The sequence below is a fragment of the Hypanus sabinus genome, chromosome 6, assembly GCF_030144855.1.
Source record: "Hypanus sabinus isolate sHypSab1 chromosome 6, sHypSab1.hap1, whole genome shotgun sequence".
NCBI classification, from domain to species: Eukaryota; Metazoa; Chordata; class Chondrichthyes; order Myliobatiformes; family Dasyatidae; genus Hypanus; species Hypanus sabinus.
In genome coordinates this window covers 26,949,750-27,021,838 of record NC_082711.1, presented here as the reverse complement: position 1 = coordinate 27,021,838, position 72,089 = coordinate 26,949,750, and the positions used below count along the sequence as shown (strand labels likewise).

General features: G+C 42.2%; 1 protein-coding gene across 4 annotated transcripts; it reads left to right on the top strand.

The window, feature by feature from the left end:
- Nucleotides 1–29,663: 29,663 nt before the first annotated feature.
- LOC132394975 (uncharacterized) lies at nt 29,664–61,720 on the top strand. 4 transcript variants are annotated; one of them, XM_059971314.1, is made up of 6 exons: nt 29,664–29,727; nt 51,419–51,511; nt 51,922–52,133; nt 56,361–56,503; nt 58,070–58,294; nt 58,888–61,720. In XM_059971314.1, exons 2-6 carry the CDS (start codon nt 51,497–51,499, stop codon nt 58,896–58,898), a joined length of 606 nt encoding a protein of 201 aa, XP_059827297.1. In that variant the 5' UTR covers nt 29,664–29,727; nt 51,419–51,496; the 3' UTR covers nt 58,899–61,720. The 4 variants fall into 4 exon arrangements, 2 of the variants coding, with proteins under 2 accessions (XP_059827297.1, XP_059827298.1); XM_059971315.1 differs by lacking the exons at nt 29,664–29,727; nt 51,419–51,511; nt 51,922–52,133 and adding an exon at nt 55,510–55,565; XR_009512468.1 differs by lacking the exons at nt 29,664–29,727; nt 51,419–51,511; nt 51,922–52,133; nt 58,070–58,294 and adding an exon at nt 55,085–55,155.
- The last annotated feature ends 10,369 nt before the right edge of the window (nt 61,721–72,089 follow it).

Below are 72,089 nucleotides of genomic sequence, written 5' to 3'. Positions count from 1 at the left end.
ATTCCGAACACACTACTGCATCTTGATTGTGTGATATTCTTATGGTCTTATGGTGTCTGCATGCTTTCGTGTACTGAGCTGCTGCCATGTGATTGACTAATTAGATAGTTGCATTAATGGAGCAGGTGTAGAGGTGTACCTAATAAAGTGGCCACCGAGTGTAGGCGCATCTGCTGTCGTTACAACCTTCCTATAATAGGGCAAAACTGAACTGCCCACACTTCTCCAAGTGAGGGCTCACCATCATCTTGAACAACTGTAACACGATGCTCTTACTCCTGTACTCAGTGCCCAAACTGATTAAGGCAAATATGTCATATATTCTCTACGCCACTCTATTCACCTCTATAAACAAGTGAGTAGTAAATATCAAACATGTGAAGAGTCAATAACAAGCAAGAGCATTACACTCAACCTTTCCCCTTTATACAAAGACCTCTTGAAGACCCCTCTCAGGAGATTACAAAAGTCTGTTTGAATGGTTGTGGTATACCATGTAGTTTTTCATCTTGTGGGCTCTGTTTTCATATTTGCTTAGCTTGGCTTCCAGAAGTTCATATTTTTCGCAAATGTCAAGCACATTATTTATTTTTGCATGTAGTAATGAGCTGACAAGGATCAGTGTGGTCATCCACGGGTGGAATCATGGGAGAGGGGTGAGGACTTACAGTAAATGAATACCTCTTGCCTGTATGGTGAAGGTAATCAAAGCTAGTAAGTTCAGGGAAGAGAGCGGTGAAGTCCTAAAATACTTTGAAACCACAAAAGAGGATGTGTTGAAGGCAAGACAGTGGCTATACTTTATTAGGAGTTTGAAGAGATTTGGCCTGTCAACAAATATGCTCAAAACCCTCTATAGTTGTACTGTGGAGAGCATTCTGACAGGCTGCATCACTGTCTGGTATGGAGGGGCTACTGCATGGAACTGAAAGAAGCTGCAGAAGGTTGTAAATCTAGTCAGCTTCATCTTGGGCATTAGCCTACAAAGTACCCAGGACATATTTAGGAATGGTGTCTCAGAAAGGCAGCGTCCATTATTAAAGACCTCCAGCACCCAGGGCATGCCCTTTACTCACTGTTACCATCAGGTAGGAGATACAGAAGCCTGAAGACACACACTCAGCGATTCAGGAACAGCTTCTTTCCCTCCACCATCCAATTCCTAAATGGACATTGAAGCTTTGGACACTACCTCACTTTTTTTTAATATACAGTATTTCTGTTTTTGCACATTTTAAAATAATTTATACGTAATTGATTTACTTGTTTATTATTACATTTTATTTTACTTATTTATTTTCTCTCTCTCTTCTATATTATGTATTGCATTGAACTGCTGCTGCTAAGTTAACAAATTTCTCGTCACATGCCGGTGATAATAAACCTGATTCTGATCTTGAAACGCATGAGGGGAGATTAATCCCTGAAGCATGACCACGTGTATCCTTGGATGTTGTGAGGACTTAGGAAGAAATTTCTGAGGCCCTGGCATAGATTTTTGAGGACAGAGAATGGCAGGACCTAGCAGATGGTTATAATTTATGACACCTAGTTGTATAGGTGCTTAATTCCCTGAAAGTGGTAACACAAATAAACAAGATGGTGAAGAAGGTATATGGCATATTTGCCTTAATCTGTTGGGGTTCTCTGTACAGGAGTAAGAATGTCATTTTACAGCTGTACGACATGTTGGTGAGATTTCACTTGGAGTAAGTATTGTGTGCAGTTTTTGTTTACTATATTAGAGGAAGGATGTCAACACTGCATCTGTGTTGACACTGCTTTATTTTTCAGAGCAGACTCGGCTAAACCGGACCTTTTCTCAGTGGCTCAGCTGTGGGGAGTGTGAGTGAAAGTTGGGAGAGAGTTAAAAGGAGCAGACTTGGGCAAGGCAGATCTTTTTGGGCTGCGCTGATGCCGTAAGTGTTGGCGTCACAGGCCTAAACACAGCTGCGAGCAAAAGGAGGACAAGCTCAAATGGAGGGGCTGTTGTTGGAATGTGCCTCTGGTGGAGTGTGAAGGCTTTGGCGTGAACAGGCACAGTTAAAAAGAGGTAAGCATTTTTCCCCATCTCTTTAGTACTGAGTGGTGAGAATGGAATGACTCCTGTCCAATGTGGAAATTCAGGATACCCGACTGTTTCTCGGTGACTACATTTGCAGGAAGTGCATCTAACTTCAGCACCCGACTGACTGGGTCAAGGAGTTGGAGCTGGGGTTGGGGTTGTACTCAGGATCATTCAGAAGGTTGAAGGTATTATAGACGAGACTTTTGAAAAAGTGGTCCTACCCAGACTACAGGCTTCAAATCTGCTCCTTTTAACTCTCTCCCAACTTTCACTCACACTCCCCGCAGCTGAGCCACTGAGAAAAGGTCAGGTTTAGCCGAGACTGCTCTGAAAAATAAACGGTGTCAACACAGATGCAATTGGTGTCATTACGTTCTTCCTTTAATATAGTAAACAAAAACTGCACACAATACTCCAAGTGAGATCTCACCAACATGTCATACAGCTGTAAAATGACATTCTTACTCCTGTACAGAGAACCCCAACAGATTAAGGCAAATATGCCATATACCTTCTTCACCATCTTACCATAGAACCATAGAACACTACAGCATAGTACAGGCCCTTCAGCCCTCCATGTTGTGCTGACCCATATAATCCTTAAAAAAAGTACTAAACCCACACTACCCCATAACCCTACATTTTTCTTTCATCCATGTGCCTGTCCAAGAGGCCCTTAAATATCCCTAATGTTTTAGCCTCCACCACCATCCCTGGCAAGTCATTCCAGGCACTCACAACCCTCTGTGTAAAAAACTTACCCCTGATGTCTCCCCTAAACTTCCCTCCCTTAATTTTTGTACATATGCCCTCTGGTGTTTGCTATTGGTGCCCTGGGAAACAGATACTGACTATCCACCCTATCTATGCCTCTCATAATCTTGTAGACCTCTATCAAGTCCCCTCTCATTCTTCTACATTCCAAAGAGAAAAGTCCCAGCTCTGCTAAGCTTGCTTCATATGACTTGTTCTCCAAACCAGGCAACATCCTGGTAAATCTCCTCTGCACCCTCTCCATAGCTTCCATATCCTTCCTATAATGAGGTGACCAGAATTGAACACAACCTTGTTTATTTGTGTTACCACTTTTGGGGAATTAAGAACCTATACCCATAGGTGTCATAAATTATAACGATCTGCAAGGTCCTGCCATTCTCTGTCCTCAAAAATCTATGCCAGGGCCTCAGAAGTTTCTTCCTATGTCCTCACAACATCCTAGAATACACGTGGTCGTGCCTTGGGGATTTATCTACCATCACAGTAGATGGATGACCTCCAGGAGAGGTAAGGGGATTAAGAAGTCAGTGCAGGGTTCCCTGTGGCCATTCCCCTCAACAAGCTCTTTGGATGCTGCTGGGAGGTTTGGCCCACGGGATCACAGCAGCAGCAGCCCGGCTGGCGGCACTGGGACTGGCTCTGAAGCTCTGCAGGGAGGGGCGAAGTCAAGCAGCGTGGTAGTTATAGTGGACTCGATAGTTAGGGAGACAGAAAGGAGATTTTGTGGCCACACAAGAGATACGAGGGTGGTGTGTTGCTGCTCGGGTGCTAGGTACTATGACCTATCAGAATGGCTCAAGGGGGAGGGGAAGCAGCCAGAAGTCGTGGTGCATATTGACGCCAAGGACATGAGCAGAAAAGGGGAAGAAGTCCTACACAGTGAGTATATAGAGTTCGGAAAGAGCCTGAAGTGAAGGACCTCCAAGGTCGTAATCTCCATGTTACTCCCTGCACCGCGGGCTGGTGCAGGTAGGAATGGGGTGATAGTATGGACGAATGTGTGGCTGAGGAGCTGGCGCAGGGGACAGGGCTTGAATTTCCTGGATCGTTGGAACCTTTTCTGGGCAAGGGGTGACCTGTACAAGAGGGACAGGTTGCACCTGAACTGGAGGGGAACCAGTATTACAGGGGCCTGGGAACCAGAGCCCAGGTCAGTAAGGGAAAGATCGGAGCAGAAGGTAGATGTCAGGGTAAGTATTGAAAGGAAAATCAAAATAACAGGTATGATGGGTTGGATAGTTAGAACCGTCTATATTTCAATGCTATTATGGGTAAGGTTGATGAACTTTGAACATGTATCAGTACATAGGACTAAGATGTCGTAGCCATTACTGAAACTTGGTTGAGAGGGGAGTAGGCTAGGGTGGTTCATGTACCAGGTTTTCAAAGTTTTGGGAAAAATAGAGGAGAAAGTAAAAGAGTAGGTGTGAGGGGGGTGAGTTGCACTACCGATCAGGGACAATATCACAGCTGCACTCGGGGGATACATGATGGAGGGGGTCAGACCCTGAGTCCACTTGGGTAGAACTCGGGAATAGGAAGGGTGCAATCACACTGACGTGATTGTACTGCAGACACCCTAATAACCACCAGGAACCATTGAGAAACAGATATGTAATCAGATTAAGGAAATGTGTAAAAAAATGATAGGGTTGTTGTCATGGGGGATTTCAACTTCCCTAATATAAACTGGGACCATCTTAGTGCAAAGAGCTTAGATAGGACTGAATTGGTTAAGTGTATCCAGGAAAGTTTCTTAAATAAATATGTGGACAGTCCAATGAGAGGAGGACCCATACTGGATCTGGTATTGGGTAATGAGCCTGGCCAGTGGGTAACCTTTCAGTAGATGAACAGCTAGGGAACAGTGATCACAACTTCTTAATTCTTCTTATAGATAAGGATAGGTATGATCCTTGTGGGAGAGTTTTAAATTGGAATAGGGCAAATTGTGAGGGCAGTAGGCAGGAACTAAGAGGTATTAATTGGGAACACGTTTTCTTTGGCAAGTCCACATCAGACATGTGGATCGTGTTTAAGGATCAATTGCACAGAGTAAAGGAAAAGGATGTTCCTGTTAGAAGAAACAACGGGGATGAAAATATAGGAGGACCTTGGACGTCCAGAGAGGTGATGAATTTAGTCAAGAAGAAGAAGAAAAGTATGTAAAGCTTTGGAAGTTGGGATCAAACGAAGCACTTGAGGAGTATAAAGGAGCCAGAAAGGAATTAAAGATGGGAATTAGAAAAGCCAGGAGGGGCCATGAAAAATCTTTGATAAGTAGTATGTAGGTAGGCCTCCGTTAGTCTTGATAGACCATGGATTTGTGCCAAGGGAAGGGCATTAGAACCCATACAGCTTGGCACCAGTGTTGTCACAGAGCAATGTGTGGTTAAGAACCTTGCTCAAGGACAAACACGCAGCCTCAGCCAAGGCTCGAACTAGTGACCTTCAGATCACTAGATGAACGCCTTAACCACTTGGACATGCGCCAACACCTTTGACAAGTAGGATTAAGGTGAATCCCAAGGCATTCTATACATGCATCAAGAGCAAGAGGATAACAAGGGAAAAGGTGGGACCACTCAAGGATATGAGCATTTGGAAACCCATGGCTTAATTAGGGAGAGCCAGCATGGCTTTGTGCATGGCAGGCCATATCTTACCAACTTGACTGTGTTTTTTGATAAGGTGATGAGAGAGATTGATGAGGGTAGGGTAGTGGATGTTGTCTACATGGATTTTAGTAAGGTGATTGACAACATTCCTCACTGGAGTCTAATCGAGAAGATTAAGATGCATGGGGTCCACCACAAATTGGCTATTTGGATTCAGAACTGGCTTAAGCATAAAAGATAGAGTAGGGGTTGGAGGGACTTATTTAAGCTGGATGTCTGTAATTAGTGGGGTTTCACAGGAATCTGTGATTGGACCTCTGCTGTTTGTGGTGTATATAAGTGACCTGGATGAAAATGTAGATGGGTGGATTAGTAAATTTGCAGTTGATACTAAGACTGGTGGAGTTGTGGATGATGTAGACAATTGGCAAAGAACATAGCATGATATAAATCAGTGCAGATATGGGGAGAGAAATGGCAGTTGGAGTTTAACTTAGATAAATGTGAGGTGTTGCACCTTGGTGGGGCAAATGCAAGGAGACAATACTCTGCTAAGGGCAAAATCCTTAACAATGTTGCTGAGCAGAGAGATCTTGTGATCCAAGTTCTTAGTCCACTGAAAGTGACTACACAGGTTGATAAGGTGGTTAAGAAGTCTTATGGAATGCTTGCTGTTATTAGTTGAGGCATTGAGTTCAAAAGTCAAGAAGTTATGTTACAAATTTATAAAATTCTGGTTAGGACCCATCTAAGTATAGCATACTGTTCTGGTCACCCCACTATATGAAGGATGTTGAGGCTTTGAAGAGGATGCAGAACAGGTTTACTAGGGTGCTGCCTAGATTGGAGGGCATGTGCTATCACAAGAGAATGGATAAGTTTGGGTTGTTTTCTCTGCAGTGTTGGAAGCTGAGGGGAGATCTGATAGAGGTTTACAAGGCGAGGAGAGACATAGATAGAGTGGATGGAGAGTATCTGTTTCCCAGGATTGAAATGTCTAATATCAGTTGACATGCATTGAAGGTGAGAGTGGGCAGGTTCAAGGGGATGTGAGGGGCAAGTTTATTACTCAAGAGTTGTGGATGCCTGGTACAGTGGTAGAGGCAAATATATTAGAGGCTTTTAAGAGACATTTGCATAGGCACATGGACGTAAGGGAAATGGGGGGATATGGACATGGTGTCGGTAGGATGAATTAGTGTTTGGACATTATTGATTGGTTTTTTATTTGGTTTGGCGCAACATTGTAGGCCGAAGTTCCTGTTCTGGTGCTGTACTTTTCGATGTTCTATGTTCTAATCCCCTTAGTCTGAAAGCTTATTTCCACACAATTACTATCTGCAATTTGTTTCTGTCATCAGGATTAGAATGGCATATGCTAATATTTTCAGGAAATTACCAGAAGTGATCATTCTTGCCAGAATGAAATGTACATTAGGCTAAGCATGTCAATATCAAGAACACTTTAGATAAATGTTATATTCAAATAATCCCTTTAGGACAGAAATGTGGATGAATTGCTTTAGCCAGAGGGTGGTGAATCTGTGGAATTTGTTCTCACAGGTGGCTGTGTATATTAAAGTATATTTAATATACTTTAAATATAAAGTATATTTAAAGCAGAGGTTGATAGGTTCTTGATTAGTAAGGGCATCAAAGGTTACGTGGAGAAGGCTGGAGAATGGGGTAGCTAGTTCAGCAGAGTTTCTCATCAAATATGATTCTCATTTCAGGTTGTGGAAGTGCTATAGAATATCAATGGTAGGTGGTAGAAGGCCTGAGCCTTCTGTCTCACTTAATATCCCAAACCTGAATTTGTACATTGGTCTTACTGGATGCAGGCCTGGGTTGGTTCATTTGCTGAGGAGTTGTCAATGGAATTGTACGTTCTGCTGTCGTTAGCAACCATCCCCACCTCTGAACTTCTGAAGAGATTGAAGAAGTAGCCAAAGATGGTCAGGCCTCAGGCTCTTCCTTGAGGATCTCCTACAGTGGAGATCCTGGGAGTGGGAATATTCACCTCCAGCCCTAACACTGAGCTTTACTAAGACCATAAGATCATAGGACCCAAGAGCAGAATCAGGCCACTCGTCCCATCGCATCAGCTCCTCCATTCCAATTGAGGCCCCTGTTGACTGGGGTCGACCATGGGTGTTGCATCCCAGTTGTCTACATGATATGCAGGGCAATACGATACGGAGAGCAAGCTTTTGCTCATGTCGCAGGCTCCCCCTGTTCACGCAGCTGATGAATCCAAAGGAACAGCAAGGTCCGATACACTCTGGCACCAGCAGTCTCGTAGGAGTTGCCTGTCAGCATTGAACTCAACACTGGTTTGATTTAGGGATTCCAGCTCTGGATCTTTCCTCGGAGTTTACTCCCGAAGCTTTCCCCATGAGTGGGTATAGCCACAAGTCAGTGGAGGTTTGAGATCAGTGTTTGCCTTCTCCCAGATAAGCTGCCAACCTCGGCTAATGGACCCCATCTGCCCAAAGTCACTGGTTTTAAGGTGGCAGCAACCTGCCTTTTCCCCTTCTTCTGTCAGTAGAAACTTTTCCGCCTGGCTTAGTTAAGCCACGTGTGATGGTCAAGAGCTAGACTTGGTTGTCAGAGGCTATTTGAGACGCACGCTATTGGAAGCATTTAATAGGTAGAGGGAGCTTACCCCCACTACCATGCTCGGTTAACTAGGCCCCCATGTTATTCATGTGAGAGACGGCATAATTAATGGACTATTTTCTACTCACTTCAGTTTCACCAGTGCACTGGACACCATACTAGATCAAATGCTGTTTTTGTTTCAGTTAACGGCCTTCACTCTCATCTGATGTCTGAAATTCTACACTTTGCTCTGTGGTGTTATGAGGTCTGGAGGCACATAGCCCTGGCAAGAGCTGAGTTGGCATGAACAAGTGGTGCTTGATAGCACTGCTGATGACGTCTCCCGATACTTGTGATGATTAAGGGCAGACTGACAATTAGCTGGATTGAATTTGTCTTGCTGTTTTTATGAGGAGGACAAGCTTGGTTTTAGCATTGGCACATGTTATTGTCACATATACCAATGTACTCTCAGTGGCATCCTGTAGCTAATAACTGAGTGTATGTTCATGGTCTTCTGCTGCTGTAGCCCATCCGCTTCAAGGTTCAATGTGTTGTGCATTCAGGGATTGTAACACATGGTTATTCGAGTTAGTGGCCTTCTTGTCATCTTGAACCAGTCTGGCCATTCTCCTCTGACCTCTCTCATTAACAAGGTGTTTTCACCCACAGAACAGCAGCTCACTGTTTTTGCACCATTCAGGAGTCTGTTATGAGTGAAAATCCCAGGAGATTACAGGAAGCAAAGTGAACCATTCCCACAATGTTGTGGCACCAACAATCAAAGACAAAGTCACTTAGATCACCATTTTTTCCCACTCTGATGTTTGGTCTGAACAACAACTGAACCTCTTGACCATGTCTGCATGGTTTTATGCATTGAGTTGCGGCAACATGATCGGCTGCTTATATGTTACCATTAAAAAGCGGGTAATAAAATGGCCACAGAGTGTACAGTGAATAGTTTGTTTTGCATATTGTTCTGACAGAATTCAATCATTACACAGTTCATTGAAGGAGAACAAGTTAAAACAATAAAGTGTAACAGCATCAGTGAAAGTGCAGTTCAGATACACTCACAAGTGCAAGCTCATAATAAGGTAAATTGTGAAGTCAAGAGTCCATCTTACTGTGCCAGGGAACCATTTAATAGCCTGATGGGGTAGTAGCTGTAAGCTCTTATGGTCCTTCAGCCTGGTTGTATGTGCTTTCAGGCTTTTGTATTTTCTGCATAATTACGTGGGTAATTGCCAGGTAGATGTCAGAGTTTAAGAGAAAGATTAGCTTTATTTGTCGCATGTACAGAGCACCTGCAGGAAACCCATGTGATCACGGACAGAGGGCACAAAATCCTTACAGACAGCGTGGGAATTGAACCCTCATCTTACATTTGGGTCTGTAAAATGTTAGGCTAACTGCTACACTACCAGGACACTCAGTAGCTTGCCTAGTTCTGGTGGGCATATTGCCTTGATCTATATCCCTTGCTGTAGCCAGTGTTCTCAGCCATTTCCTGATACCATGTGGAGTGACATGGACAGGCCGAGGATCGGCTCCTGCTACAATAGGAATGTCACAATGAAGCAGAGGTACAGTCTTCAGAATCAGAAGAAAAATCAAATTTATTATCACTGACATATGTCATAAAATTTGTAGTTTTGTAGCAGCAGTACCATGCAAAACATAAATTATACTATAAAGTACATAATTGTATAAAAAATAAATAAGTAATACACAAAGGGATCAAAATAGTGAGATAGTGTTCATAATTTCATTGTCTGTTCAAAAATATGATTGTGAGGGGGAAAAAGCTGTATATGAAATGTTGAATGCGTCTTCAGGTTCCTGTACCTCCTCTCTGATGGTAGTAATGTGAAGAGGGCACGTTCTGGGTGGTGGGGTCCTTAATGATGGATACTGCCTTCTTGAGGCATTGCCTTTTGTAGATGCTCTCAGTGGTATTTTTCATCAAGTTTTTAACCACTTAGTATTTATCAGAAACATCCCAAGGAAGTCCTAAATATTTTTGTTGGGTATCATGGGACAAGAACTAATGGCTCCCATCTACAGATCATCTGCAGAAGAAATTCTCGTCCTCAACTAGTTCATCTTCTGTTTCTTGCTAACACCCCTCAGGAATTTTGAACCCATAAAGTAAATGAAAGCATACCTGATCAAAATCTATCTCCAAGATCAAATTTGTAAGTATTAACATTTATCATGTACTTACTTGCATCGAGCAAAACAATTTGAAAGTAGCACCTGCAGGCATCCGGTTTCCCATTGTGAGCCCTCTCCAGTTTCTTGTGAACTATTAGGAGCTAATGAATGATCTGTTGGGAGCTAATGAACTTTTTTTCCACAACTGTACAAGTAAGACTTCCTTTTCTGTCACATGCCGTCAAGGCTTCTTTCTGGGAGATCAGAACAAGCAAGAGCTGAGCCTTTTGTTCCTCATTCATCCATCACTCTGTTTTGACTACTTCTGCTGGGACTCAAAGGTGAGCTTGTAGGAAACGTATACAGTCCTGTTAATATTTTGTCATCAAAAAGAAAGTCTTTTACATTTTCAAAGATAATTTTGTACGGACTAAAGAGCATGATTAAATTCCTTTGAATGTTTTTTGCTTGCATAGCGGTATTTAAATGTTTCACACTGAAGTGTTGAGACATATACTTCGATTATCTGCAAGGGCTGAGATCTGCCTACCTTCTGTGTAGTAGATTTGATCAGATTATACTATTTTAGTATGTACTGTTTGGATTCCATTACAACCAGTTCTTAGCTTGAGAGAAATAGCATGGCTCCCAGGCAATAGGCTGTCTAATAAGGAATGAAAATCTCTTTGATGTGATTCTGTGGAAAGTTACGTGGTTGTATAAACAAGATATTAATCATTTACACTACTTGTATTACAGCTGTCATTATTACCTCATATCATAATTTTCTTGTTATAATTTGCTTCTCCACTTTATAGACCAAATACGACTACTATGCACAAGGCATAAAACATCTTGGTGACTTTCCTTTATGTCATATAAAGGGGTTAGAATGATTAAGTTATGAGAACAAGTTTTGTGCTCCTGTAAGATCTAATTCTGGTGCTTAAAATATTGACAGGGAAGAAACACAGGAACAGAAGTGAGTCATTCAGCTCCTCCGAGTGCTTCTCTTATTTGTCAAGTTTGTGGCTAATCTACACTTGATTAGGTACACCTGGTTGTTTATGCCAATATCTGATCAGCCAATCACGTGGCAGCAATACAATGCAGAAAAGTATGCAGACGTGGTCAAGATGTTCAGTTGGGATGGGGAAGAAAGGTGATCTATGTGACTTTAACCATGGAATAATCTTTGGTGCCAGATGGGGTTCTTTGAATATCTCAGAAACTGCTATTCTTCTGGGATTTTCATGCTTAACAGTCTCTAGAGCAGGGGTTCCAAACCTTTTTTATGCCACGGACAATACCATCAAGTAAGGGGTTAATTGACTCCAGGGTGGGAACCCCCACTTTTGAGTTTACAGAGGATTGTATGAAAAACAAAAAACATCCAGAGACTGGCATTTCCGCGGGTGAAAACACCTTGTTACAGAGAGAGGTCAGAGGAGAATGGCCAGACTGGTTCGAACTGAGAGGAAGGTGACAATAACACAAATAACGATATGTTGTGAGGAAGAGCATTACTGAACACACAATATATCAAACCATGAAGTAGGTGAGCTATGGCCCTGGAAGACCACAAACTTACATTCAGTGGTCACTTTATTATTGAATTGACTTTATTTCTTATATCCTTCACATAAATGAGGAGTAAAAATCTTTACGTTATGTCTCTGTCTAAATGTGCCACGTGCAATCATAGTAATTTATGATAATTTATAATAAATAGAACTGTCAATGGAATGTAGAAATACACTCAAATCAGCGTGAATTAATCAGTTTTATGGCCTGGTGGAAGGACCCTTTTGGTCCTGGCTTTTATGCCGTGGTACCATTTCCTGTATGATAGCAGCTGAAATAGATTGTGGTGGGGTGGCTCGGGTCCCCAATGATCCTACGGGCTCTTTTTTCACACCTATCTTTGTAAATGTCCCGAATCATGGGAAGTTCACAACTGCAGATGCGCTGGGCTGTCCGCACCACTCTCTGCAGAATCCTGCGATTGAGGGAAGTACAGTTCCCAAACCAGGTAGCGATGCAGCCAGTCAATTGTGTCCCTGTAGAAAGTTCTTAGGACTTGGGGGCCCATACCAAACTTCCTCAACTGTCTGAGGTGAAAGAGGCACTGTTGTGCCTTTTTCACCACACAGCTGGTGTGTACAGACCACGTGAGGTCCTCGGTGATGTGGATGCAAAGAAACTTAAAGCTGTTCACCCTCTCAACCCCCAGGTCTATTGATGTCAATAGGGGTTAGCCTGTCTCCATTCCTCCTGTAATCCATAACTAGATACTTTGTTTTTGCAACATTGAAAGAGCGGTTGTTTTCTTTACACCGTTGTGTCAGACTTCTTCCCTGTAGGCCACCTCGCTATTGTTTGAGATTAGGCCAATCAATGTAGTGTCATCAGAAAATTTAATTAGCAGATTAGAGCTGTGGGTGGCGACACAGTCATGGGTATACAAAGAGTAAAGGAGGGGGCTTAGTACACAGCCCTGAGAGTCAGAGGGGTGGAGGTGAGGGAGCTCACTCTTACCATCTGCCAGCGATCTGACAGGTACTTGGTTTTATTTCACTTAAAATCTACAGGCATTAAATTTGTTATCATTTACTGAGTTCAAATCTATTGCCTCCTTTGGGAAAGAGTTATGCACTTCTAAGAAGTTTTACATTAACAAATATTGCTGAGTTCACTTCAGAATACCTTGTGATTGATCTTAAGGCATCATCTCCAATCCTAGATCACCTCACCAACAAAAAACAACGTTTTTATCCATTTACCTTATCAGCAATATCCTCACCATCCTCAAAATTTCAAATGCTATGGGTGATCTCAGTCTATATTTGTAATCCTTCTGATTGTTAGAATCCTGGTGATGAATTTTCACTTCATCTTTTCTCATGCCAGTTTACGCCTTCGGATTCAGATTTCTTACTTTACCTTCCACGCGTACATCAACACATACAGTGAAGTGCATCATTTGCGCTAACAATTAACACCGACCAAGCATGTGCGGTAGTCAGCCCTCACGTGTCTTCATGTATTTCCGTGCCAACATGGCATTCCCACAATGCTCGGCAGAACAATACAGGACACAACAAAACACACACAACAAGCAGCAAAATGAGCTCGTTCCATCCCCCCGCCCACTCCCACAGACAGTTCTTCAGGTCTCCAGGAATTCAGCAGACTCATGGACAACAGACCTTTAACTTCTCCAGACTCAGATCCAGGGCTTCAGCCACTGGGTTTTGACTTGGCTCGACGCTTTCTAAGGAGTGCTGCCCAGAACCTTACCTAAACTCACTCAACAGCACACACAAAATGCTGGTAGAACACAGCAGGCCAGGCAGCATCTATAGGGAGAAGCGCTGTTGGCGTTTCGGGCCGAGACCCTTCGTCAGGACTAACCAACAATCACTTCCACGCCTCCGTTTTTACTCGTGTTTGCTAAACTCACTCAAATTGTATTCCAGCCTTTTGTCGTAAAGTGACAAATTTATTAGCAAAAAAAAAACTGCTGGAGCCACATAGCAGGTCAGGCAGCAACTGTGGAGGGAAATGGAGAGTCAAGGTTTTGTGTCAAGACCCTTCATTTGGACTGAAAATGGAGGGGTGATTGGGGATATTCGAAGGAAAAGGATTCAGTAACAACTGAAGAGTAGTAGGTGGATCCAGATGGGGATCTCTGAGGATCATCACCTTGTTGTGGTGGGGAAGCTTCTGAGTTCCTGGTAGGGTCAACCTTGGTAATAAGGTCAAGAGGGAGGTTCCAGGCAAAGAGTGATCCGATCAAGACCTTAACAGTGGAGTTGGTGGAAGATGGTGACCCATCACAATAGCAGTGAAGAGTCTCTAGTGGTCTTGCATTCCGTGCCACTGGACCCTGATTCCAATCTGTCAGGGATCATGTGGGGGCTGCATATGCATCAGTCAGAATCAGAATCAGAATCAGATTTAATATCACTGGTGTTAAACAAAGTCACACTGAGGTGTTGTCCATTAATGGAATCCATCTTAACATCCCAGATTAAGTCCAGTGATGATCAACAAGTGGTGAAGGTAGCAGGCCTGGAAGCCCCTCAGACCATGCAGATTCTGGATTGGCCTCTACAGCCACTGGAAGACCCACCAATAGACAATCCCCGAGGAGAACATCATACTTGAGTTGAGTGATCACACTACCAGATGGGGAGGGGTGATAGGCAGATGGAGGATGGAAGAGTGGAAATAATGATAAAGGCTGGGAGGAGGTAGGCAGAGGTGACCAAGGGCTGTAGATGATAGAATTGGATGGGAAAGCAAGTGGAGCACGGAATCACATAAAGCAGGTGCGGTGGGCAAATGTGAACAGTAGGGTGAGGGAACTGTGTGAGTGGGTGATGGAGTAGGGAAAGGAAAGGAAAGAAACAAGGTTATGTGGGACTCGTACATGTGGTGATGTGACCAATGTAGAGCCATTTCTTCAGACTTTTAGATTGCTTCTTTGTGTCTGATTATAAAAAAACTGAGCATCAACCATAGAACAATAGAACATTACAGCACAGTACAGGCTCTTCAGCCCTCCATGTTGTGCCGACCCATATAATCCTTAAAAAAAAAGTACTAAACCTACGCTACTCCATAACCCTCTATTTTTCTTTCATTTTGTGCCTGTCCAAGAGGTTCTTAAATACCCCTAATGTTTTAGCCTCCACCACCATCCCTGGCAAGTCATTCCAGGCACTCACAACCCTCTGTGTAAAAAACTTACCCCTGATGTCTCTCCCTAAACTTCCCTCCCTTAATTTTTGTACATATGCCCTCTGGTGTTTGCTATTGGTGCCCTGGGAAACAGGTACTGACTATCCATCCTATCTATGCCTGTCATAATCTTGTAGACCTCTATCAAGTCCCCTCTCATTCTTCTACATTCCAAAGAGAAAAGTCACAGCTCTGCTAAGCTTGCTTCATATGACTTGTTCTCCAAACCAGGAAACATCCTGGTAAATCTCCTCTGCACCCTCTCCATAGCTTCCACATCCTTCCTATAATGAGGTGACCAGAACTGAACGCAATTCGGCATCCTGGATCCATTCAGCAGGTGGGGCAGGATTTGTGGAGAGAGAATTAACATTTCTGGCAGAAGCTCTTAGTTAGGTAAGAGCCATGCATTTTGTTGCTTGCTGCATGTGGTGGAGGTGTGGGAAAAGTACTGACAAGGTGAAGAGGGCTGATTGGCAGATGGAGGAGGGAAAGGTGAATATTATGGCTGTGGCCTCGAGGTGATAGGTGAAGCCAACAAAGGGCAGTAGCTAATGGGGGAAGGAAGGTGAAGAGAAACCAATATAGGCAAATGGGGTGTGAGTGAAGGGCAGCTAGAATAGGTGGAGGAAGAGAAAGGAAGTTAAGTAATGGGTGTGAGAAGAGAGTTTGGTGTTGGAGGATGTGGGTAGATCAGGAGAGAGAAAAGGAATACCAGAGACTGGAGAATTCAACGTTCATGCTATTAGGTTGTAGAGTGTCCAGACAGAATGCTGTTCTTTTAGTTTGTGTTTGACCTCACCCAGATAGTATTGTCCCCCGGACGCTTTTCATTTTAGGAACAATTGCTTCCCTCTGCCATCAGATTTCATAACGGTTCACCACCTCTCAATTGCTCTTTTGCAATATTTATTTATTTTATTTGTGAATGTAAGATAGTAAATTTTTTAAATGTCCTACACTGTACTGCTGCCACAAAAACAACATTTCACTACTAACTCTATGTTAGCGATGATCAACCTGATTCTGATCATTTCTTTACCCACCCATGAGAGCCACTCATCCTCAGAATTAGCTTAATAAATCTGTTTTGGGTTGCCTCCAATACCAATAGATCTTTGCTTAAATTGGGGTCCAAAACAGTGCACTGTGCTCCAGTAGCGGTTGCCTCAGTACCCTGTACAACTGTAATAAAATGTCATCATTTCTGAAGTCCAACCCTTGTAACGTAAATGCAATAAATAACGCCATTTGTCTTCAAAACCATGACCCACACCTGCCTGCAAATTCATCTGTGTGAAGTTTACCCTTCCTGCCTGGGTAAGTACAGTATCAACTTGATACTATCCAGGATGAGGGGAATGCTTGATTGCACCTCATCAATCATACAGAATACCTTTTCCCTCCATAACCAGTGTACAGAGGCTGATGGTCACATCTGGAACTGCCTGTCATCCAATAAAATTTGTGTTTATTTTTGCATATATTTCCAGATGGTACCATCCATCCTCTGTACCATCCAAAAATGTACTGCTGTTATACCCTCGTGCTAATCCAAAAAAATCCCTCAAAGCTCTGATCTCCACCACCACGAACAACACTGAGGGCAGTCAACACAACCATCTACAGATTCCCCCATAAGTCACATGCCATCCTGGTTTAGAAGTACTGTATATCGTTTGTTCTGCCGGTATCACTAGGCTGAAAGCTTGGAACTGCCCACCCAATGGCATTGTGGGAAAGCTCTCACCAGAAGAGCATTGACATGGCATCTCTCCTGTAAAGGGAATAAAGGATAAGAAATAAATGCTGGTCTTAGCAACCATGCCTGGATCCCAATAAAAATTGCATTCAAAATTTGTACTAGTTAACTGTAAATAATTGTGGGGGGAGGGGTGGTTATCAAATCACTCCAGGGCTCTTTTAACTATATCCTTCCATTTTGATCTTCTCTACATCCAGTTTTAATCTCAGTGTTGGCAACTGTCTAAACCTTGGGTTCTAGAAAGTCTGCCTGATAAACTATTCCACTCTTTCACTGCTTTCTGTTCTCCAGCACTGAACTCGCTGTCCAAACTACTGTTCAGCTGTCCTAACTCGCTTTACGTGGCTCATGTCAAACTCGCTTTGACAACATCCCTGTAATGCACCTTTGGGAAATTATGCTTTTCCCATGTACTGTGCACCTGAGACTTCTCTGGATCAGTGAAGTGAACCTATCAGATCTACCAGATCTTCAGTAAGGATTATCCAGACAGGAGCAACACGCTATTAAGCTTTTACATAGAGCAAGGCAGCTTGTAAAATCTTGTGTGCTGGAGACAAAGGTGAAATTGTCAGTCTGGTTGAAGGGAGAAGCTCAGATGCAGCTCCATACTACATTTAAACTACCTTCTCATACTTGCATATGAGAAAAACCTGCTTGGGGAAACATTCTTCAGTAAAAAATAGATGCAAAAACCATCACAAATTTTATTGGATGGCAGGCAGTTCCAGATGTGACATAAAGGACAGAGGGTAAAAGGTCATATTAGATTATCAGACTGCATTGCGTCTTAAGAAATAAATAAAGAAATACATTTATAATTGCACCAGCTTCCTTTAACAGTGATTGAGTGCTAGTGGAATTATCGGGGGAAAATTCTGCACATGAAGCAGACTTTCTGTCAAACTAAGCAGAGTTATTTTTAAGTAGTGTGGGCCTGTTATTTCAATCTGTTTTACTGTACAATAAATACAGTCAAAAATCTCCAGTGCTCCTTGTGTTAGAAGGCTGTTGAAATTTCCTTGACCTTTTTCTGATTAAAAATTAAATTAGCAGTTGCAACGTTGATTTGTGTGCAGACCATTTCTCATGGATCTATACAAAGGCTGGATGATGCCATCAATCAGTCACTTTGTTTAATTAAGGATATTAAGGGCCAGTTCCTTTTCTTCTCCACATCAACCTGTTGGGGATGTTGCAGATTTAAAGGATACAGCTGTGTGAAGCTAATATCACGATGAATCGAGGGCTGTGGGTTGTAGTCAGTGAGTTTAACGTCATTACATCACACTCCAAGTTCAGGAACAGTTATTACCTTTTAACCATCAGGCTCCACAACCAACATGGATAACTTCACTCACCTCACCATTGAACTGATTCCACAACTGACTCACTTTCGAGGACGCTACAACTCAACGTTTTATTATTATTCATTTATTTATATATTATTGTTATTTTTTGTGTGTTTGTCTATCTTCTTTTGCACATTGTTTTTTTTTGTCAGTCATTGTGTGTAGTTTTAAATTGATTCTGTTGTATTTTTTCGTTCTACTTTGAATGCCGGCAGGAAAATAAACAAAATGGTGGAGATCAGCATAGTATATGGTGACAAATACCTACTTTGATAATAAATTTAATTTGAACATTGAACTTTGAACTTCGAATATATTCTGAATACCTATCTTTTATTTTATATATATATAAAGGCTGCATTTCATTCTGTAAAGGAACGTGGGAGTAAACAGGAGCACTTGGAGAAAACCCATGCGGTCACGGGGAGAATACAAACTCCTTACAGATTTGGATTCTGAATCTTATTCTGATGTTTTGGAGAGGGTTCAGAGGAAGTTCACAAGAATGATACTGGGAATAAAAGGGCTATCAATTGAGGTGTGAATTTAGAAGAATGAGGAAGGATCTGATTGAAACCTGTCGAATGTTGAAAGGCTTAGCTATAGAGTGGATGTGAAGAGTATGGTTCCTTTGGTGGGGGAGTCTAGGACCAGAGAGCACAGACTCAAAGTAGAGGGATGCCCTTTTAGAATGGAGAAGAGGAGGAATTTCTTTAGCCAGTGGGTGGTGAGTCTGGAACTAATTGTGACAGAGCAGGCTGGGTCACTGGGGCACTTAAGGTGGAGGTTGATAGGTTCTTGATTAGTCAGGGCATGAAAGATTACAGGGAGAAGGCAGGAGAATGGTGTTGAGAGGGAAATTGATTAGCCACGATGAAATGGTGGAGCCAACTCAATGGGCTGAATGGCCTAATTCTGCTCATATATCTTATTGGGTTATTTAAACAAGAAGTGTAATGCTCAGAATAATAATGAAATAATACTTTCATGAAGTATATTTTGTCTGTTTTTCTGTCCTGAATGGAACTCAATCCATTCAACAAAATAAACGAGGAACAGTAGCCAAAGCAGCTATGTGACCCCTCACAGCAGTTGTCTTTGATGGCCGACAGGAGCTATCGGTAGTCAGGTATTTTAACTCCACTCCACATTGCCACACTGATATATCTATGCTCAGCCTCCTCCTTCACCAGGGTGAGAGTAAATGCAAACTAGAGAACCAGCACCTCATATTCTACCTGACTATTTACAATCTGATGGCATGGCCATTGGATTCTCTAATTTCAGGTAAACTGCCCCCTCTATCCCCCTTCTCTTTACTCTCCATCACCCTGCTTTTATCCCCTCCTCCACCCCACTCCATGCGCCCATCACGCACACACTCCTACTGGCTCCTGTGCCTCCATTGTACTCAACTCCCCTTCCTTGATTCCACGCTCCACTTCTGCCCCTTCTCAGATTCCATAATCTGCAGCCCTTTGCTACTTCCACGTGTCACCTCTCAGCCTCTAACACCATGTTCATTCTCCCTTCCTCCATCTACCTATCAGTAGCTGCCCTCTCTACCAGCTGGATTCACCTATAGCTTGCTAACCCTTGCCCATCGCCTCATTTCACCTATCACCCCTTGATCTGACAGTTCAGATGAAGTGTCTTCAGTGAACCTGAAAGCTCAATTGTCCACTTTCATCCACAGATGCTGCTTGATCTGCTGGGTTGCTCCGGTCTCCTGTTTGTTGCTGCAGATTCGAGTAACTGTAGTGTGTCCTCATAAATTCTCCTTTCATTGTTGTAACGTGTCCAAACTTCTCTTAGTCCTTTCCCTTTTATACGCAGTACCTTGAAACACTCTTACAGTCCTTTTTTCTTTGTTTCTTAACAGTCTATAATCATATGCTACCTTGCCTGTCTTTATCAATTTCTTGTGTGCTCCTCTGCAGAGCTATAAAATGATCCAAATCCTCAGGCCTTATGCAGCTTCTGGCAGCTCTATGAGTGTCTTCCTTGATCAGTCACTTTCCTCATTGTTTCTGTGCCTTAAAAGGAACAATTTTATTTCAGCTTGTACACTTTTGCTTTAAATGTTCATCTAGTGTCATATCAATGTATTCTGCCAATCACCTTATAATCCCAAGATGGCGCTGGTGATATACGGCGATGTTATGTGGGAAGCTAACAAAGCTACTAGCTATTCTGCTGGACTATTATCACTACAATCTGCAGCCTGTAATTTCCCTTCAGGAGCAGTGCTTTTGAATCGTCTGAATGATCTGGCATTTCTGTGATTTTTGAAGGAGTCGGTGAATTGGATTCTCGAGAATGCGGGTATGTCTGCAGCCACTCTTGGCTGGATTGAGGCGATGGAGACCAGGCCCGAGAGTGAATAACAAACTGATATTTAGCTGATTTAAGTGCCGAGCCATGGTAACATAGCGGTTAAATCAACGCTATTGCAGCTTGGCACATCAGAGTTCGGAGTTCATTCCCAGCATCCTCTGTAGGGAGTCTCTGCACATCCTCCCTGTCAAAGGTAAGGGCTTTCCCCGGATGCTCCGGTTTCCTGCCACAAAAGTCTACCGGGTAATTTAATTGGTTATTGTAAAGTGTTCTTTGGATACGGTAGGGTTAAATCGGCATTGTCAGGCAGCCTGGTTCAAAAGGACAAAAGGGCCTTTTCTGTGCTTTATCTTGAAAATAAAAATAAATTAAATGATTAGGACATCGAGGCAGAGGGCAAAGAACAAAGTGGTGCACAGCTCATTTCTCTGTGTCTTTCTCATCTCAGCACACAAGTAACTCTGCTGTTGCAGCCTGTGGCCATCGGAATCTTGGATCAGCTGCACTTGGCTCATTGCTGAACTGGCTCTGTGACCATGGACTCCCTTTGGGGGACTCTGTGGTTCATGTTTCGTATAGTTACTTCATTGTTCTTCGCACGATTTGTTCTTTTTTCACACATCGTGTGTTTGATGGTCTTTGTTGTGCAGGGTTTTTCATGGATCCTATTGTGTTACTTTGTTTTGTGGCTGTCTGCAAGAAAATGAATCTCAATGTTGTATATGGTCTACATACTTTGGTAATAAATGTACTTTGAACTCTCCTCCCATAGCTTCATTGATTTAAACACAGGTGTCTCTGAGAAGTCTTCCTTCTTCCTAGGATGGGAGGGAGTCATTGAGTTGTAAGAATTTCGTCTCTCACTGGGTGGAGTACTCTCCCACAGAGGGATGCAAAGGTTAGATCATTGAAGTTATGTAAAGGCGAGGTAGGTCATTTTTAGAATTGGCTTGCCTGCAGAAAGCAGAGGGTCGTGGTGGGGGGAGTACATTCAGATTGGAGGGTTGTGGTGTCCCACAAGGATCGGTTCGGGGTCCTCTACTTTTTGTGAATTTTATTAACGACCTGGATGTGGGGGTAGAAGGGTGGGTTGGCAAGTTTGCATACGACACAAAGGTTGGTGGTGTTGTGGATAGTGTTGAGGAGTTTTGAAGATTGCAGAGAGACATTGATAGGATACAGAAGTGGGCTGAGAAGGGGCAGATAGAATTCAACCCAGAAAAGTGTGGGGTGGTACACTTTGGAAGGACAAACTTCAAGGCAGAGTACAAAGTACACTTGGGAGTGTGGAGGAGCAGAGGGATCTGGCGGTACATGTCCACAGATCCCTGAAAGTTGCCTCACAGGTAGATAGGGTAGTTAAGAAAGCTTATGGAATGTTAGATTTCATCAGTCGAGGGATAGAGTTTAAGAGTTGTGAGGTAATGATGCAGCTCTATAAAACTCTGGTTAGGCCACATTTGGAGTACTGTGTCCAGTTCTGGTCACCTCACTATAGGAAGGATGTGGAAGCATTGGAAAGAATACAGAGGAGATTTACCAGGATGTTGCCTGGTTTAGAGAGTATGCATTATGATCAGATATTAAGGGATCTAGGACTTTACTCTTTGGAGAGAAGGAGGATGAGAGGAGACATGATAGAGGTGTACAAGATATTAAGAGGATTAGACAGAGTGGACATCCAGCGCCTCTTCCCCAGGCCACCACTGCTCAGTACAAGAGGACATGGCTTTAAGGTAGGGGGTGGGAAGTTCAAGGGGGATATTAGAGGAAGGTTTTTCACTCAGAGAGTGGTTGGTGCGTGGAATGCACTGCCTGAGTCAGTGGCGGAGGCAGACACACTAGTGAAGTTTAAGAGACCACTAGACAGGTATATGGAGGAATTTAAGGTGAGGGGCTATATGGAAGGCAGGGTTTAAGGGTCGGCACAACATTGAGGGCTAAAGGGCCTGTACTGTGCTGTATTGTTCTATGTTTACAATGCAGATTAACTGTTCTAACACCTTAGGAATCACTTTTGAGGACTCTATCTAATGTTCTTGATATTTTATTTATTATTATTATTTAGCTTGCTTTTTGTTTTTTTGTATCTGCACAGTTAGTTGTCTTTTGCCCACTGGCTGTATATCCATCTTGTTGTGTGTGGTTTTTCATTGATTGTGTTGTGTTTATTTGTATTTACTGTGAATGCCTGCAAGAAAATGAATCTTAGGATAGTATATGGTGATGCATACAGTATGAACTTTGATAATATACTTGCTTTCAACTTTTGACTGTGAGCTGCACAGAGCTGGCACTGAAGAGTAGTTTCTCTGTAGCTGTTGCACTTCATTCTGCATTGTTACTGTTTTACCTTGCACTCTCCAAATCCACTGTGTATTGATTTGATCTGTATGAACAGTGAGCAAGGAAGCTTTGCACTGCACTTGGCCACATAGAATGATAATGTTTTATAAACTGTTCTTAACAAGTTCTCAATGGTCTGGGACAGGATCACAGAATCACTTCCATTTTATAACCCCGCTTGAGCTCTAGGGCCTTCTTCCTCTGGTCTCTTAAATTTAAACAATCACCCTCAAAAGATAATCGACAGGTCAGCTTTTCTGAACTACACTGCTAAATTTTGAAATTCAATACCTAAGACAATAAGGATGCAGACTCAGGGGACACTTATAAATGCCAGCTCAAAACCTATTTATTTCACCTTGCCTTGAACTAATATATTTTTGTCTTTAATTTTCATGTTTGCACTTTATCTGACTGTAAAACACATTGAACTGCATCGTCTGGATGAAAAGTCCTCCATTAATAAGTTATTAACATTACAGTATTATTGTTGTTATAACTAGTTCCAAGTTGAGCCCACTATAGCTCAGCCAAGGACATACTGAATTTCAGAACAGACTTGAGGAACCAGCTGGTCTAACTTGCTCCTATTTCTTAAGTTCTTCTTGTATTGTTTGCAATTGTTTGATCTCTCCAGGAATGAGCCACGTTAGACCTCCGCTGGTCCTCACTTTCTACCCTTACAGCTTTTGTAACTTCTATCACTTTCGATGTGATGTGACGTGAAAGTAGTGATACAGGTGGGTGGGGCAGAGAAAAAGGCATTTGGTATGCTTGCCTTCAAAGGCCGAGGAACTGAGAATAAGAGCTCGCATGTCATATTGCAGTTGTATAGAAAATTGGTTAGACCACATTTAGTGTACTGTGTACAGTTCTGGTTGACACACTACAGGAAGAATGCAGCAGATTTGGAAAGAGTGCAGATGAGATCCACCAGGATATTGCCTGGAATGGGAATCAATTGTTATAAGGAGAGATTGCATAGGCTGGGTTTATTCTTACTAGAATATAGAGGGGTAAGAGGTGACCATATAGTATTTTACAAAATTATGGGAGGACGGATAGAATAAAGAGTCATATTCCCTCCCCCCCCAAGGACAGGGGGATCTAGACCTAGAGGGCACAGGTTTAAAGTGAGAAAGAGGGAAGTTAAAGGAGATTTGAACAATAAGTTTTTCACACTGAGAGTGGTGCTAATCTGGAATAAACTGTCTGAGGAGATGGTGGGCGCAGACACAATTATAGTGTTTAAAGGCATTTGGATAAATAATTGGGTAGGATATAAATAGAGGGATACAGATTAATGTGGATTAGTATCGGTGGGCATCATAGTTGGCATGGATGAAGTATCCTAAATGGATCCATTTCTGTGCTCTGTGATTGTCTGAATCCATCACCAGGAACTTCCATACTCTGTCAGCATTGTGAACATACTTGTGACTCCCTTGGTCAGTTCTTCTATTCTAACAAAGCTCATCTTTAGGAACGATCCCTATCTTACACCAGGGCACATTGCAAACTTGAGGACTGAATGCAACAGTTTGAGTAGCTTAGTTCTGTTTGTACCAGAACTGGTTGGCTCTGCTGTATAATTGTCTCAGAAAATCTCTTTCCACTAGCCTGGCCTGAGTTCCTGGGCCTTTCATATCGATCAGTATTTCACAGCCTTTACTTTCCTTTGTATGTTGTGTCTCCCTTTTATTTATGTTCTCTCTCTCTTTGTTTCCATCGTTAACTTATCTATTAGAAAAGTTCATCAAGAGATTATCCCCATGGCAACCCTATCAGAGATATTCCTTTCCTCCTGTCCAACCCTCTCTTGTGATTGTTTTAACTTTAACGTCTTAACTTCCCACATCTGATGAGTCATATAGAGTTGTGCAGTACAGAGATGTCCATGCTACTTTTTGTGAGTGTCTCCATTGATTGCACCTGCCCGTTTTTGAACTGTACTTTCCATGCCTTGCCTATTTTAGTGTCTGCCTAAATGCCTCCTAAATGTGGTAGTTGTGTCTGATTCTTTCACTTTCTCTGGCAGTCTGTTCCAGATATCAGCTAAAATAGGCAATGCATGGAAAGTACAGTTCAAAAATGGGCAGGTGCAATCAATGTAGACACACACAAAGTGTAGCATGGACATTTCTGTACTGCACAACTCTGTATGACTCATCAAATGTGGGAAGTTAAGACCCTAAGGTGTCACACAAAATGTTGGAGGAACTCAGCAGGCCAGGCAGCATCCATGGAAAAGAGTAAACAGTTGACATGTTGGGGCTCTCAGCCCGAAATGTTGACCGTTCATTCTTCGACATGCAAGCTGCCTGGCCTGCTGAGTTCCTCCATCATTTTATGTGTGTTGCTTGGATTTCCAGCACCTGCAGATTTTCCCTAGTTTGTGATTGGACTACCCTAAGATCTCCTTTGAACAATATCCTCATGTTGTTGATGAAAGATCTTCAACCTGAATCATTACTTCTGTTTCATTTTGCATAAGATAATGTCTACCTGCTGATTGTATCCAGCATTTTCTATTTTTTATTTCAGATTTTCCGTATTTGCATTTTTTTCTTCATAGTTTTCTCTGTTTAAATTGATCCTAGCTTCACACAGAACTACAGAGTTCAAACCCAATATAGCATATTGGTTAGCACAGCACTTTACAGTACATTGTACAGGCAATCTGGGTTCAATTCCTGCCACTGTCTGTAAGGAGTTTGTACATTCTCTCTGTGACCGCGTGGGTTTCCGCAGTCAGATGAAGAACACACAAACTCCTTACAAGCAGCAGTGAGAATTGAACCACTACGCTATCTGTGGCTTTCATAATATTATAGACTTCTACCGAGTTACCCCCTCAGCCTCCACTGCTCCAGAGTCACCAATCCAAGTTTATCCAACCTCTCCATAAAGCACATGCCCTCTACTTGAAGTTGGTGCTTATTTGGCAGACATGGCTGTTGTGAAGCTCCTGGGCCAGATACAAAGTAGATTCAGCTCCTCATCTGGGCACTGCCTGGAACTGCTGCTGGACACAGTGGTGAGTCCAGTGCTGGAGTGAGAGGTGCCATGTCTGACCTCCAGTGCATGGACACAGTGTTACAGAGAACACACATAGAAGATACACAAAGCTTCAGACAGCCTAACGTACTGAGCACCCATTAAGCGACAAAAGAAAAGTTGCATCTAGAGATACAAGGACAAATTTCTTATCAAATGAACTTGTGACTGATTGCACTAGAGAACTGGTAAATTGTGGCCATCCTGAAGTTCTCTGTCTCTGTCCCAGCTTGCACCATCCTGTTGACCAATTACCCCTGCTTGTTGATCAATAGCAGTTCTTTAGTTGACAAACACTTCAAGACTAAAATTGCCCTCCTTGTTTTCACAGTTTTGCCCTTTTATGACATGCTAGTATTCCTCTCGTAGTGGCTCCATGCTCATCCTAGACATGTCTAAAGGAAACAAAGCAACGTGGTTCAGAACATCCTCTGAACCTCTCTCGTTGTCCTTACGTCCTTTAAGATAATCACTTTTGACCAAACATTTGGTCAGTTGCCCAGATGTTGTTTGGCCTGATTGGTCCCCTGCAAAGTACCGTGGAAAGCTTTAGTCACATTTGCCAGGCTTTAGATGTTTCAGAAAGGATAGGGAGGGAGGCAAAAGAGGTGGGGGCATGGCACTGTTGATCAGAGATAGCGTCATGGCTGTAGAAAAGAAGGACGTCATGGAGGGATTGTCTACGGAGCCTCTGTGGGTGGAAGTTAGGAACAGGAAGGGGTCAATAACTCTACTGGGTGTTTTTTAAAGACCACCCAATAGTAACAGGGACATCTAGGAGCAGATAGGGAGACAGATTCTGGAAAGGTGTAATAATAACAGGGTTGTCATGATGGGAGATTTTAATTTCCCAAATGCTGATTGGCATGTTCCTAGAGTGAGGGGTTTAGATGGGGTGGAGTTTGTTAGGTGTGCTCAAGAAGGCTTCTTGACCCAATATGTAGATAAGCTGACAAGAGGAGCGGCTGTACTTGATGTGGTATTGGGAAATGAACCTGATCAGGTGTCGAGTCCCTCAGTGGGAGAGCATTTTGGAGATAGTGATCATAACTCTATCTCCTTTACCATAGCATTGGAGAGGGATAGGAACAGACAAGTTAGGAGAATGTTTAATTGGAAATATGAGGCTATCAGGCAGGAATTTGGAAGCATAAATTGGAAACAGATGTTCTCAGAGAAATGTATGAAATAAATGTGGCAAATGTTCAGGGGTTATTTGCGTGGAGTTCTACATAGGTACATTCCAATGAGACAGGGAAAGGATGATAGGGTACAGGAACCGTGGTGTACAAAGGCTGTTGTAAATATAGTCAAGAAGAAAAGAAGAGCTTAAGAAAGGTTCAAAAAGCTAGGTAATGATAGAGAGTAAGAAAATTATAAGCAGGAAGGAGCTCAAGAAAGAAATTAGGAGAGCCAGAATGGGCCATGGGAAGGCCTTGGAAGACAGGATTAAGGAAAGCCCCAAGGCATTCTACAAGTATCTGAAGAGCAAGAGGATAACACGTGAGAGAATAGGGCCTATCAAGTGTGACAGTCGAAGTGTGTATGGAACCAGTGGAGATAGCAAAGATCCATAATGAATCCTTTGCTTCAGTATTCACTACGGAAAATGATCTTGGCAATTGTAAGGATGACTTACAGTGGACTGAAAAGTTTGAGCATGTAGATATTAAGAAAGAGGATTTGCAGGAGCTTTTGGAAAGCATCAAGTTGGATAAGTCACCGGGACAGGAAGAGGTGTACTCCAGGTTGCTCTGGGAGGTGAGGGAAGAGATTTCTGAGCCCCTGGTGATGATCTTTACATCATCAATGGGAACGGAAGAGGTTCCCGAGGATTGGAGGGTTCAAGAAAGGGAGTAGAGATAGTCCAGGAAATTATAGACCAGTGAGACTTACTTCAGTGGTTGGTAAGTTGATGGATAGGATCCTGAGAGGCAGGATTTATGAACATTTGGAGAGGCATTATTATATTAGGAACAGTCAGCATGGCTCTGTGAAAGGCAGGTCATGCCTTACGAACCTAATTGAATTTTTTGAGGATGTGACTAAACACATTGATGAAGGTAGAGCAGTAGATGTAGTGTATATGAATTTCAGCAAGGCACTTGACAAGGTACCCCATGCAAGGCTTATTGAGAAAGTAAGGATGCATGTGATTCAAGGGGAAAATGCTTTGTGGATCCAGAACTGGCTTGCCCACAGAAGGCAAAGTGTGGTTGTAGACGGGTCATATTCTGCATGGGGGTCGGGCACCAGTGGGGTGCCTCAGGGATCTGTTCTGGGAACCCTGCTCTTCATTTTTATAAATGGCCTGGATGAGGAAGTGTAGGGATGGGTCAGTAAGCTTGCTGATGACACAAAGGTTGGAGGTGTTGTCGATAGTGTGGAGGGCTGTCAGAGGTTACAGTGGGACATTGATAGGATGCAAAACTGGGCTGAGAAGTGGCAGATGGAGTTCAACCCAGATAAGTGTGAGGTGGTTCATTTTTGTAGGTCAAATATGATGGCAGAATATTGTATTAATGGTAAGACTCTTGACAGTGTGGAAGATCAGAGGGATCTTAGGGTTTGAGTCCATAGGACACTCAAAGCTGCTGTGTTGGTAAACTCTGTGGTTAAGACAGCATACGGTGCATTGGCCTTCATCAATTGTGGGATTAAGTTTAGGAAACGAGAGGTGACCTTTAGAGGTGTATAAGATTGTAAGAGGCACTGATAGTGTGGATAGTCAGAGGCTTTTTCCCAGGGTTGAAATGGCTAGCATGAGAGAGCACAGTTTTAAGGTGCTTGGAAAGAGGTATAGAGGAGATATCAGGGGTAAGTTCTTTATGCAGAAAGTGCTGAGTGTGTAGAATGGGCTGCCAGTGACAGTGGTGGAGGTGGTATATGGAGCTCATAAAAATAGAGGGCTATGGGTAACTCTAGGTAATTTCTTAGGTAAGGACATGTTAGGCACAGCTTTGTGGGCCCAAGGGCCTGTATTGTGCTGTAGGTTTTCTATGCTTTTATGTTTCTATAATTGTTGTAGATCTGTTACAAATGGACTCCAGTAACTTTTGCTGAAGAATTTGTTAAGAAAAATAATCACTTCTGGCTTAAGTGTTTATTGGACTTTTACTTGCTTCAGATTGAAATTTATTTATCACATGTACATTGAAACATATAGTGAATTGCACCGTCTGTGTTAACAACCGACACACCTAAGGATATGCAGGGGCAAGTGTTGCCATACATACCGATGGCAGCATAGCATGCCCAATGTGCTTGGCAGAACAATACATAACACAACAAAATGGAACACAAGTAATAAAACAACAATAACAAGATAAATCCCTTTCTTCTCTCCTACCCACCCACACACACAGACAGGTTAGGCATCTAGGCTATAGGCTTCCACCTTTGGTATCAACCCCAGGACTAGCTGACGATGGGACCCCACGGCTCAAACTTCAGGCCCACTGACTGACCAGTCCTCGTGTCTCCTGCTCATACCCGAAATCCACGGATGTCCTTTGTCTCAATGTCCACATTGCTGGCCTTCGAAACTGAAGCAGGAGGTCTGAACTTGGGATGTCATCTGTCCTGTGTCCCAATAGTTTTATCATATACCACAAGCAGGGTTAAGTCCAGCTACTACTAACTCTACCTGCAGGCTGCAGAGTAGTTACATTGGAGCCCAGGGCCTGCTGTTTCCCACCCTGTGTGTTTGATATGTCAATATCCATTGAGAGCAGCTTGCTTGTGTCCGTCTCTTCAGCCGCATCCTGGCGACTGTTAGGCAAGCATTAATTTCCTGAAATGACTGTTTGGTTAAAGCTTTTGGAATAGATCAATGGATTTCACAAGAAGGAGTCAAGCCATTGCTTTCAATTACAAACATACCTCGGTGCTGTTTACAAGGTATGTTTGTTTGGCTGTTGTATCTGTGTGAGAGAATGCCAGTTTGTGAGCTGTGAAGTCTGACCTATATGTCAATTTGCAAAATACTTGATTTTAATTCCTTTTGTTCTGAATTATCCATCACTTTCTGAATCAGGCTGAAACCATCAGAGAGATAAAGCTAATCAGTATTTTATAGTTTAATAGTCTTTCATATCCTGTAAGAAGTGTTGCTATTATGGGAATTTACTGTCTCCTTCTTAGGCAGCTCCTTGGGACCGAGTATAATGGGCTTCCATTCCTATTTTGTGGGTTCTGAGCTGACTGATATGGACTATGTGAGGTCTGTAGACATTTGAAGGATGGGACAATGAGTACCTGATACAGCAGTAGGGATAGTTTGTAAGATGATGCTCTACTTTGGCTGTGCTATGGCTATTATTCTATAGGCTTACTGAGTATGCCCACAGGAAAATGAATCTCAAGGTTACATATGTTGACATATATATGCATTGGTGCATCACAGTAGCATACTGGTTAGCACAATGCTTTACAGTACCAGTGAACCGGGTTAAATTCCCGCCGTTGCCTGTAAGGGGTTTGTACTTTCTCCCCATGACCGTGTGGGTTTCCTCCAGGTGCTTCAGTTTCCTCCCATAGTCCAAAGATGTCGGTAGGTTAACTGGTCACTGAAAATTATCCCAGGATTAGGCTAGGATTTGATCAGGGGATTGTTGGGGGTGCAGCACCAAGGGCTTGAAAGGCCTATTCTGGGCTGCATCTTAAAAAATAATAACTTAATAAATATATGTACTTTGATAATTAGTTCATTTTGAACTTTACTCGGGCTTCTGGGTGCTCTCAGTGCAAGGAGTCAATGCTCTCAGTTTCTTCTCCACCAGAGATTTAGATGGGGCATTACATTCTTTCTAGGAGGGTTTGAGCATTTTCTTGAATCCCTCTTTGCTTGCCTGGAAGTTTCTTCCCGTGAGATTAGAATGCTGCTTGGTGTCAGAATCAGAATCAGAATCAGAATCATGTTTATTGTTACAGACAGCAGTTGTGAAATGTGTTGTTTATGTGGCAGCAGTACAGTACAGGCATAACAAATTATTATAAATTACAATTGGAAACTAAATAAATAGTTTAAGAAGGCATTGCTGAAGGCAAGCAACAACTTTTTGGCAGCTAACCAAACAAGAAATACAATTAAATACTGTATTAATAACACCTTTTCTGTAAAATCATGGTAAATGATCACTGTAAACGATAAAGAGGCAAGTGGAGGCGAGGCTGAGTTGAGGGCCAAAGCGTGCGGGTGCAAGGCAAAGTTTGGGTTAAGTCAAAGCATATTCGAGATGAAGTTGGGGTGAGAGGAGAGGAGCAAAGTCAGAGCAGCGGAGAGGCAGATTTGGGCCTGTCCAGCTGAACTGAAAGCGAGGTTTGGTCGATCTAAGCACTGAGCTGATTTGGAAAGGTCAGGTCTGGGCCGAACCGTGGTGGGAGAAGGGGAGGGTCCAGGCCCAGAGAGTGTATTGATGTGACAGGGCCCAGATCTTATAGCGAGGAATGACCCAATGTTTGGAGGTTGACTCTGTGGTGAGGAAGGCAAATGCAATGTTGCCATTCATTTCAAGAGGACTAGAATATAAAAGCAAGGATGTAATGTTGAGATTTTATGAAGCATCAGTGAGCCTTCTCTTAGAGAATTGTGAGCAGTTTTGGGCCCCTTATTTTGGAAAGGCTGAGCTGAAGCAGGAGAGGGTTCAAAGGTGCTTCATGAAAATGATTCCAGGATTAGCATATGAAGAGCATTTGATGGTTCTGGACCTATACTCAGTAGAATTCAGAAGAATGAAGGGTGGTCTCATTGAAACCTATTGAATGGTGAAAGGCCTTGACAGAGTGGATGTGAAGAGGATGATTCCTATGGTGGGAGAGTGGACACAGCCTCAGAATGGAACAGGGATGAGGAATAATTTCTTTAGCTGGAGAGTGGTGAATCTGCACAATTCTTTGCCACAGGCAGCTGTGTAGGCCAAGTCTTTATGGATATTTAAGGCAGAGACTGTTAGATTCTTGACTGGTCAGGAAATGAAAGGATACGGGGAAAGGGCAGGAGAGTGGGGCTGAGAGGGATATTGGTTCATCCATGATGGAATGGTGGAGCAGACTCGATGGGCCAAATGGCCTAATTCTGCTCCTATATCTTATGGTCTAATAGGCATGTGCTCTCTATTCAGTTGGAGTGTCTGCAAGATTGGTGAGAATTATAAATGAAGCAAATATTATGCAAATACTATGAGAATGCAATTATAAAATGCTTCTTCTTCAATAGGAGTTTGCAAAGACTCGGCATGACATCTAAAACTTTGAGAAACTTCTATAGATATGTAGTGGAGAGTATATCAATTGGCTGTATCACAGCCTGGTATGGAAACACCAATGCCCTTGAACAGAAAATCCTACAAAAAGTAGTAGATATGGCTTAGTTCGTCATGAATAAAGCCCTCCCAACTGTTGAGCATGTCTACATGGAAAACTGTTGCAGGAAAGCAGCATCCATCAACAGGGACCCTCACCATCCAGAACATGCTCTTTTCTTGCTGCTGCCATTAGGAAGAAGGTACAGGACTCTCAAACCACCAGGTTCAGAAACAGTTGCTACCTCTCAACCATCAGTCTCTTGAACCAAAGGGGATAACTTCACTCAAGGTCACTTGCTGCATCATTGCAAATCTCACACACAGAAATGAGACCATCTGAACTGATGCTCCACAACCTGCTGAGCTCCTCCAGTGCTTTGTGTTTTGCTCCAGATCCCAGCATATGGAAGTGGGGTATTGAGGTAATAACAGAAGGGTATAAACAAATTGCAAGTAAGAGATAAAGTCGGAAGAGTAAGTTCTTTTGGTTGAGAAATGTGAGAGAAATAGCACAAGGTTCTGACGATCACTGCCTTACCATTACTCTTTCACAATATTTATTTATGTATATTTTTATTGTAACCTACAGTATTTATTAAATGTCTTGTACAATATCACTGCTACAAAACCACAAATTTCATGGCATTTATCAGTGATAATAAACCTGATTTTGAATTGTCATGAAGTGACACAGTAAATGAAGTCTCTGCCCGAAACGTCAACAGCACTTCTTCCTATAGATGCTGCCTGGCCTGCTGCGTTCCACCAGCATTTTACGTGTGTTGCTTGAATTTCCAGCATCTGCAGATTTCCTCGTGTAAGTGGATTTAATGTTAGCAAGATTAGTTCCTTTGCAAAGATCAGAGAGACTTGAGAAAATCTATGAATATATCAAATCTGTAAGTAATGTAAACATTGCAAAACCAAAGTATACTTCATCTTACAAAAAGAAAGTATAAAGTATATTGAATGTACAACATTTGAGGAATGCCCAGCAGAGAGGACTTGGTGAGCAAACAAATTCAAATTCAAGATTTTTTCGAGGATCATTGGATACTGGCATGGATCCAGAAGACTGGAACATCTGCAAATTTATTAAAGAGTGGCAGCAGAAAGGAAATTATAGTCCAGTTAGCTTGACCTCAGTGGTTGGAAGGATGTTGGAGTCAATTTTTAAGCGTATGGTTATGGAGTACTTGGTGACACAGTACAAGGTAGGACAAAGTCAGCATGGTTTCCTTAAGAGAAAATCTTGCTTGATGAACCTCTTGGAATTCTTTGAGGTGTTTACAAGTAGGATAGACAAAGGGGATGCGGAGGATGTTGTATATTTGAAATTTTGGAAGGCCTTTAACAAGGTGCCGCACATGAGGCTGCTTACCAAGTTAAGAGCCCATGTTATTACAGGAAAGTTACTGACATGGTTAGAGCATTGGCTGATTTGTAAGAGGCAGTGTGTAGATATAAAAGGATCCTTTACTGGCTGGCTGCCAGTGGCTAGAGGTGTTCCGCAGAGGCTGCTGTTTGGATGACTTCTTTTTATGCTGTATATAAATTATTTGAATGATGGAATAGATGGCTTTGTTGCCAAGTTTGCAGATGATACAAAGATTGGTGGAGGGGCAGGTAGTGTTGAGGAAACAGGAAAACTGGAGAGGGACTTACACAGATTAGGAGATTGGACAAGAAAGTGACAAATGAAATACGATGTTGGAAAATGCATGGTTACGCACTTTGGTAGAAGAAATAAATGTGCATACTATTTTCTAAACAAGGAGGAATTCTAAAAATCTGAGAATCATTGGGAATCCTTGTGCAGAACATCCTAAAGGCTAACTTGCAGGTTTAGTCAGAGGTGAGGAAGGCAAATGCAATGCTAGCATTCATTTCAAGAGGTCTAGAGCGGAGATGTGATGCTGAGGCTTTATAAGGCACTGGGTTGGCCTCACCTTGAGTATTATGAAAAGTTTTTGGGCTCCTTATCTAAGAAAAGATGTGTTGGCATTGCAGAGGTTTCAGAGGAGGTTCACAAGGATGATTCCGGAATGAAAGCGTTATCACATGAGGAACTTTTGATGTTTCTGGGTCTGTACTCACTGGAATTTAGAAGGATGAGGGAAGATCTCATTGAAACCTTTTGAAGGTTGAAAGGCCTAGACAGAGTAGATGTGGAAAGGATGTTTTCCCATGGTGGGAGTGTCTAGGACAAGAGGGCACAGCCCCAGGATAGAGGGCCATCCATTTAAAGCAGCGATACGGAGAAATTTCTTTAGCCAGAGGGTGGTGAATTTGTGGAATTTATCACCACAGGCAGCTGTGGAGGCCAGGTGGTTGGGTATCTTTAAGGTGGAGTTTGATAGGTTCTTGATTGGCCATGACATCAAAGGTTATGGGGAGAAGGCAGGAGAGTGGTGCTGAAGAGGGGAGAAAAAGATCAGCCATGATAGAAAGGCAGAGCAGACTCAATGGGCCAAATGGCCTAATTCTACTCCTATGGTCAAATGTTTTGCATTGTTTTGCACTGTTAGTGTAGGAAAGGCATGAATACAGCACAATCCCCTGCAAGGATTGGATTTACTTGATCCTCTGGAGTACTTCTGTTAATCACACTTCCAGATTTATTCATTAGCATGGTGATTAAATTACTGGACTAACTTCCAAAGGCCTGGTTTATTGATCCAGTGGCATCTCATCATGGCAGCTGAGGGAGTTAACATAGAACATAGAATAGTACAGCACATTACAGGCCCTTCGGCCCACAATGTTGTGCCGACCCTCAAACCCTGCCTCCCATATAACCCCCCACCTTAAATTCTTCCATATACCCGTCTAGTAGTCTCTTAAACTTCACTAGTGTGTCTGCCTCCACCACTGACTCAGGCAGTGCATTCCACGCACCAACCACTCTCTGAGTGAAAAACCTTCCTCTAATATCCCCCTTGAACTTCCCTCCCCTTACCTTAAAGCCATGTCCTCTTGTACTGAGCAGTGGTGCCCTGGGGAAGAGGCGCTGGCTGTCCACTCTATCTATTCCTCTTAATATCTTGTACACCTCTATCATGTCTCCTCTCATCCTCCTTCTCTCCAAAGTGTAAAGCCCTAGCTCCCTTAATCTCTGATCATAATGCATACTCTCTAAACCAGGCAGCATCCTGGTAAATCTCCTCTGTACCCTTTCCGATGCTTCCACATCCTTCCTATAGTGAGGTGACCAGAAATGGACTCAGTACTCCAAGTGTGGCCTAACCAGAGTTTTATAGAGCTGCATCATTACCCCACAACTCTTAAACTTTATCCCTCGACTTATGAAAGCTAACATCCCATGAGCTTTCTTAACTACTCTATCTACCTGTGAGGCAACTTTCAGGGATCCGTGGACATGTACCCCCAGATCCCTCTGTTCCTCTACACTACCAAGTATCCTGCCATTTCACTAATTATATAAATCTGGGATAAAAAGGCAGCAACAATAAAAACAACCATGAAACTAGTGGATTATTGTGAAAACTTATCTAGATCACTGATATTAATTAAGGATGGAAATGTGCCAACCTTATCTGGTCTGGTGTTTATGTGACTTCCGATTTACCAATATAGTTGATATTAACTGTGCTTTCATATATCCCAACAAACCAATCAGTTCACGGCTAATTTAAGATAAATAAGAAATACCTATCCATCACCATTCAGATTCAGAATTCATTTATTTATCACAGTGGTTCCCAACCACCGGGCCGCGAGGAAACAATATGATTTGGCGGTGTGAAACGATATGAGCCATCTGCATCTTTCCTCATTCCCTGTCACGCTCACTGTTGAACTTGAACACACGCGAAGTCATTACCCACGTGAGGTCATCAGTCGCTTAAATGCAATGAAACCCTCACGCCAGGGATCACTGGTTGGCTTTGGGTAACCGGCCGCCTCATGCGGCCAGCGAGAAGTGCCACTGATACTGGCCTGGAGCATGGACAGATGGGTGCCACCTCTAAACCTGTTTAGCACACCGAATGTTCATGGGGAACCCAGTGCTAAAATATTCGCAGAAAACCTAATTTGGGCTCAGAGTTTCATAAGAAGTGGAGCAGCTACCTCGCTGCGATCTACTGGAAGTTATCCCTCGAGCCAAACTTTTGTCAGCTGCTCTCTCTGGACTGCGATCGCCGCGGCCCCGGCACGGGGACCTCCGGCCCTTACCTGGTCCTCTCACTGGTGCAATGATTTTATATGTTCATATGAGGAAAATGTGTACTGTGTGTTTAATATCCAAATGTTACTTAAAATGTCATGTTGCTATTGACTTATAAGTGAGTTATAATTGACTTATCACTATATTCATGTGAGGAAAATATGCGCTGTGTGTTTAATATTAAATTCGTTAGATAAACCCTTTTAGAAACAAAATTGAGTGTATTATCCACTTATAAATGAGTCATAGTTGACTTATCATCTATATTCCAGTTGTGATTAACACACCCCTCCCCCCCACCCCGGGTCGACCAGTCCGCAAGAATATTGTCAATATTAAACTGGTCCGCGGTGCTAAGAAGGTTGGTGACCCCTGAATTATCACATGTAGATCGAAACATACAGTGAAATGCATTGTTTGCATTAATGGCCAACAAAAGATAGCAATGTGATGGAGGTAACCTGTGAGCGTCACCACGGAATCCGGAGTCAATGTAGCATGGCTACATCGCAGAATGACACAGAACACAACAAAACAACAACAGCAAAGAAAGCCCTATTACTGTCTCCCACTCACTCACCCATACATATACGCAGTTCTTCAAACTCAGGACAGGCTGTCTTCGGCTGACTGTGGGCTTGTCGATCCTTAGACATTTTATCCTAGAGAATTTGCAGACCCAGGCTTCTGCAGTGTTCTGATCAATCTTCAGGCTTCAATCTTCAGTATTGACTCCAAGGACTTGGCAGTGATGATAAATGAAGACCTGGATGAGGTCCCTGAACACTAGGCCTTGAACGCCAGACTTGCCAATGATGGGATCCTGAACACTAGGCCTCAAACTCTGGTCTTGCCGACTTATGTACCTCATGGGTCACCAGCCCTCGTGCCTCCAGTTCGCACAGAACACCAAACCTGGAACCCGTCGCTGACTCACAATCAGTCCACGTCCAACATCCAGCATCCCCAATCACAGACGTCCCATACCTATATCACTGGCCTTTGAATACAGAGTGGAAGACTAAATTTTGGCCTGATCTCTGCATCATATCAAAGATGCAAGGATATTGGGTTGAAGAATTGGTTTCCACTTTAGCCTTTGTTTGCGGTTTACTGCCAAAAAGCCTGCAGCATCTTCTGTAATGGTAATCTGAAAGCACTAATTTAAAAGGGGACCATCTATAGCATAGAACTTGTTCCAGCATCTTGAACAAGGTAGAGATGACTGCTGGCGGTTATTGGTCTTCAGCAGGAGTTGGTGTTCAGACTGCTTCTTTTCATGTTATGTGTCAACTATTTGGATGATGGAATTGATGGCTTGTTGCCAAGTCTGTAGATGCTACAAAAACAGGTGTAAGGGCTGGTCGTCTTTAAGAAGCAGCAAGTCTGCAGAAGGACTTGAACAGACTCAAAAACTTCTATAGATGTACCGTGGAGAGCATTCTGACAGACTGCATCACTGTCTGCTGGAAGGGGGTGGGGGAGGATCGAAAGAAGCTGCAGATGGTTGTAAATTTAGTCAGCTCCATCTTGGGTACTAGCCTACAAAGTATCCAGAACATCTTCGAGGAACAGTGTCTCAGAAAGGCAGTGTCCATTATGAAAGACCTCCAGCACCCAAGGCATGCCCTTTTCTCACTGTTACCATCAGGTAGGAGGTACAGAAGCCTGAAGACACACACTCAGCGATTCAGGAACAGCTTCTTCCCTTCTGCCATCCGATTCCTAAATGGACTTTGAAGCTTTGGATATTACCTCACTTTTTAAATATATATTATGTCTGTTTTTGTACAATTTTAATCTATTCAATATATGTATACTGTAATTGATTTACATATTTATTTATTCTTTTTATTTTTTCTTCTTCTATATTATGTATTGCATTGAACTGCTGCTGCTAAGTTGACAAATTTCACAGCACATTTGGGTGATAATAAACCTGATTCTGATTGGGAGAATGGACAAAGGAGTGTCAGATGGAACTTAAGTAGGAAAGTGAATAGTTATGCATTTTGGTGGAAGAAATAAAGGCATAGACTATTTTCTAAATGGATGAAAATTCAATTATCAATGGTGCAAAGGAACTTGGGGGTCCTCATGCAGGCTTCCCTAAAGGTTAACTTGCAGGTTGAGTTAGTGTGAAGGAAGGCAAATGTTAACATTCATTTTCAGAGGACTTGAATGTAACAGCAAGGGTGAAGGCATTGGTCAGACAGCACTAGGAGTATATATAATAAGCAGATTTCTTATCTAAGAAACTGATGCGCTGACTTTGGAGAATGTCCAGAGGAGGTTCATGAGAATGAAAGGGTTAACATATGATGAACACTTGATGGCTCTGGGCCTGTACTCGCTGAGCTTGGAAGAATGCGGGGCCATCTCATTGAAACCTATTGGATATTGGAAGGCCGAGATAGAGTAGATGTGGAGAGGGTGTTTCCTGTAGTGGGGGAGTCCAGAATCCAAGGGCACAGTCTCAGACTGGAGGGATATCTATTTAGAACAGAAATGTGGAGGAATTTCATTAGCCAGAGGGTAGTAAATCTGTGGAATTCATTGCCGTAGATGGCTGTGGAAGCCTAATCACTGGGTATCTTTAAGGTGGAGATTGATAGATTCTTGATTAGTCAGAGAATCAAAGGTTATGGGGAAAAGCAGGAGAAGACTGAGAAGGATAATAAAGCAGCCATGATTAAATGGCAGATCAGACTCGATGGGCAGAATAGCCTAATTCTTCTTCTGTGTCTTATAATTATCATTGGAAAAGTGCAGATCCTTTTTGAAGTCCCCTGTCTTGACAATCCAGCCACATGCAGGTCTACAGGTACCCTGTGCTCAAAAGATCAGGAAAGTTTTCAAATTCAGAAAGGTAAATAATGAAAGATAAAGTTTTGGAATTGTTCTCACTGCTATTATTTTGGTTATAAATATTATTAAATTGTTTCTTAACTTAATAAGTCCAAAATAGTTATTTTTTTTTTCAAATCACATCATAAAGTTACTCAGAAACAGGGCCTTTGCCTCACTATTTCCATGCCAACCACTGAGAACCCATCTGTATTATTACCATTTATTAGCACCTAGTCTATTGTCTTCTGTACCTTAGTGATTCAAGTGGTCATAGAACAATAGAGTCAAAAAGTAAAACAGCATGGAAACAAGCCATTTGGTCCAAATTTTCCATGCTGAATATGGTGCCCCTTAAACTAATCTCATCTGTCTTCATTTGGCCCAGATCCCTCTGAACCTCTCCTATCCATGTACTCATCCAAATACCCAGATGTTGTTATTGCACCTTCCTCAACCTTCCTCTGACAGCCCATTTCATTTGCATAGCTTCCTCTGCATGAAGAAGTTACCCCTTGGGTCACTTTTTATCTTCCATTTCTCACCCTAAACCTTTACATTTTACTTCCCATTTTCTGGGGAAAAATAATTATTCACTCACCCTACCTATACCTGTAATGATTTTATATACCTCTACGAGGGCATTATCAGTTTCCGACGCTCCAGTGAATAAAGTTCTACCCTAGCCAATCTTTTGCTATAACTCAGGCCCTCATATCCTGACCCTCATATGCCTTCGTAAGTCTTCTCTGCTCACTTTCCAGTTTAAAGACATCATTCCCCCAACGGGGCAACCAAAACCATACACAATACTCCTGGGGCAGAATCAACAATGTCTTGTACAACTTTGACATAACATCCCAATTCCTATACTTAGTGGGTTAATTGATGAAGGCCTGGGTGGCAAGCAACTGCTCCATGGCCAGTCCATAGCTCAGCTGCAAAGCGAAGAGGGTTAGGGTAGGAACTAGTGGCCCCATCCTGTAAAAACCCAGTGCTACAGAAATGCCAACAGAAGCTTCCAAGACCTCACCCCGAGGTCTAGACTAGAAGATATATCAACCTGGACTTGAAAGAATGGCCCAGGCCAGAGGACTCTGATGAGCTCAAGAAGATGAAGAGACTGACAAACTACCCTGTCTACCTGTGATGGTGCGTTTAGTGAACTTTATACTTGTACTGCTTCTATTTCACAATATTATGCTATTAAGTATAATACTTCCCTTGGCTTGAATCCCCAAAATACTCACAATTATCTGACCTGAAAGCCATTTGCCAATCCTTGGTTCACATACATTACTGTTCAAGATCCCCTAGTAATTTTTAATAACTGTCTGCACTCTCTATGATCTAGTTTAGCATCAAAGCAAGCTTATTAAGTATGCATTGTAAATTTAAATCCATATTATTTCAATAAATAACAAATGAAGTTTCCAGTACTGACCGCTGTGCCAATCACTAGTCACCTCTGGATACTTCTTAAAAGTTGCGAAAATCTCTGACTCCATCTCAGGTATTGAATTTCAAATTCCAGTACCCTGTAGGTGAAAGCTATTGTCTTTGGATCCCCTCTGATCCTCTTATCCCTTAACATGATGAGGCTCAAATCTATGCTATAGGGAGCATTAACACTACAGATTGCCACAAGAATACACCTTCAGCTGAACTAGTGGCTGAAACTGTGCAAGTACCTTGTGGGAAAGCTGATCAAAGGTCACTGTGAGGACCATGTCACTGTAAGGTTTCACTGCTGTCAAAGCGTCAGCAAGATGTGACAGATTGCAAGTGGAGTGATTGATTACAATGGAACTGCACGGACATCTGTCTGAGCATTTTGACCATCACCACCACTGAGGATGCTGCCACCAACATTCACATCACACCATATATGAGCAGGATGTCCTACAAACAGATCTTTGTTGACTGAAGTTGAATTCCAAAAAATATATAGTTTAGAAGAGGAAGTGGTAATATCTGATTTTTAAATGAAATTGCACTTCAAGTTAATTTAGTATGAATGTACCCATTTTATTTTTGTTAAGTTTAGACATACAGCTTGGTAACAGGCCTTTCTGGTCCAACAAGCCTGAGCTGCCTAATTATACTTGTGTGATCAATTAACCTACTAACATGTACAGTAAGTCTTTGGAACAAGGGAGGAAACTCGAACACTCGGAGGAAACCCAAGCAGTGATGGGCAGAATGTACAAACTCCTTACAGACATTGGTGGAATTGAGCCCTGGTCGCTGGTGTTGCAATAGCATTATGTTAACCACTACACTCATGTGCCACCTTAATTCTGGTGCGACTCCTACCCACCTGAAAATGGAGTGGGGAAGTTGAGGGAAAGATTTGCCCTGGTGCAGTAGCTATTCCTTTGGCATCTCCGCTGAATGTAATGACATTATCCATGCCTGCCTTAATGAACAGCAAAGGGGACAGTAACGTGTAACTTCTTTTATAATGTCGAGTGAAATGAGAAGAACTTGCGTCAAATTAGCTGCAATATGCCAATCAAAGAATCCCCACGATCACATCAATAAGCAAGCCACAAACGTCATAATCACCAGTGATCCTCTCAGTGGTTTTTACTGTCCTCTGTAGGGTCTTTCAGTCTGATGCCTTACAGCTTCCATCCCACACAATAATGCAGCCAGGGAGGATACTCTCTATAGTGCTCCTACACAAACTTGCTAGAACTGTGGTGGTGAACCTTCTACACCTCATTCTCTTCAGAAAGTGTAGACACTGCTGTGCTGTCTTGTCTAATGAGGAGGTGTTGTGGGTCCACGTTAGATCATCCATTATGGGCACGTCAAGGAACTCCGTGCTCTTCACGCTCTCCAAGGCATTGATGTGCTAAGGAAGTGGTCTATCTGCACCTTCCTGAAGTCCACAATCATCCCTTTTGCCTTGACCACGTTGAGACTCAGACTGTTGTTCTCACACCATTTGACAAGACTCTCAACCTCATCGCTGAATGCAGATAAGACCAAATACTGTTGAGTTGTCCACAAACTTGAGAATGCGGTTTAAGCTGGATCTGGCAGAGCAGTCACGTATCAGAAGCAGCAGGCTGAGCACACGCCTCAGGGAGGAGGTAATGTTGCCGCACCAGTGCTCAGTGTGATGGAGCTTGAGATGTTGCTGCCAATTCAGACTGACCTGGGTCTTTCCATAAAAAAAATCCAATATCCAGTTGGATAGAGGGGTACTGAGTCCAAATGAGGACAATTTATCCAGCAGCCTTTGAGGGATGATCATGTTAAATGCTGAGCTGAAGTCAATAAACAAGAACCTGGCATATAAGCCATCATTTACCAGGTGGGACAGGATGGTGTGAAAATGTTGAAGAAAGGCTGAACCAAAGGAAAAGGAGGAAGGGTAAATAATGCAGTCACTGCAATAGTGAGATGGGATATTAGTTCAGAAAATGAAGATATGGAAATTCCTTGTAGATTTATGAAGTACCAAGGGACAGAAGACAACAGCAGAAGTTGTCTACAAGTCTTCAATTTTATATATTTCTTACTGCAATTTATAGTAATTTTTATGTATTGCACTGTACTGCTGCCACAAAACAATGAATTTCATAGAATATGTCAGTGATAATAGACTCGATTCTGATTCTAAGTTAAAAAGCACTGGATCCTTGAGTAGCCATGATGCCTGGTAGGAGATGAATCTCAAGGTTGTTTAATGGTTACATACTTTGATAATAAATGTACTTTAAACATTGAAAATAGCCACAAAAGAAGAGGCTATGGATAATTAAGAAAACTGCAGAAGCTGAAAATGTGAAATAACAATCTACTGGAAAAAATCACCAGGTCAAGCCAGCATGTGTGAAAAATTCTGGTGAAGGGTCTTTGAGCTGAAGGTCCGTCAGTTTTTCTTTGCAAAGATGTTGGTCTGACCTGGTGACTATTTCCAGCAGATTATGGTGTTTTTTTTAATGTTCATATTGTCTTAGAGCCAAAGAGTCAGACAGCACAGAAATGGACCTTTCACCCCCACCATATCCAAACCAGTGATAGTATTTATTTAAGCTAATCTGCATTTGGCCCAATGCTTTTCATGCTCTGGCAATTGAAGTACTTGTCAAAATCAGGGGTTCCCAACCTTTTTTATGCCTTGGACCCCTGCCATTAACAGAGAGGTCCATGGACTCCGGGTATGGGACCCCTGATCTAGATGCTTTATAAACATTGTGAGGGTACCAGCTTTCACCAGCTCCTCAGGTAGCAAATTTCACGTTCCTACACTCCCGGTGTCTCAAAGTTGCCCCTCAGAATCCCTCTACATTTCTTACCACTCACCATATTCCAATGCCCTCTTGTTTTAACCACCCATACTGTAGGAAAAAGATTATTATTATTCATCCTATGTGGCCTCTTTATAACTTTGGATAGCTCATTAAGGTATCAGCTCTCCTAGTATTGTACAGTAAGAAAGGATCAGTAAACTGTTTTGTCATTTAGTATCAATTTAGGTAGTATAACTCGACATGACAGAATTTTTTATTCCAATTAAAAGTAAAGTGACTTAATCCAAAAATTAGGATTAAAACGTCAACCATTGCTCTTCCTCCGCAGTTAGTCCTTGACCTGAGATCCTCCAGAATCAGAATCAGTATCAGGTTTAATATCATCGCCATATGTTGTGGAATTTGTTAACTTTATGGCAGCAGTACAATGCAGTACATAATAATAGATAAAAACTGAATTACAGTAATTATATATATATATAGTAGTTAAATTAAGTAAGTAGAGCAAAAAAATAGAAGTAAAAATGAGGTTTTTGTCATGGATTCAATGCCCATTCAGAAATCAATGGCAGAATGGAAGAAGCTATTCCTGATTTGTTGAATGTGTGCCTTCAGGCTCTTGTACCTCCTTCCTGATGTTAGCAATGAGAAGGGGGCATGTCCTGGGTAATGGGGGGGGAGGTACTTAATAATGGGCGCTGCCTTTTTGAGGCACCGCTCCTTGTAGACGTCCTGGATACAATGGAGGTTGGTGCCTATGATGGAGCTGACTAGTTCACTTCGGGTTACTTTGATCCTGTGCAGTAGCCTGCCCCCCACTTCCCCCCATACTAGACAGTGATGCAGCCAGCTAGAATGCTCTACACAGTACATCTGCAGTTTTAGGTGACATACCAAAGCTCCTCAAACTCCTAATGAAATATAGCTTCTGCATTGCCTTCTTTGTAGTTGCATTGATATCTTAGGTCTAGGCTATATCCTCAGAGATATTGACACCTGGGAACTTGAAACTGCTCGCTCTTTCCTCTTCTGATCCCTCTAAAAGGACTGATGTGTATTCTCTTTTCTTACCCTTTCTGAAGTCCACAATCAGTTCTTTGGTCTTATTGATGTCGAGTGCAAGGTTGTTGCTGTGACACCACTCAACCAGCTGGTATACCTTGCTTCTGTATGCCCTCTGAGTTTCCGCCAAGAGTGATTGTATCATCAGCAAGTTTATAGAAGGCATTTGAGCTGTGCCCAGCCACACAGTTATGGGTATAGAGAGAGTAGAGCAGTGGGCTAAGCATGTATCCCTGAGCTGTGCCAGTGTTGGTTGTCAGAGAGGTGGAGATGTTATTTCTAATTTGCACAGACTGTGGTCTTCTTGTTAGGAAGTCGAGGATCCAGTTGCAGAGGGAGCTACAGAGGCCTATGTTCTGGAGCCATTTATTTTCCATTATTTATTTATACTCAGTTTACCTAGTGAGTCTGGTCGCCTCACTACAGGAAGGATGTGGAAATGGTAGAAAGGGTTCAGAGGAGATTTACAAGGATGTTGCCTGGATTGGGGAGAATGCCTTATGAGAATAGGTTGAGTCGCCTTTTCTCCTTGGAGTGATGGAGGATGAGAGGTGACCTGATAAAGGTGATGAGAGGCATTGATCATGTGGATAGTCAGAAGCTTCTTCCCAGGGCTGAAATGGCTAACACAAGAGGGCATAGTTTTAATGTGCTTGGAAGTAGGTACAAGAGGAGATGTCAGGGGTAGGTTTTTTACGCAGAGAGTGGTGAGTGCGTGGAATGGGCTGCCAGTGGTGGTGGTGGAGGCCGAAACGATAGGGTCTTTTAAGAGATTCCTGGATAGGTAGATGGAGCTTAGAAACATAGAGGGCTATGGGTAAGCCGAGGTAGTTCTAAGGTAAGGACATGTTTGGCACAGCTTTTGTGGGCTGAAGGGCCTGTATTGTGCTGTTGGTTTTCTATGTTTCTATGCTTACTGCTCTTCACACTCATTGGATGATCTGGTTTTGCTCCTTATCAATCAGCAATTACCTGCTCCTAGTACTTTGTAATGTCCCATCAGAGAGAGATGACTCACATTTTATTCCTGCTCAGGAAACATAGTTCAAAAAGCAATCTGTTGGAGAAACGCAACTTGCCCAGACCATCTGTCTGTGGAGATTGATGCAGGGTCTCCATCTGAAATGTTGACCATCCCTCTGCCTCCACAGATAATGCCTGAGGCATCAAATATTTCCAGCAGTTCATTCGTTGCTTCAGATTCCAGCATTTTCAGTCTCTTGTGTCTTGTTTGGCTATATTCATGCACAGTTGAATGATAATTAAACTTGCTTTTGATGACCCGACAACCACAGAGCTCCTCCATGGTGGATTCTGAAGCGTCACTACCATCCCCGAGAAGACTTGTCTGCTTTAATCCATCCCAGTAGTCCACTCCTTCTTCTGAACTTTAGATCTCTGGTTCAGAAACCTCAGTTAGGTAAAACCTGCTCCCTGTATTTAGCCTGTCAAGCCCCGTAAGAAGTTATAAAATTTCAGTGATATCTCATATTTTGCTAATCTATAGAATGGGCGAGACCATGTTGTAGCTTGTGGAGCTGCTGCGTCACAGATCCAGAACCCCAGCGCTGTTCGTGTGCAGTTTGTACATCCTCCCTGCGACTAGATCCGCTTCTTTATGGCTCTCCCAGTTCCTTCCACATCCCACAGATGTCTCGGTTGGTAGGTTAATTGGCTTATGCAAATTGCCCTTAATGTGCAGAAGAGTGGTACAGTCAGAGGACGGATGGTGGGAAAGTGGGGAGATTAAAAGGGAATTAGTGTCAAGTTTGTCTGGATGGCTGTTGTGTACTCTGTGGGCCAAAAGGCCTGTTGCTGTGCCGAGTGCCACCTTAACTCCATGAATCTAGTCCAGGGGTTCCCAACCTGGAGTCCACAGACCCCTCTGTTAATAGTAAGAGTGCTTAACATAAAAGAAGTTGGAAACCCCTGATCTAGTCTCTCTCCTCAGTTGACGAAGTGTGCATTCCAGGACCCAATCAAGTGAATTTTTACCACATTCCTTCCATAGAAAGTATACCTTTTACCACCTCTCTAAGCCTGATGGTTGCAGGGTAATAACTGTTCCTGAACCTGGTGGCGTGGGACCTAAGGCTCCTTTACCTCCTTCTCGATGGCAGCAGTGAGAAGAGAACATGGCCTGGATGGTGAGGGTCCTTGATGATAGATGCCGCTTTCTCGTGGCAGTGCCCCTTGTAGATGTGTTCAATGATAGCGAGGGCTTTACCTGTGATTAACTGAGTTGTTTGTACCAGTTTTGCAGGCTTTTCTGTTCATGGGCATTGGTGCTTCCATTCCAGTCCAGGATGCAACCAAATGTTGCTTTTTAAGTCATCCACAGTTGATTTTAGCTCAACCAGTACCTCAACATTCTCCTTTGCAACGACACCATCAGCATCTTCTTCCTTAGTAAATACTGATACATACTGCTTATTTATTAGGTCAACCACACACACTATCCCTGTTTTCATTAGTTCATTTTCTGCTGACCCTTTTTCTTGTTTGCATGGCTACAGAATGTTTATGGATTCTTTTTCATGTTTGCTGCCAATATTTCCTCATGCTCTTTCTTAGCCATCAATTTTCCAAATTTTAATTTCCCCTCTGAACTTCCTACATCCTGTTATCTCTTTCTTCTGCTTGATTTCACTTTCTTTCCCTCTGGATCATCCAAGGAGTTCTGCTTTTAATTTCCCTACCCACTTCCCTCATGGGAATGTACTTAGACAAGAGCTCAAGCATCTCCACTTTAAAGCCCTTCCGTTGTTTTGTCTGTCAAGCTTTAACTCCAGTTTATCCTGGCCAGGTCTATTCTCAGCCTTTTCAAATTGGCCTTCCTCCAATCGACTATAATTTTTACATTCTAGCCGACCATCCTTTTCCACAACCATTACAATGGCCAATTCCCAAATGTTCCTGTACTTGGCCCGGATCATTTCTCAACTCCATTTCTAAAAATGCTGCCTTCCCTGTTGGGCCAGGACCGTACTAATCAAGAACATTCTCCCCAAAATACCTTAGAAACTCTTCTTCTTCTTAGCCTCATATCTTTTTAACATCCTAGTCTATATTTGGATGGCTAAGTTTGCAATTATAACTGTTCTGTGATGTTATCCAATATTTACACTTACTATGTAAATTTTCTTCTTACTTTCCTTCCCACCAGTTCATGGCCAATACATGGCCACAGTAGCATAATCTCAGTTCTACTAATTCTTAATTATAAGCTGGTAGGCTCTATTCTGTAGTGAATAATCTCCTTTGTCAATACTGCCACAGCCCCCTGTGTCATAATCACAGAGTAATACAGAGCATTCATTCCAACTTGTCCATGCTGAACAAGCCTACCAACCTAGTCCAATTTGCCCACATTTGTATTTGCAGTTTGTAATCTTTTGCACACCAGTTGTCCACCCTGTTGGGTGTGGTCTTTCATTGATTCTATTATGGTCATTGGACTTATTGAGTATGTCTGCAAGAAAATGAATCTCAGCTTTGTAGATGGTGACATATTTGAATGTACTTAGATAGCAAATTTAATTTGAACGGGACTTTGAAGGGGCATCACAGGAGCAGTAAGAAACGCTTTAAGACAATTGATTAAATCTAAATTAGAGAGGGTCATAGAGTTTGCAACATGGAAACAGGCCTTTGGCCCATCTCCCATAATGATTACGGTAACTTCCTGAGTTAATCACGTATGCCTACATTTGGCTCACGTCCCTCTCAACCTTTCTTATCTGTGAACCTGTTCACGTGTCTTTTAAATGTAATTGCATCTACTTTCATCACCCCTTTTGTTACCTCATCCCATTAAACCAATAAAAGAGAATCGGGGGCAAGAGGTTTAGGGATGGGTTTCTGGTGTAGCCTTTAAGACATTGGAGCAGAATAAGACCATTTGGCCCAACGTGCCTGCTCCACCTGATGGATAACTGATATATTATCTCCCTTAACTCCATTCTCCTGCTTTCTTCTCGTGTAATTTTTGACACCTTACCAATCAAGAATCTGTCAGCCTCCACTTCAAATATACCCAATGACGTGGCTTCCATAGCTGTCCATGGCAATGAATTCCACAAATTTGCCACAAACTGGCTAAAGAAAGTTCTTCTCATCTCTGTTCTAAAGGGACACCTTCATGTTCTGAGGCTATGTGTACTGGTCCTTGACTCCATCACTACTGGAAGCATTCTTTCAACGTCAATGCTATCTAGGCCTTTCAATATTTGGATTTCAGCAAGGTACCCCATACAAGGCTTATTGAGAAAGTAAGGAGGGATGGGATCTAAGGGGATATTGCTATGTGGATCCAGAATTGGCTTGCCCTCAGAAGGCAAAGAGTGGTTGTAGGTGGCAGGGATCTGTTCTGTGACCCCTACTCTTTGTGATTTTTATAAATGACCTGGATGAGGAAGTGGAGGGATGGGATAGTAAATTTGCTGATGACACAAAGTTCGGAGGTGTTGTGGATAGTGTGGAGGGCTGTCAGAGGTTACAGCAAGACATTGAAATGATGCAAAACTGGGCTTAGAATTGGCAGATGGAGTTCAACCCAGGTAAGTGTGAGATGGTTCATTTTGGTAGGTCAAATATGATGGTAGAATATAGTATTAATGGTCAGACTCTTGGCAGTGTGGAGGATCAGAGGGATCTTGGGGTCCGAGTCCATAGGACACTCAAAGCTGCTGCGCAGTTTGACTCTGTGGTTAAGAAGGCGTATGGTGTATTGGCCTTATCAATCATAGAGTTGAATTTAGGAGCCGAGAGGTAATGTTGCAGCTATATAGGACCCTGGTCAGACCCCGCTTGGAGTACTGTGCTCAGTTCTGGTTGCCTTATTACAGGAAGGATGTGGAAACCTTAGAAAGGGTGCTGAGGAGACTTACAAGGATATTGCCTGGATTGGGGAGCATGCCTTGTGACAATAGGTTGAGTGAACTCTGCCTTTTTTTTCCTTGGAGCAATGGAGGATGAGAGGTAATCTGATAAAGGTATATAAGATGATGAGAGGCATTGATCGTGTCGATAGTCAGAGGCTTTTTCCTAGGGCTGGAATGGCTAGCACAAGAGGGCACAGTTTTAAGGTGCTTGGAAGTAGGTACAGAGGAGATGTCAAGGGTAAGTTTTTTATGACGAGAGTGGTGAGTGTGTGGAATGGGCTGCCGGCGATGGTGGTGGAGGTGGATACGATATGGTCTTTTAAGAGACTCCTGGACAGGTACATGGAGTTTAGAAAAATAGTAGGGCTATGGGTAACCCGAGGTAATTTCTAAGTTAAGGACATGTTCAGCACAGCTTTGTGGGCCGAAGGGCCTGTATTGTGGTGTAGGTTTTCTATGTTTCTATTTGATAGGTTTCAATGAGATCTCCCTCACTTTTCTAAACTCCAATGAGTAAAGGTCCAGAGCCATCAAATGTTCCTCATATGTTAACTCTTTCATTCCCAGGATCATTCTCTTGAACCTCCCCTGACAGCACTGCACACAGACGAAGCAGTGTTTGAATCTGGCTATGATTAAAAGATTCAAACTGGAGGAGCACAGACGTCTAGGACCAGAAATGATGACAATGATGGGGAGCACAAAATATCACCCACAGGGTGAGCATTTTAAAGGGCAAACATTATAAAACCTGGGCATTGTTTAATGGGGAGCCTTCATTGGTTGGTGAGCACAGGGAGAAGATGGGAAAAGGACTTGCAAATTAAAATATGGTGAGCAGGTTTGGACGATCTTGCATTATGGGAAAATAGAATGATGCTGGTGAGTTGTACGTGCTTTAGAATCGTTAAGTGTGAAGGCGACGAAGGCCTGCAGGAAGTCTTTAACAAGTTCAAGTTTATTGTCGTAGACATACTGTACATACCCAAGATGAAAATGCCATGAAAATTAGCTTTTTTCTGCAGCAACCCAGTACATTACAAACATTATAAACTGAAACTTGAGAAAGTCTGCAGACACTGGAAATTCAAAGCAACACCCACAAAATGCTGGAAGAACCCAGCAGGTCAAGCAGCATCTATGAAAATTAATAAACAGTCAATGTTTTGGGCTGAGACCATTCTTCTTAAGTTTAATCTAACTTAAGTTATACGTAATATAGCAGCCCAGTAACATAGCAGTTAGCTGTGTTACAGTGTCAGCAGCCCAGGTTCAATTCTCAGCACTGTCTGTAAGGTGCTTGTATGTTCTCCCTGTGACCATGTGGGTTCCCTCCAGATGCTCCAGTGTCCTCCCATATTTCAAAAATGTGCAGGTTAGTTGGTTCACTGATATCACGTAGGTGTAATTGTGTGATGCGGATTTGTTGGGCCAGAAGGGCCTGTGACTATCACAAACAAAAGAAAATCTGTGGATGCTGAAAATCCAAGCAAAACACTGAAAATGCTGGAGCAACTCAGCAGGCCACGCAGCATGCTGTTACCGTGCTTTATCTCTAAGTAAGTAAATAAGAGTATAAGTTACATGATAAACAAAAATAAACACAAGAACACTGGTGCAAGTTGAGGGAAATACACTCTGAGGTAGAATTAGGATTTTTCAGATCAGTCCAAGAGCCTAATCATATTGGGAAGAAGCTGTTGTTGAACTTTAAGGAGTAGGTCTTTAGGCTCCTGTACCTTCTGCCTGGTGGCAGCAATGAAGAGAAGAAATGGCCCGGATTCTATTGGTCCTTAATGATGGGGATAACAGATCAGCTGAGGCATGGTTTGAAATGATGAGATTCAGAGGTGAAATTAGAGAGGACATATTGTCTTTGGAACTCAGACGTTGCTAGGATTTCAGAGTTGATGTGAAATCATTTTGCATTCATTAGAGTCTAACTATGTGAGTGCAATTTCAAAGTTCAACGTTCCAAGTACCTTTATTAACAAAGACTGTATAAATTATACAACCTTGAGATTTGTTTGCTTACAGGCAGCTACAAAGCAAGAAACCTGAAGGAACAGAAAAAGACCAAGACCTGATGTGCAGAAAGGAGAAAAAATACAAATCATGAAAACAATAGAAGTGAGTAGGAACATTCCGAACCAAAATGGGTCCTTAGATCTGAACCCCACAGCAGGCCGGAGTAGGCCCAAAGCCTGGGTATCAGTCCATCATACTAGAGGACACAAAGCACAGCATCCGGGGCTGTCTTCATAGCTTCAGCTCCTTGGAGAGAGGAGTGAACATCATGGGAGAGCGAGAGACATCTTGTTTTTTTTAGGCTTTTTCACAATTTTGTTTAGGGTTTCAGAATTTGAAAGGAATTGTTGCAGTAGGTTAAAGTTTCTTCATCCTGGAAGGAAATTGTGAATGAGCGGATATAACCTTAAAATCATATAATTCCGGGGAGAATTTAGGAACCAACTTTTAAAACAAAGGAAAGAAGAATCAGTCATTCCTTCAATTACTTATTTTAACTTTGTGATTGACAGGTACTTGTTAGCCAACGGTTTAAAGGAGATGGATGGAAGCCAACAGTTGTCATTCGGAACCATAACAGCCGTGATCTCATTGCATGGAGAAACAGGTTTCTGCAGCCTCTCCTATCACTGAATTTTCTTGCAGTTTCTTCTTTTGGGGAAATTTTGGTCCCCCACCCACCCCACGACACTCATTGGGTGCTGTACAATCACATTAGACCAAGGTGAATGAGAAATACTGCAATATTCTAATATTAGCCCTGAATTACCCAACAAGTAACTTTGATGTTTGCCAACTGGAAATTCCAGACTTTTTTGAAGCAACAAATTTCTCTGATAAAATTCTTAGAAGTGGAGTAGAACATTTTACAGACATTTGTAAACCTGCTTGTAATGTAACAATTTGTTCTTATAAACTTCAACTGGGCTACATGAATTAACTTTATCATATTGTGCATTCATAATTCAATTAGCCCAGGATGGATCTGTTTAACCAGCAAAAAAAAAGATTAGTAGTTAGTGTTAAACTAATACAAGAAGGTATCCATGACAGTTACAATGAATAACTAATTTGTTGCAACACGCACGAAACGCTGGAGGAACTGAACAGTTAGACAGAATCTATGGAGAAGAATAAACAATCGACAACTCAGGCTAAGACCTTTTATCAGGAGTCCTGATGGTCAGTATTGGCTCACAATGTCAGCTGTTTATTCCTTTCCATAGACGCTGCCTGACCACAAGAGGACCTCTTGTGTTTGTAACTAATCTGTTTTCTCGAATAGTAAGCATGGAGAGAAGAGGAAGCTGAGCTGTGCTGTGGACACAGCTCAGCTCATCACGGAAACAAGCCTCCCCTCCATGAACTCTGTCTACACGCTGCCCTGGTAAGGAAGCCAGCATGGTGAAAGACCCAGAGGAACAGCACATCAGTCACTGAGTACCTCCAGCATTTTGTACGTGATGGTCTGGATTTCCAGCAACTGCAGAATCTTTTGAGTTTATAATGAAAGAGCTGACCCACCCCATTTCTGCTTCTCCTCTCTTTCATCAGGGAGAAAATACAAAAGCCTGAAAGCATACACTACTAGGCTCAAGGATGGTTTTTACAAGACTACTGACTGGTCCTCTAGTATGATATGATGGACTCACAGTCTATCTTGTTATGGCCTCGCACCTAACTGTCTGTACTGCAGTTCCTCTGTAACTGTTACACTTTATTCTGCATTCTGTTATTGTTTTCCCTTATACTACTTCAATGCACTGCTTTAATAAAATAATCAGTATGGACGGTATGCAAGACGAGCTTTTCACTGTACCTTGGTACATGTGACAATAATAAACCAATTTAACAATGATATCCAACTTCTTAAGTTTGCACAGTTGATTGAATCATTTGTGCTTTCATGTTTTCAATAAATCTCTTAAAAGTAATACAGTGTATTGACATAGTGGTTGTGTTAGCTGGCCCACAGCCAAGGTTCTGGACTATTGATCCCAAATCATGAGATTGATTCCTGCTATGGCAACTGGGGAATTTAAAATTAAATGGATGACTAAATTTGGAGCTTTGAGTAAAGATTGCCTCAGAAATAGTGGCCACAAAACCACTTAATTCTGAAGCCTCATCAGATTCACTTGGTCGTTAAGCAACCTGCTGACCTTGCATGGTTTGGACTATATCTTAAGTAGATCCTTGGCTTTGAGGATAACTTGCTTCCATTCCAGTTTTGTAGGTTTTGACATAAAGAATAGGCTAGAACGATAGAATCTTCCGGTCAAGGGGTCAGGTGCCTAAGGTGATGGGTAGGTGAATATAAACACACAAAAGATTCTGCAGGTGCTGGAAACCTTGAGCTGGAAAGCTTCCCTCACACATCTACTTTGTACCTAACCCCTCTCACCTTAAAAGCCCTGTAGTGTTACACATTTCAATTCTGGGAAGAGATCACAGCTGTCTAATCTATCTATGCTTCTCCAATAGTACTAGCAAGAGTCAATAAGGTAGAGATACATGCACAAAATGCTGGAGGAACTCAGCAAGTCAGAGAGCATCTATGGAAGAGAATAAACAGGCGAAGTTTCTGATTGAGATCATTCATCAGGACTGGAAAGGAAAGGGGCAGAAGTCACAATAAGGCGGGGGACAGAAAGGAGTACAGGCTGGCAGGTGATAGGTGAGACCAGGTGAAGGGGGAGGTGGATGGGTGGGGCATGAGAAATATTACTCTGAGAGGTTTCAAACAACTGGTTTATTGATTATTACAGAATGTCTCTCTGATGCTTCCTGCTCCCTCCCTGCTCCCTTCCCTTTTCCCAACCATGATTTTCCCTTTCCCTGCCCCTTTCCCACTCTTAGTCCACAACAGAGACCCATGTCAGAATCAGGTTTATCATCACTCACTTATTATGAAACTTGCTTTTCTTTTGCAGCAGCAATACAGTGCAATACATAAAATTGCAGCAGTACTGTGCAAAAGTCTTGGGCACCCTAGCTATACATATGTGGCTCAGACTTTTGCACAGTTCTGTAAATAAATATGTATTTAACAGATATTGGTCTTTATTCTTTAACCATTGTAAAATCTGTAAGACAATGCATCTGCAAGACTGTGCTGGCTTTTGAAAATTAATTAATAGAACATAGAATATTACAGCTCTTCAGCCCAAGATGTTGTACTGACCTTTGAACCTACGCTAAGATCAACCTAGTCCTTTCCTCCTACATATCCCTCCATTTTTCTTTCATCTGTTTGCCTCTCCAAAAAAAAATCTCTGAAATACTCCTAATGTATCTGCATTTACTATGACTCCTGCCAGAGTGTTCTACACACCTGCCAAACTCTGTATAAAAGAACCTGCAGGTATCTCTGACATTCCCTATACATTCCTCCAATCGCCTTAAAATAATGCCTCCTTGTATTAGCCATTTCTTCCCTGTGAAAAAATCTCTGGCTACCCACTGATTAGCCAGAGACTCTTGCCTTGTCAAAAAACCTTTCCGTTTCCCCTATTCTGAGACTCCAGAAACCTATTGATGTTAAACTAAACCCAGTCTTATATTTCAATTTACTTTTAATCATTACCTTGCCTACATCACCATAAGGTATGTGAATTAGTAACTAAAGCATTTATTAAATTTACAAAAAGTTAATATATTCCTATAACATCCACAGCACAATATTGATAGCTGTATGAATTTAAATACAGCTCTGGCAAGGTATCCAGACATGAGAGGTCTCAGAGGTATGTGAGAGATTCACGATAGCAGGTCCTGTCAGACAGGCTGCCCAAACATTCTTGTGTAAAATTTTGGAGGTGTATAATAAAAAGGAAAAGGGAAATATTTCTAGCAGTGCTGAATTAAAATACAGTGCCCTGTGAACTCATGCCAAGCAGAACCGAGAATGCGATATTGTACTCCTAAATCTGCGTGCTTTGACTGGTGAGCTGAGTTGGGCAATGATATGTGAACTACGTACTCTTTTCTGGAAGCAGAAAACATGACAAGGCACAATAGTTAATTCTACATTATATTAAAACATATGAGCGACATAGAGGCTTTTGGAGGTTAGTACGAAATAATAACTATGAGAGATTCTGCGGATGTTGGAAATCCAGAGCAACACTTACAAAATGTTGGAGGAACTCAACAGGTCAGGCAGCATCCATGAAGAGGAATAAATAGTTGATATTTTGGGCTGAGATCCTTCATCAGGACACGAAGGGAAGGGGAAGAAGCCAGAATAAGAAGATGGGAGGTGGGGAAGGAGTACAAGCACAAGGGTGCCAGGTGGGTGGTGGGGGGGAGGAGGATGAAGTTAGAAGCTAAGAGATGATCAATGGAAAAGGTAAAGGGGTGGAGAATGAGGAATTTGATAGGAGAGGAGAGTGGACCATAGGAGAAAGGGAAGGAGGAGGAAGGTGATAGGCAGGTGAGGAGTAAAGATAAGAGGGAAACCAGAGGGGGAAACTGAAGAAGAAGGAAGGGCGGGGCACAAAATTATCAGAAGTTAGAGAAATTGATGTTTATGCCAACAGGTTGGAGGCTGTACAAAAAAGCTGGATGAACTCAGCAGGTCGGGCAGCATCCGTTGAAAGAAGCAGTCAACGTTTCCGGTCGAGATCCTTTGTCAGAACCGTCTAGTGGTTAGGATTCCTGACAAAGGGTCTCGACTCGAAACGCTGACTGCTTCTTTCAACGGATGCTGCCCGACCTGCTGAGTTCATCCAGCTTTTTTGTACGTCTTGATTTGACCACAGCATCTGCAGTGTACTTTGTGGTTAGGGTGGAGGCTGCCCAGCTGGAATATGAGGAGTACTGCTTCTCCAAACTGTGAGTGGCCTCATCACGGCAAAGTTACAGTTTGTGTGCGTAACTATACACTATTGACTTTTGTTAATACTATTAGCGAAACAGATGAAGTAGACATCTAGTATCTTTTTCTCAGGATTGAAATTTCAAATGCTACAGTGCACAAACCTCAAGTTCAAAGGAGATGTATGATGCAAACTTTTTACACAGAGCAGTGGGTGCCTGGAATGTGCAGGATGAGATGGTGGTGGTGGCGGTACGATGAAGATATACAACAAAGTAAGCATACTTTGATAAGAAATGTACTTTGAACTTTGAACTTCGATCTAAAAGGTGTTTCAGATGCTCATAGGTAAGCACATGAGTATGCAGAGAAAGCAGGGGCATGCACTATGACACACTCAAAATGCTGAAGGAACTCAGCAGGTCTGGCAGCATCTATGGAGAGAAAAGTAGTTGATGTCTTGGGCCGAGGTCCTGCATTAGGTTTGGAAAGGAAGCCGGCAAGCATTAGGTGTCATTAGTTTAATTAGTTTAGCACAACACTGTAGGCTGTAGGGTGTGTGGCTGTGCTGTGTTCAGTGTTCTACTTTCTATTCCTAGGAGCTGGATTGGACCTGGATTGTGTTATAATGCAGTTTCATGTTATTATACATGCCACTGCTAATTAAAAACCTCTCTAACCCACAGTAATTAAATAGTATTTAAAATAAAGGTCTTAGAGTCAGCTCTCCTCCTTATGTTGTGAAATTTTCATTAAAACAATTCCCATGACATAAAAGGAGATGATGTGGCCCATCTCAGGGCAGTCCTATCAGTTCAATTTCTATGCGTGTTCCCTGGAAACCTACACTTCCTCACATGACTATCAATGCCATCCTGATTTACGCATCCTGATCACTGGAGAAAGGCAGCAGCAGCAGCACTAAGAGCCGGGCCACTCTGCTGCCACGAGTTTGATGTCCCATTCCCATTTTGACATTGTGTGTCCATGGCCCCCTTTACTAACATGATGAGGCCAAACTTAGCTTGGAGGAGCAACACCCCATATTCCATCTGGGGAGCCTCCAACCTGATGCATGAACATTGATTTCTTCAACTTCTGATACTTATTCTCCCTTCCCTCTTTCTTTCTTTTTTTCATTCCATGTTCTGGTTACCTTTTCACTTCTCTTCTCCTCATCTGCTCATCACCTCCCTCTGGTTCCTCTCCTCCTTCCCTTTCTTCCATGGTCCACTGTTCTCTCCTGTTAGATCCCTTCTTCTTCCACCTACTACCTACTATCTCCCAGCTTTTTACCTAATTCCCCCCACTTCTCACCCATCTTACTCCTCACCTATCGCCTACTAGATTGTACTCCTTACCCTCTCCCCATCTTCTTATTCTGGCTCCTGCTCCCTTCATTTCCAGATGACCTGAAACATTGACTGTTTATTCCTCCTCATAGCCACTGCCTGAGTTGCTGAGTTCCACCAGCATTTTGTATCAAGACTTCCAGTATCTCTTGGGTTCACGATTTGCTGCCAAAAGCCTGCTTGGTTGTTGAGGAATAGTGGGGAATGCTGGGAAGCAGGGATGAAATCTTTCAACATCAGGGTATTGATGATGGTTCGATAGAGACATGCCAATTTTTTTTAGTCTCCTGAGGAAGTAGACCAATGATAAGCATTCTTGGCTGTGTGGTTGCCTCATTTGCTTTTGGTACTTGCAGTTTGCCATGTGATAGTTACTGCCATATTTGTATTTGTATTTTTCGCATTGACCCTTACCAGTCTGTATCAGCTCTCAATATACCTATTGGTCTCATTCACCCACTTATTTCTCCGTAACCGATTTTCTCACAGATGTCCATCCATTTCTTGGTCTGCTTGCCATTGGACAAAGATGTTGCTCAGCAAAGCCTGCACAGTGGTGGGCATGCAGTGGTCACACCACATTCAACAAAAATCAAGCTCAAGTATCTTTCATTCTTCAAGTTCATGAGCTGGGGCACCAGGACCCACATGGGTGTGACCCATTGTTGGATCTGAATTACTACATTCTCAGATGGAATGGGATTCGTGCAGATGGTTAGCATGGACATGGTGCGCTGAAGAGCCTGCTTCTGTGTGTGGAGGATAGTGGGAGAGTCTAGGACAAGAGAGTACAACCTCCAAATAGAAGGACGACCCCTCAGAACAAGGAGGAATATATTTAGCCAGAGGGTGGGGAATCTGTGGAATTCATTGATGGCTGTGGAGGCCAAATCATTGGGTATATTTTAAAATGCAGCCTGATAGGTTCTTGATTAGCGTGGGTGTCATAGTTTATGGGAAGAAGGTAAGAGAATGATGTTGAGAGGGAAATTGAATCAGTCATGATGGAATGGCAGAACGGTCACAGTGGGCCAAATGGCATAATTCTGCTCCTGTCTTAGGCTCTTACAGTCTTACTACTTTATGACTCCATGTCTATGGAGCAGGAGACACAAGAGACTGCAGATTCTGGAATATGGAGCAGCAAGCAACCCACTGATGGAACTTAGCGGGTCAGGCAGTATTTGCGGAGGGAGATAGACAGTTGACGGTTCAGATCAAGATCCTTCATCTGGACTGAGGGAAATCAACATATGACTGATGAAGAGTCGCAACCAAAAATGTTGACTGTTCGTTTCCCTCCGCAGATGCTGCCTGACCTGCTGAGTCTTTCTGGCAACACCTACATCACCAGAGTTCCATTCAGATATTGTCTAGATCCTCCAATGTCCTTCAAGGCTGGTGAAGAAGGCTTGCTGTTGTATATTTGAAAGACCCTTGAAAAATAATTCAGTGGGAAGTGATAGCTTTCTCACATGTTACATGAAATAAGTGTAATGCCTCAATAAATGTCAGAGTCATAAAATAACACAACATGGAATCAAGCCTTTCTGCCCAATTTGTCCATGCCAATCATAGTGCCCACCAATATAGTCCCATTTGTCTGTATTTGGCCCATCTCTAAACCATAATTTGCACTTATTCAAATGTCTTTTAGTTACATGCCTGAATCACTTCCATTGGCAGCTCATTCCATGAATGCACTAGCATCTACATGAAGAAGCTGCCCTCAGGCTCCTTTTAAATTGTTTCCCTCTCACCGATGCACTCTAGTATTTAGTTCCCCTTCCCTGGGAAAAAGTCAATGTTCATTTTCTTTATCCATGTCCACCATGATTTTATACAGCTCCATAAGGTTTATCTCTCAATCTCTTATATTTAAAGAAATATAGTCCTAGCCTGCCCAACCTCCAACTACAACTCAGATCTCTGAGTCCTGGCAGCATCCTTGTAGGTCTTATCTACACTCCTGTCGGTTCAGTTATGGCTTTCCTATCACAAGGCAGCTAAAACTGAACCCAATACTCCAAGTGCATTCTTGTTCAAATACAGCATAGTATGACAATTCCAATACTCCGTGATGAAAGTCTTGTGTCAAAGGCCCTAGTTCACAAAAATGTCATCAAATTAGTGACCTCAGATCCAACAAGAAAGATTTTCTGGTTAGTATGGCAACAGTTGGACTGTAATACCAAGTAACAGCTGCTGACTCAAGAAGAGAGCATTGAACAAAGGCTTGCAATTTGTACTGCAGGGAACACTGCAGTACAAGATTCCCTCAGGTCATTATTTTTACCAGTGTTATAAATAAGTCCTTTCAGAATACTTTTGCAATATCATTGGAAGTAGCAGTGTGGAAATCTCCTTAATTCCGGCACCCAATGACAACTCAACAAAAATCAATCCTTGGTACAATTTTGAAGAGATTTAGTATTCCGTGAGGGTTTTTTTTCATCTGAAAAAAAATTGATCATATTTTGCCAAAAATGCTTAAGTAGGAATGAAGGCCAGCGTTGGCTTAATGTCAAGTATTTTTGCCTTGCAATTTGTAATCTGCAGCATTATAACTTTTTCTTTTGAGTCTTAATAGTCAGCTAGTATGACTTGCAGCTAGTATGACTGTCAGCTTGCTTAAAGCAAAAAATGAGGTAGTCCGGTAATGATAAGGTTACTAGGAATACCTTACTATTTCTGGTTATAGTGACTCTTTCCACATTCTCACAGAGATTTAAGAAATAGAAATGATGATTCATTATCCATAGTTGGTCTTGGAACATTCTGAAGGCAGGAAAGGCACCTTCATTTCCAAATATCCATTCTGCAAAATACTAAGCCATGCAGAGAATGAGGATCACCATTCATTTATACCTAGAAAATCCTGGAGAGATTCTGCAGGCAGGGTAGCATCTGTGGAAACGAGTACATCGACATTTTGGGCCAAGACTGGACTGGGAAAATAGATGAGGAGTCAGAGTAAGAAAGTTGGGGGAGGGGAGGAAGAACCACAAGGTGATAGGTGAAACCGGGATAGAGAGAGGGGTGAAGTAAAGAGCTGGGAAGTTGATTGGTGAAAGAGGTACAAGCCTGGAGAAGGGGGAATCTGATAGGAGAGGACAGAAGGTCATGGAAGAAAGAAAGGGTGGAGGAGCACCAGAGGGAGGTGATAGGTAAGTAATGAGATAAAGTGTGAGAAGGAAATGGGAATGGGGGATGGCGAATGGTGAGGCGGGTGGAATTGCAGGTAGTTTGAGAATTCGACGTTCATGCCATCAGGTTGGAGGTTACCCAGATATAAGGAGCTGCTCCTTCAATCTGAGTGTGGCTTCATCGCGACAGTAGAGGAGGCCATGGACTGACATGACTGACAGTTGAATGATCTTACATTTACTATAACTGAAGAACTCTGCAATGTTAAGAGCTGTGTACAGACTTTCTCAGGTAGATTCAAAAGCTCCTTTGACACTACTTAGAAGAAAATCAAGAGTGTTATCATGTATTGACAATATTTTATCTTTCAGTTAATATTACTATAAACAGAATATCTAGACATTATCCTGTTGTTGCTTGCAGGAGCCTGCAGAATTCAAATTGATCATTGTGTTCCCTGCATGACAACACCTCCAATCCCTCAAATCTCCCATGGTCCACTTTACTATCATATTCCTTCTTCTTCAGCCCTTTACCATCTACAGCCATCACCTCGATGCTTTTGGCTTCATCCTCCCTCCTCCACCCACCTACGTTCCTCTTCACCTGGCTTCACCTATCACTTGCCAGCTTGTACTCCTTCCCCTCCACCCACCTTATTCTGGCTTCTTCCCCTTTCCTTTCCAGTCTTGATGAAGGAGGTCTTGGCACAAAGCATAGATTCTTTATTCTTCTCCATAGATTCTGCCTGACCTGCTGAGTTCCTCCAGAATTTTGTATGTTACTTTCAAATATTCCATGGGCCAGAAACCCAGTTCAATACAGTAAAGCATGAGGGATGTTTCATGAATGTAAGCTTTTCTTTTAGTGATTTTCTTTCTTGCCCTAGTAGGAAAGGCATAAAATCACCTAAGATCCCTACTTCTGATGAATATCAATTTTCCTCTGTGAGAAATTGCATTGATATCTACACTCAGTGGTTACTCTATTAGATACCTAATAAATTAGATACCTAATAAATTGGCCACTGAGTGCAAATTTGTGGTATTTTGCTTCCGTATCCTGTCCACTTCAAGTTTTGATGTTTCTTGTGTTCAGAGATGCTCTTCTGCACACCACTGTTTTAATGTGTAGTTGCTTGAGTTACTGTCACTTTCCTGTCAGCTTGAACCATCCCAGTCTGGCATTTCTCCATCTGACCTCTCTCGTTAACAAGGCATTTACACCCGCAGGAATGCTGCTCAATTTTTTTTTTGTTTTTCACACTATTCTCAGTAAACTCTAGAGACTGTAGTGTGCGAAAATCCAGGGAGATCGGCAGTTTTTGAGACAATCAAAACACCCTAACTGGCACTAACAATCATTCCTCAGTCAAAGTCACTTAGATCATAAAGTGTCCACTGAGTGTACATTGGCCTAAAACAAGGCCCCATATATTAACAATGGTCTTCAACATTGCATGTACTGATATTTATGCAATAGAAACCTCTGTGAATAAGAATTATCTGAGTGAACTATGAAAGGATTTTTGGTATCATTCAATGATCAACAAAGGGAGGGTCATTTACAAACCTAAGTCATTTTATGTTGCAAGTCAATGCAGAGCTTGTAATGCAAGATCTAATAATGAAATGTAACAAACCCTAAATAAAGTTAAGTTGGATTTGACCTTTACGCTTAGCAGACCACTAGAGAATTTGATAGGTCAGATCCTATGTTTGTAAAATACTGCCTTCACTTTTCCTTTCTTTTTAATTAAAGGGTGTTAATTTGACAATCTGTTTTAAAGGTGTGTGCTTCAACCTGCCCAGCTTTCTGGAAACCCTCTGTGTTTGAAATGATAATGTGGGCCATTATCTGACTTTGTTCTTCACTTATTTGAAAGAGAAACATGGGAATCAAAGTTGTCTGCCTCTAAGGATGCATAGCGTCGGGGCTCATGATCATAACACGTTGCATGGATTGAAAACTGGATGTCACATTGGAAACAAGAGCTTCAGGATGGGGAAATGCAGTTGAGGATCAGTTTTGGGCCTTCAATTGTTTAATATTTACATTAATGACCAGGAGGAGGGAACTAAATATGAAGTTTCTAAGATTGACAATGATGCAAAACTAGGTGAAAAGGCTCATTGTGATGAAAACTTTGTGATTCTGTAATGGAATATAGATTGGTGACTAGGGCAAAGCCTGGCAGATGAAGTTTAATATGGGAAAATGTGAGTTCACGTACTGTGGTACTAAGAATAGAAAAGCAGATTATTATATAAATGAAAATAAACTGTAAATAAGTGGAGTTCAGAGGGATCTAGATCTTAGATAGAACATAACATGGAATAGTACAGCACTGGACAAGCCATTTGGCCCATAGTGTTGTGCTGATCTTGATGGCAATTTATATTAATGGTCTGTCTCCTGTTTCAATTCACATCTCCCATTTCCTTTATATTCATGCCATTTTCACCCAAAAACCTCTTAAACTCCACCAGATAGCTCGATTCTATTACTACTGCGGGAAACCTATTCCAGGCACCCATTACTCTCTGCATAAAGTAAACTTGCTCCTGATGTCACCTTTAAACTCCCCTCTCTGACTCCCACTCCAATAATCTCAACAACATGTTCTCTTGTGTTTGATATTTCTTTCTTTGGGAAAAAAATCTGTCTGATTATTCTATCTATGTTTCTCCTAATTTAAAAAACCTATTCCATGTCTCCCCTTTACCTTCGATGCTCTGTAGTAGACAACCCAAGTTTGTCCAACCTTTCCTATATCTTCTACTATCTTCTAATCCAGACATCATCCTGGTAAATCTCTTCTGCACCCTCTCCACAGTCTCCGCCTCCTTCCTATAATTGTAACCAGAAATGGATGCAATAGTCCAAGTGAGATCTGGATAAAATTTTAAATAGCTGTATCATGACTCTCTTACTCTTATACTCAACACCCCTACCAAAACATGACAGTGACTGACCTCTATCTTGCTATGGCCGTGTGGCAACTCTCAGACACCTCCACTGATCTGTTCCCTTCCACCACTACCCTCCTCTGTCTGGCAGAACTGGTCGTTACCTTTCACAGTTCCTCTTCTGCCTCATCCCACATTCTCCAAACTCAAGGTGTTCTCTTTCTCCAGCATTGATACTGCCTTCACCCACATCTCCTTCATTTCCTGGACATCTGCTCTAACCTCATCTTACCTGGGATAGAGTTCTTCTTGTCCTTATCTACCACCCCATAGTCTCTGCACTCAACACATCATTCTCTACCATTTTCAATGGGACCCTACCACCAAACACATCTTTACATCGCCCCCACTCTCCACTTTCCACAGGAATCCCCTGTGATTCCCTTGTCTATTCGTCCTTCCCCTCTAGTCTCCCTCCTGGCAGTTATCTTTGCAAGCAGCAGAAATACTACACTTGCCCATTCATCCCCTCCCTTTCCACCATTCAGGGCTCCAAATGGTCCTTCCAGGTGAAGCAACACCTTTCCTGTGAATTGTTTGGGGTTCCCTACCATATCCGGTGCATCCAATGTGGCCTCCTCTATATTGGTGAGACTTGGCGTAGATTGGGGGACCGTTTCTTCGAGAACCTTTGCTCCGTCTGCAAAAAGCAGGATTTTCCAGTGGCCCAACATTTTAATTCCTATCTCCAAATCCAATCTGACATGCTGGTTCATGGTCTCCTCTTCTGCCATGATGAGGCTACTCTCAGGTTGGAAGAGCAACACCTCATATTCCATCTAGGTTGCTTCCAGCCTGATGGAATGAACATTGATTTCTCCACCTTCTGGTAATTTCACTCCTCCCCTTCCCTCTTCTCCCCCATTCTGGCTTCTTGCCTCTTCTTCTCACCTGTCAATCTCCTCCGCCTGTTGGCCCTCCTCCTTCCCTTTCTCCCATGGTCTACTCTCCTCTCCTATCAGATTCCTTCTTCTCTAGTCCTTCACATTTTCCTTCTATCACCTCCCAGCTTCCTACTTCATCTCTTCTCCCACATCAACTTGGCTTCACCTTATCACTTTCTTGCTTGTCCTCCTTCCTCTCCCCCCACCTTTTTTTTCCTGGCATCTTCTTCCTTCCTTTCCTGACCTGATGAAGAGTGTTGCCTGAAACATCGGCTGTTTATTCATTTCTATAGATGCTGTCTGACTTGCAGAATTCCTCCAGCATTTTGTGCATGTTGCAAAGCATGCCCTTTGCTTCCTTTATCATTTTATCCACTGTATAGTCACTGTCAGTGAGCAATGGACCTGGACTCCAAGATCCTCTGTACCACAATGCTATTAAGAGGTCTGCCATTAAATGTTTAATTTCTCATTTCATTTGGCCTCCCAGTGCAATATCTCAGATTAAACACCATCTGCTTCTTTTCTACCCTATCAAATGCCTTACCATTGTCCATATAGATAACCTCCAGTAAAATTTCTTACCCTCATCAAGCTCCTTTGTCACCTCCTCAAAAAACTTGATCAAATTTGAGAGGATGACCTGTCCTGGCACAAATTCATGGGGAGTATCCGTAAGCAGGCTATGGCTTTCTGAATGCCCATAAATCTTATTTATCAGTGTCCTTTCCAATAGTGTTCCTACTGCTAACATGAGACTCACTGGCATATCACTTGGATTATCCCAACTTTCTTTCTTGAACAAAAACACAGCATTTGCTCTTCTCCGATCACCTGGGATCTCAGGTGTTACTAGTGAGGACACAAAGATCTTTATCAAAGCTCCAACTATCTTCTCACTTCCTTCATTCAATATTCCAGGATATATTCTATCAGGCTTTAGGGATTTATCCACCTCAATGCTTTTCAGAAAATCCAGCACTACCTCTTCCTTAATCTCAAAATGTTGCAGCACATTAGAATGTCCTACTCTGTCTTCACAATCCTTCATATCCTTCTTGTCGGTAAATATGGCACAATGTGCTCATTTAATACCTTAGCTACTTTCTCTGACTCCAAGCAAAAGTTCCCTCTTGAAGCCTTGAGTGGACCTCTCCTCTCCTTAGTTATCGTCCTTTTCTTAACATAAATATAAAATGTCTTAGGATTTTCCTTGATCTACTCGCAAAGAACACTCCATGGCCACTTTATGCTTCTCTAATCGCCTGGTTGAGCACTTTCCTACTGTTTTTATATTCTACAAGGTCCTAGTTTGATTTTGGCTTTTTAAACCTTATGCATGCTTCCTTTTCCTTCCTGAGTAAATTTAGAATCTCTTGGATCACCAAGGTTCCCTTCCCTTAACAGCCTTGTTCTTGTTCCTTACCGGGAAATGCCAATCCTGAACTGATCAACTGGTCTTTAAACAACTTCCACATGTCAGATGTGGACTTGTCACAATGCAGTTGCTCCTGATCAATGCCCCTTAGCTCCCGTTTAATCCTGTCTTAATTTTCCCTCCTGCAATGTAGTAACTTCCACAAAATCTTCACTCAGAACTACCTTAAAATATGAATTATTGTCACTCTTCCCAAAATGTTCACTCACCATCAAGTCTGTCACCTGGCCTGGCTCATTTCTCAAAATCAGTGTTGAACTGTGCATGGCTAAGGAGCTGATGAATGAGGGAGAGCTTCCGATTCTAGAGTTTGCATCACAAGAAGATAGTTGGCAGGTCCAATAAGTAGTTATGAAAGTAGACAGCACACTGGCCTTTATTATACAGAGGTTAAAGCTTACAGTTAGGGTAGTTCTGTTATAGTTGACGAGGCCACTCCTGGAATATTGTGCACAGTTTTGGTTCTTTTACTTAAAGAAGTCTATGGTACATTGGAGACAGTCCAAAGGACATTCAGCAGGCTAATTTCTAGCAAGACAGGCTAGGCAGTTTGGATTCCTTAGAGTTTAGAAGAATGAGAGAAGACCTTATTGAAACACAGAAGATGTTAAGAAAGCTTGACAGAGTAAACATTTCATGAGAGGGAGCGTTATGAACAAGGAGACATAGTTACTAAAGATGGGAGCTGGCCATTTGAAACTTTAGAACTTTCTCACAGAGGATATTGAATCTCTGGAATTCTCTAACCCTGAGGGTGCTGGAAGCCAGATCATACAGTCATAGAGTCATTGAGTACCACAGCACAGAAACAAGCCCTTCAGCCCATCTAGTCCAGGCTGAACTGTTATTCTGCCTAGTTCTATAAAGCTGATCCTGGACTATAGCCCTTCATATCCCTCCCATTCATGCCCTTATCCAAAATTCTCTTAAATGTTGAAATTGAACCCACATCCACCACTTACACTGGCAGCTCATTCCACACTCTCACCACCCTCTGACTAAACAAGTTCCCCCTCATGTTCTCCTTAAACTTTTCATATTTCACATTTTACCCCTAAGCTATATAACCTCTAGTTCTAGTCTCACCCAAACTTGATCAATTCTCACCTTGTTTTCCTACATTCTAGGGAATAAAGACCAAATGACCATAAGACATAAGAGCAGAATTAGGCCATTCAGCCCATTGGACTTTCTCTGCTATTTCATCATGAATGATTTATTATCCCTCTCAAACCCATTCTCCTGGCTTCTCCCAATAACCTGTGATGCCCTATCAGCCTCTGCTTTAAATACATCCAGCGACTTGGCCTCCACAGCTATCTGTGGCAATGAAGTCCTCAGATTCACTATCCTCTGGCTAAATGGACATGCCTCTATTCTGAAGCTGTGCCCTCTGACCCTACACTCTCCCAGTATAGGAGACATCCTCTCCACATCCATTCTATCGAAACCTTTCGATATCTGATAAATTTCAAATAGATCTGCCCTCATTCTTCTAAGCTCCAGCAAGTACAGGCCCAGAGCCATCAAACAGTCCTCATGCATTAACCCTTTTATTTCCAGGATCATTCTCCTCTAGACCCTTACCAATGCCAGCACATCCTTTCTTAAACAAGGGGTCCAAAACTGCTCACAATACTGCAAGTGAGGCCTCACAAGTGCCTTACAAAGCCTCAGCATCACACCCTCTCATTGCATTTGCCTTTCTTACTACTGAATCAATCTGCAAGTTAAACTCGAAGGAATCTAGCGGGTGACTACCACCCTGTAGCTTCTATCTATCACCTTTTCATTCTCCTATATGATCTGAAGGTCTCCAAGCTGCAGTTCCAGTCCCTTGACACGGTCTCTAAGGCACTGCAGCTAGATGCACTTTGTGCAAATGTAGCAGTTTTCAGGGAGGTTGTGGGTCTCCCAGAGTTACTACATCTCTCACAAAGAATATACCACTGAACCTGGATCCAATCTTAATGCACTAGCTGTGTACTAATAGACAAAGACAGAGAGAGAAAAAAATAGAAACTTACTTAGAGCCTCTGCCTTTTCTTGCCAAAGCCTAATAAATTTCTAACCTATTCAACTTCTCCCATCTCAGGTCTTCAAGTTCCTGCAGCATCTCTGTAAATTTTCTCTGTACTCTTTCAATCTTATTGATATCGTTCCTCAAGGTAGGTGACCAGGACTGCACACATACGGTCTCAGTAAATCTTATCCAACTTCAATGTAACATCCCATCTCCTGTATTCAATAATTTGACTAAGGTAAAGATAAAAACAAAGTTTTGCAATATTGAGGAATCGATGGTTATGGGGAACTGGTAAAGAAGTAGAATTGAGGACGGCATTGTCAATTAAATGCTGGCACAGCTGAGAAGCCCATGTCCCTGAAATTAAAAAGAACCGTCTCTGGCCTTGCAGGTGACCCACAACAACTGTCCACTGGGCAACAGATCTAGGCGACAGTTCATCGCTTCTGTTAACTCAGCAATCATAACTTCATAGAGTCAAACAGCACACAGCAGACATAAGCAGCTGCTCCATGCCACCCTAGATGCCAATCCAAGATAGTCCCATTTGCCAATGTTCGGTTCTACCTTTTTTACTCACGTCCCTGTCTAATTGTCTTTTAAAAGATATCATTGCATTATGACTTTAGGAAGTGCCGATATTGATTGTGAAGTTCAATGCAGGATCCAGTGCACATTTTGGGAAATGGCTCTGACACACTGTGAGGGGATCCTAGTCAGATAGTCTTCAGGGAAAGCATTGCTTAAGTGTACAGAAGTGGGGATCACAAATAAGGGGGAGCCAATCAGACTTAGTTATTGAATTTGAGGTAAAACATTCTCATGGCCTAAAAGGGGGAGGAAGAAAAGAAAGGAAAGGAGTAAGAACTTCCCTATCTAGAAGGCAATGACTGTAGCTTCTAAGAGGTCTCTGATACCAGAAGCTGAATCCTGAGGCATCCCAGGGCCCATATATAAGACAGCAGATGATCTTTGAACCAAGAGACTGGTAACACCAAGTTAAGTTCAAAGTTCAAAGTCAATTTATCACCAAAGAACGTATATGTCAACATATGCTACACTGAGATTACTGCTGTAAGTGCTTTGGGAGAAGGGAATGGGAGTCTTTGCTGATACAGTGAGATTGGGAAGAAGTTTGAGTAAAGCATAAACACTGACATAAGGGCCGAATGGATGTTCATTACATACAGCAGATGCTGGGAACTTAAAACCCTGACCTTCTAAGTACTCCGCAGTTTTTTTTGCTTTTTTTTTGTTCAAATTTCTATGTAATTCAAGTAATATCATGTAAAGTGCTTTAATAAGAACAAAGGGGAGGGGAAGAGAAAAAGATCATTTGAGATTATTTGAAATCTGCTTAAAGCAACTTCTGTGAAAGTTATATTGCAAAAAGAACAAAACCTGGGCATTTCAAGTTGCAATTTATACTTTAATGATATTAATAATTTAGATCTCAGAAAAGGCGATGATGAATGATTATATTATAATAGCGTGAAGTTTGCTTCAACAGATCCTCAGATGCCAGGGATACTAATGTTACTTAGCCAGGGGACTGTTCATCAAAGCCTGTCGGAGTTATTTTGCAGTCAACATCTGTTGCATCGCAAAATGAGCACAGGATACAACTTGCTGCTTTGTCAATAACAGGCTGTGAAATGATTAATGAACCAGCCATGTAAACATTTTGCATAATGTTGTAAAAATGTGCGGTTAATATACTGTATATACATGAGCACATGTATACAGACACACTTAGATTTATATAGAAATACACATGCACACATGTATATACATGCATGTGCACTTTTACACACATGTATATACATACACTGACTTATACATACACATGGATTCATGCATATAGAAACACACCCACACACACTCTCCCAGTTATTTTCTTTTGAAATTCATTAAAGTTGTGAAATGCTTATGTAGTGAGATTAAGGAAACAATGAATATAGTACACACAGAATATTTTTGTAAGACTTTAATTTAGGGCCTAATATAGATTATAATGGATTTGAATTATACCCCTTGTTTGGCCTTTAATTATCCCACATGTTTAGTGTTCATTTAGATTAGTCTCTCATATAAAGCATCGTACCAAGTGCTGATCTTGCTTACTTAACGGGACTGGCTCGATGTTAAGTACAGGGTGTGTTATTTGTTTTGCTTTCTGCGTTCTAACAAAGATTTTCCCACCAGATGATCTGTTGCAAACATGGAGGAAATCCTGATCAATGCACATCATTCAGTGAAAGAATGACAACGAACACCACAACCATGCTCTATAAGTATCCACCTGTACCGATGGTGTCTTTTTTTAAAGGGAGTTCAGTTTACGTCTGCTCCTTAGCTTTCCTCTTCTTAATGGCAGGTGATGATTCAGAGGCCTTCACCTGCTTGGAGGCGCTTTCATCTTTCTTCAGACAGAGTAGGTGTGGACTTTGTGGTTTGATTATGTAAGCAATAAGGAAGCTTGCCAGAATGTGTCTGGCTCCCTGCCGAAGTTCCAGAGGCTTCTTTCGCTCAGAGTTTGAATATGGCTGAGTTAATCATGATTGCAAAAACAGACTCACCTCAAATAGTTTAAAAATTCTGTACAAAATTTGAATATACATAATGCCATAGCAAGTTAGCAAGCCATATTGAAAGTACCTTAGAACATTTGTCTTGTACATCTCTAACAGGATTAGGATTTAAATTTACATTATTTTGGGACAGAAATGATGCATGATGGGGCATAATTTTAAGGTGACTGTAAGGAAATATAGGGGGTGGGGTGACAGAGGTGAGTTCTTTCCACAGAGAATGGCAGTGTGTGGAATGTATCAGGACATTTGGCTTAAATATGTTGCAGAACCTTAATTGATGCACACAAATCACTGAAAGAACTCAGCAATTCAGGCAACTTCTGTGGAAGGGAATAAACAGACAACATTTTGGGCAGATAGAATTATAGCAGAAATAAGCTTAAGATCGTAAGACACAGGAGCAGGATTAGTCCATTTGGCCCATTGAGTCTGCTCTGCCATTCCAGCATGGCTGATTTATCACTCTCTCTGCCCATTCTCCTGACTTCCCCCTGTAACCTTTGACGCCCCTACTAATTAACAACTTCTCAACCTCCGCTTAAAGTAGTGTATACCCAGTGACTTAGCTCCTACAGCCATTTATGTTAAGGAATTCTACAGATTCACCATCTTCTAGCCAAAAAATTTCCTCTTCATCTCTGTTGGAAAGGGCTATACTATTATTATTCTGAAGCTGGCCCTGGACTCCTCAATTGTAGGGAACATTCTCTCCACGTCCACTGTTTCTAGGCATTTTAATATTTGATAGGTTTCAACGATATCCCTCCTCATACTTCTAAACTCCAGTGAGTGCAGACCCCAAAGTCATCAATCAGGCCTCATACATTAACCCTTTCATAACCGGTATCATTTTCTCTGGACCCTCTGCAATGCCAGCCTATCTTTTCATAGATAAAGGGCCCAATAAAACTCACATCACCCCAAGTGCATTGTAAGCTTTGCTATACAGAGCCTCACCGTTACATCCTTGCTTGTACGTTCAAATCCTCTTCTAGCCTTTGACAATGGATCTTTACATTTCTATCTTTTGACTGTTTAGAGCTGCTATTAAGATAACATGGGCATTGAAAATAATAACCTTTCAGCCCAAAATATTGAGTAGAAATGTATCTGAGATAAGAATAGTGTTACATTAAACAACTGCAGCCACTTTACCATTGATAGCAATATTACTTACAAAAGTAGGTATACACTAAAGTAGATAAATGCCAGATTTTATGTAGACTACAGAAAATGAAATCAATATTGCTGAATTACCTTAGGCACTGACTTGTGAATTAATTACTCTTTGAATCCGTCTTTGGCAGTTATCCACTTCCACTTGAATAAATACATTTCCAAATAATAAAGAGATCTGACAAATTCTGATTTGGCTTACAGAGATATTTTGCTTCTGCCAGAGCTTGTTTCTTTAAATTAGCGGCAAGCTATAGGCTTTGGATCTGGTGTAA

Bases quoted from the DNA above. Each gene is read 5' to 3' on its own strand.
- LOC132394975 (XM_059971314.1), top strand. The intron at 52,134-56,360 runs GTGAATGAGAAA...TCTTTTTCTCAG, and splicing joins TACAATCACATTAGACCAAG to GATTGAAATTTCAAATGCTA. The intron at 56,504-58,069 runs GTAAGCATACTT...ATTTTCTCACAG, and splicing joins CGATGAAGATATACAACAAA to ATGTCCATCCATTTCTTGGT.